At 39.3% G+C, this 72,089-nt stretch overlaps 1 protein-coding gene across 5 annotated transcripts; it reads left to right on the forward strand.

Annotated features, from left to right (window-relative positions):
• The first annotated feature begins 1,812 nt into the window (after positions 1 to 1,812).
• Positions 1,813 to 52,839, forward strand: TAPT1 (transmembrane anterior posterior transformation 1). Of its 5 annotated transcripts, none has more exons than XM_086464104.1 (15): positions 1,813 to 2,134; positions 6,845 to 6,975; positions 11,204 to 11,322; positions 16,154 to 16,177; positions 25,361 to 25,523; positions 29,307 to 29,442; positions 30,286 to 30,383; positions 30,539 to 30,608; positions 39,021 to 39,101; positions 39,956 to 40,065; positions 41,606 to 41,665; positions 43,057 to 43,125; positions 44,692 to 44,768; positions 48,131 to 48,291; positions 50,688 to 52,839. In XM_086464104.1, exons 1-15 carry the CDS (start codon positions 1,813 to 1,815, stop codon positions 50,915 to 50,917), a joined length of 1,851 nt encoding a protein of 616 aa, XP_086320230.1. In that variant the 3' UTR covers positions 50,918 to 52,839. The 5 variants fall into 5 exon arrangements, with proteins under 5 accessions (XP_086320230.1, XP_086320231.1, XP_086320235.1 ...); XM_086464109.1 differs by lacking the exon at positions 1,813 to 2,134 and adding an exon at positions 2,538 to 2,550; XM_086464108.1 differs by lacking the exon at positions 1,813 to 2,134 and adding an exon at positions 6,065 to 6,077.
• Positions 52,840 to 72,089: the final 19,250 nt, after the last annotated feature.

Genomic DNA, 72,089 nt, shown 5'->3' on the forward strand with positions numbered 1-72,089 from the left:
TGTCAAAAACATGAGCAAATTCCTAGTTGAATAGTATTGCAGTCACACTATTATTGCACCTTCAGCTGAACTACTTCAAGCGGGAAAACTGGACGATCTTGTAAACTAAGCAAGGTTATCTTGGGTCAACCCCTGAATAGAAAATGTATGTGCTGTCACAAGTGGTGCTGGCAATTCATCAGATAGCTTCTCAGTTGGCCTGAAGGAAGAAGAACACAGCTGGTTGTTAGATGATGCTTGATGCAGTAAACACCTTCTTTTAGGTAAGACTGATAACAAGGTTGTGACAATTTCTTGTCCTTAAATCTCATGCAATGCATTTTATGGGTGGATATAGCTCTTATACACAGTCGGAAGGACAGAAGCAGAATATCTCTCAGGGTGTCACATAACTTTGCATGCACTGCATGGACTCCAGCTGAGAGAATTTTTCAGGTAATTTTGGAGTTCCTTGTTCTGCATCTTGTCTTTCCAAATGCCTTTTATATTTGCAAAGAAAAGATCTGAGAAGAAAGAGCGAACTGAGAACTTGTAGTAACTATCACTGTTAACTCCCTGTTAATACTCTTATTACACATTATAAATGCCTATAAAAAGTGCTCCACTGCCTGAACATAATAAGAGTTGGATTAATCCTACCAGGTTTTAGGCATTTAGAACCACTAATAGCAATGGAAATTGGCACCTCTAGTCTGCCCAAAGCCTGAAATGCTCTTTGACATAACTGTACAATTAACTTAGAGTTATAGAGGAAGACTACTACGGCCTTCTAAAGAAAGAATAAAGCACTCTTTGTTTTCGTAGGACGAGTGGCTAAATATTAAGCTGACTGAATCGGGTCTCTGAATGCCTGATAAGAACATGAGAACTGAATGTGAAGGAGATCTTGTACTTGAAATTCAGGCCAGATATTTTGTCCTCATGCCCATGTGAATTCCCCCTGCAAACAAGTGCTTCGCTGCTACCTTGAGCTCCCCGCTTCCTATATTGTTTACTCTTGTATAAATTATAAGCACTTTGAGACAGGAACAATTATTTTTCATTAGTATGGCCTCCAACAAGCCAGTATCATGCTGCCAGTAACTAATAGGACTTCCAGCCTCAGCACGTCATGAACCACAAGGTTTCAGAGCCTGGTTCTAGGCTGGCAGGGACTTGACATTTGTGGGCTCCTCAAGCACCGGCGTGTGCCCTCCTGTGCCCAATGGGGCACTGCAAGCTCGGTGGTAGCCAGGCGGCTACCATAGCACCCGTCCTTCGCACAGAGGGGCTCGGCAGCAGAGACACCTTCCAGAGGCCTCTTGCAGGAAGGGCTACACAGACCTGGGGAGCGCGAGCCCATGCCGTCAAGTGCCTGGCCTGGCCCAACACGCGTGATGCGGTTCATGGCAACCCTGTTGGTTTTAGGGTTAATAATTCACCTCTCGCTTTCTGTTTTCGAACAAGGTCTTTATTTGCATGGCCCAGGGTCGATTAATCATGCTATTTACAACTGTTTTGAACTACTGTCCCCCAGCCTGCGTGGCAGGTAAAACCCTGACCACGACGCACGTTTTCGTACAACAACGGCAGCGGCCCCGCCAGATCCCTGCCCAGACACAAACGCCTTGATCTGTGCCCAGCAGTGTCTATAAGACCAGAGTAAGCCCGGCAGCGGAAGGCGCTGAGAGGCGGCGGGACCGAGCGCGGCGCTCCCGGCACCCAAACGGTTAACGGCCGGGGCAAGATGGCGCCGCGCCGGCTTCGGCTTCGCCCCCGCCCCCCGCGCCGGGCACTGGCGCGGCGGCAGGCCCGCGCCGCTGTCGCGCGGTGATGAGTCACCGGCAGGGGCGCGGCGCAGCGCGCGGCTCGGGGGCGGCGGGCGCGGAGCGGGCGGCGCTGCTGGCGGCGAACATGGCCGGCGTTGCCGACGCCGCTGCCTCCGCCGCCGCGCCGGGCAGCGGCGGGGACGGACGGCGCGGCGGTACCCCGGAGCAGCAGGACAGCGGCCGGGGGGAGCCGAAAACTCTCTGGGGTAGCAGCGAGCCGCGGCCGCCTGCCGCCGGCCCGGGGCAGCCGTCTCCGCAGCAGCGAACGGAGACGCTGGGCTTCTACGAAAGCGACCGGGGCAGGAAGAAGAAGCGGAGCCTCTCGGGTGAGGGGCGGCGGCGGGGCGAGAGGCCTTCTCCCGCAGGCCGGGGCGGGTGGAGGGCAGCGAGGGCCCCCGGGCTGGGTCGGCCCCCCACGGGAGACCAGTGTGGCTGTGGCGGTGTTGCTCGAGGCGGGCGGCGCCTCCGGGGCGCGCCGCCAGCGCTGGCTCCTCGCAGCGCCGGCCCGCCCGTAGGGCCGGGGCCGGGGTGGGTGCCCGAGGCGGGGCTGAGGGCGCCGCGGCCGCCCGCCTGTGCAAACTTCGGCGAGCGACTTCAAAAAGTGCGCCGGGACCTGGCGGGCCTGAAGGAGCGGCGTCGTTCAGCCGCGCCGGTAGCGGGGGCGGGCGGGGAGGTTCCCCGCCGGCTGCGGTGCCTCCTCTCCCCGTGCCCTTAGGTTTAGTCCGCGGACTCGCCCGTGGCGGTGAGACAGAGCCCCTCGGCGTGGCGGGTGGCGTCCCTGGGCTCCCCACGGCCGTGGTCAGGCAGGGGAGCGGGGGCGGTGGAGTCCCTGCGCGCTGTCAGGCAGCGCGTTGTCTGGTCGTCGCCTGGGGGCTTTGAACGACACGGGCATCGCCCCCCGCGGCGCCGGACGCTGCCGTTGAGGGGGCTGGTTGAACCCCAGGTGGTTGGGCTCGGCACCTGCCGAGGAGCGACCCCAGCGAGCGCGTCGCAGGGGGGTTTCTGTCAGGAGCCGGGCGGCTCGGGGCTGCGCCCTGCGGCTGCTGAGCCCCCCGCCGGGCCGGGGCGGCTGCCGGCTCGCTCGGCTTTCTGCGGCAGGGCGAGGAATGCCTCGTCTCCGCGGTTCTTGTTACGTACACGCAGCGAGGAGTGCGGTGGTCTTTGCCTCCACTACTGAAAATAACGGTGCTCTTGGAGCCTTGAAGTTGCATGCAGATTATTAGAAGTCTTTTAAACTAAGTGTAGTTTACTAACAGGATTTTATAGGGAAAAATAAGGGAAAACGGCATGGCCTCTGCTATAAGTCTGCAGCTATGTTTACATTTATACTCGAACTAGTTATTTCAGGTATCTATGGAGTAATTTTTGAAAATAGCCGTGCCTTTTTTGTAAAGATTGTCACTTAGAGTGGCAGAGTTGATTTAGTGGTGGTAAGGTTATAAATAACTGTATTAATACCATAGTCTTAATTGAGTGGCTTGCTGAAAATCTGGGAAGTGCTCAAAGTGGTATTCAAATTTCCAGGCTTTCTGCCTCAGTGTTGACTTGAGTGTGATACTGCTGGTCTTCTCAAAAAAAAAAAAAAAAAAAATTAATCCACCAACAGTTGAATACTTTCCTTCTAAGTTTGACAGGTGCTGTGTCCGTTTCTGACGTGTTATGTCATAGGACATGCGGCATCATTGACTGCAGTTCTCTGGTGTTGATGAAACTAATGTAATTTCTGTAGTTGTAAGGAATTGGCTTGATTGTAGTATTACAGGTTGCTTTGTGGTGAACAAAAGAATGGTCAAGATACATACTGATGTTCCTGAAAGACAGCTGAACAAATAACTTTATAAAACGTAAGGAAACAGTTCTATTTGTGTGTTTGTGGGAAAATTCCTGTTTCAGCAATTGATTTTAAATTTTAAAAAGTAGTTAAAAATTGTTGGTGCTCTCTGACTCTTCAGGACAAGAAAATGTTAGAACGCTCTTCTTGATAGAGCAACTAAAAATTCTAACTCATCTATTGGTAGCAATATGTTAAATAATAGAGAGAAGTAGGGGTTTTTCATGATGGTAAAGCAGGACCAGTACTGTACAGAGAAGTTTTATAGAGAAAAAGGGAATTTTTATTTTAATATTGTGCTGGTTTAGTCTTGATTGATTTATTTGAGTGTTTATGGAAGAAGTGTGTATTTAGGATTGATGAGAGTGAATTGTTGCATTTAGGACTGAAATTATGATTATATAACAATAGAAACTTACTGTGGTGCAGTGCATTTGCACAGATTTTCCTCTCCATTTCTGGTTAATGGTTATCCTTTGTGTCGCTATGCATTAAGTATAACTTGGGTAAATCATTATCTTTTTACCGTGAAGGAATTGGTGGCCTTTTATGTTTTGAAGATGCCTGTGCTTTTCTGTCCTGAGGTAGGGAGAATACTTTCAGTATTAAGACTATGCTAGCTTAACAGTTTAAGCTTAGGCTGTGGTCTAAAACTTTCTGACTGCAGAGGAGGGATATTTGAAGTAGGGAAGGAATTTGAAGTAGGAATTAGAGTGTTTACTTATTTTTAAAATAAAAAGATGCTTTGATAGCAGAATTAAGCCATTTTTCAAATGATTTATTACTGTGTCATGCCTTGGCATCTCGTGCTTACTGTGTTTTTTCTACAGGATCAGCTGCTGATCTGTTTCACAGCTGGCACAGAGTTAGGGCTGATGCTGGGTGGCAGTAAGTGCTCAGAAGGGAAGCAGCTGAGTGACTGTGTGCTTTAGTGCAGCCCCTGTCACTGGAGCTTGGGTATTGATCAACCTGACATGAGGAGTAACTATCTCTTAATATCTAGGGCATGAAAGTCTAGCCAGGTGGAGGAAACTTAAAATAATTTGTTTTTCAACAACAGGCCAGTGAACCAGTTTGTGTGAGATAGGAAGGAGTGGGAACAAATAGCTCTTTAGTGAGACTCAAAGAAGATCTGAAGTTGGAAGGTAACCATAAGGGACCTGTAAGTTACTCCATGGTGGTTGTCCTTATGCATATATTTACTTAAGAGGAAACTTCAGTTGTTTGAGATGCATTATCTTTAAGTTAGAGAAGGTTGGTTATCTGAGGTGGAAGAAGATACACCTGGGCAGTTAACAGCGTAGTTAATTTGTATGTTTATACCAAAGGGTTTCTCTTTTTACTTTTAACTTTTTAAACAAGAAAGAATTGGGAAAAACAAAAAGTTAGAAGTGACAGTGTTACAAAGGAAGACTCCAAGTTTGCAAGAGATCTGAAAAATTATTTAGTAGTATGAACTTCTGCTTTACTTTGCTGGAATGAACTTTGATTGAAACTTTTCATGTCAATATTAGTTTTTTACTACTCATTAAACTACATGTTGTTTTTGTTTTGAAATAAATACCTTTAAGGCTTACAGTGGCTTTGGCCTACTTGGTAGAAGTGGATCAGTAATATCTAAATCATCAAAATCATTGTCCAAACAAGCTCATACAGGGAGAAACTGTTCAGTTCACGTAGTTTAAAGGCAATAATTATTTAAATGATTTATTAACAATACATAATTAACCAGCGGTCAGTGATTTATGTAGCTGTGATCAGTATTAGCAACATGCTAAATCACAGTACTAGACATAATACACCACAACAAACTTTGAAATGCCCATTTGTAACCCCCACAGGTTCTAATCACACTCAGTACATATGCCCCCCACCCAAGGCAGTGTAGGTTACATGCACACCCTGCGTCTTCTGCTTCTTCTGTACTTCTGTTTCTGTACTTACTTCTTTGCTTTAAAACTCACAGTAATTTTCTGGCTACTCTTCCAGCTAATGGTCTTCATCATCTATGTGATGAATATTGAGAAGCCAGTATCTTCGACAGTTTTGGGTGAACTCTTAACACGTAGCATCTACACTCGCATTCCTCTCTTAGCTGTTACCTAGGCAGTTTTACTAAGGGTGTGTTGGGCAGCCTCTTCCTCCCCCGAAAATTGTGGAGCATTGTACCATGCAGGGTCCACCCTGCCCCCGCAACTAGTCACTAAGACTTTGGCTAAAATCTGAATTTACTATTCGTGAGCATGTTCTTGCATCGTGGTAAATGCTGTGTAGTTTTTCACCTATCTCTCTAAATAGACTTCCATGTTTTGGATGTTGCATGAACACTGAGAGTTTCTGTTTTTAAATGCCATTAATAACCAGAAATGTTGAACTTTATTGTAGTGTTCTGTCACTTCTGAAGTGTTACCAGGCGGTGATAATGTCAGACCTTGTCAGTAAGTGTCAAAGCTTAAGCTCAACCTCCTTGTGCTGACAGCTTGAATTTTCATACTCATAATTTCAAATTGTATTTCCTTTTGCAAGACTACTCTGCACAAAGTCTTTTTTAGAAGCCATATGAGTTGACTAAACATAGGTCAGTCAGCTTTTGGCTTACTTACTTACAGCCATTAAAATGCACAAGACCTGTACATGCTTGATGGCTTTTTGATCTTGGAAGACTTCGGTCTGATCATCAAATCAAATCAAACAAGCTTGCTTGTACTGTTTGTGCAGTGAATCATATGGGATCATGTATCCATGAAAGTTTTGAACCTACAGAAAGTTGTTCTTTAAAATAAAGAACAAGTTGCTAGTGTTGCTGAGAGAGAAAATACCTTTTAAGAAGGCTAAAATAGAGCTTAGTAAATTTAGGAGGACTGTCAGTACATTACAGATTAGATCCACTCAGCATATTGCATTCAATGTAGGTGCTTTGAGTAATGTTTTGGAGAAGCAGCATGTCTGATGAAAATAATTGGCTGGGAAAAGTAGCTTGTTTTGTTTGTTGGGAGGCAACAAGGGAATGGGAGAGCACAGGACTTGCTTCACATATGGCTCCTTCCATACCAAGTTATTTGACATTCTGGTTACAATCAGCAGAATCCCTCTCTGTTAATGTGATGGAAATGAGACTTGTAGCAAGTGACAAAAGCATAGCAGTTTCCTCACTCCTTGGAGGTCATGCCTGAAGTATCTTCTGCTTGTGTGTTCCTGAATGTAGATCTTTCATTGCTGAGATTCATCAGTGCTGAGTTAACAAGAGGTTACTTCCTTGAACACAATGAAGCAAAATACACAGAGCGGAGAGAGAGAGTGTACACATGCATGCGGATACCAAAAGAACTGGAAAAGGTGAAGTATACTTTAAGATTTGTTCTAATTTAGAGATGAAATCTGTTGCATTAAATTATTGGAAAAAAAATATTTTTCAAACACTTTTGCTACTAAAAAGATTTATGTAATGGTTAATTTTCAGTGTTAGTAAGTTAAACATTTGTGTTTCAGGTTTTTTGCCTATGTTTGGTTGTTGCTAGTGCCAGCTCACGTTATTAGCAGCGATGAACGTGACTAACTCTCAAGTCCAGATCATGACAAATTAATTAAAATAGAAAGGTGTCACTGATTCCTAAAAGTAATAGTCAAGTGAAAGAGAACTTTTTACAGCAAGGTGTAATTTTGTATTTTTTTTTTAAAAAAAAAGTTGTGTTAAAGATTTTTCCAGTCTGAAATGTTTTGAGTGTGGGAAGATTTCAGTCCTTAAAAAATACACTGATGGATGAGTTTGTCTAATGTTTTTGACTCAGTTTTCATAACCTATTTTGCTGCTTGCCACTGTTTAGCACATCTTCCTTCTCTAGCCCAGTGCTATGGCCCTTCCTGAGGCATTCCTGCCACCTTCTTTATGTCAGCTTAGATATAATTCTGGCCATGCAATGAGCCAATTCCAGTGCTGGAATGTAGAAGAGAGTTTTATTCTGGCTTAACTGTTACGATTTGGGAGGCAGTGGGAACATGGTCAAGGGTGACAAGTAAGGCAACATTGGTAATAAGTTTTGGCAAGGCTGCAGTGTAATGATAACATTAAAAGTAATTTTGCTAAAATTCTCAAAACCTCTAAGGGGTGAAAGTACATGGTGGGGATAAATCAATTTAACACGAACTTATATTGAAGGAAGAGCCTTGTTTCACAGTTCCTCCCACTTCAGTCTCCCGCTTTATGCATTCTGCCTGTTTCGCATGAGCTGTGGTGCTTGTTGGACTGTTCTGAGTTTGGCAGTGGATGCTTCCATTTTCTTGCTCTGTTCTTTGCTAGGATAGTGAGCTGGATTGCTCAGAAAATATTCTTGAGAGTCCAGAGCCTACACAAGGGTGGAAGAGGAGCTGATAGCTTGGGGTAGGAAGATGAAAGAGCAGTGGAAGAGGGAGGGAGAGTAGGATTCCCTTTGTCAGCAGCACTCAGGTTCCCCCTTCAGTATCATTAAATGCGACCTTGGACAATGATGAAACCTGGTTTTACAAAACTAAGTTCCCAGTCAGTTACTGCAGAAAATTACAGAATGAATGTGTTTGGAATGGATCTCTGGAGATACTGTAGTCCAAGCCCTTGCTTAAAGCTGCATGACCTGCAACAGGTTACTCAGGACCAGATCCAGTTGGTCTTTGAACATCTCCAGGGATGATATCTTCACATCCTCACTGTTTACCCATTCCAGTTGACGTTAGAATATTCCAGTCATGGTAGAGTCTCAGTTGAACAATATAGCAGTTCTACATCGTCTCCATTGTAATTATGTAGGCTATGCTGTCTCCAAGCCACAGAAATTATTCTGAAGGATCATTGCCATAGATTTCCAATAAAACTTTCGGTGTATTAGAACAAGTGAAGGACAACAGTCCTTTATAAATAAGGTTGATGCTGTAAGTGGTGAAACTGATGGGTTTTGTATGGTAAATCAAACTTCAGTCTGTACTTCAAATATGAAAGAATAATGAAGAATAATATGAAACTCAATAATAAGCAGGTAGATTTAAAAAGTGTTATCTTTTTACAGAGAGATTATGAAATAAATGTTAGTTCTTTGAATGTGTTTAGTGCGGGTTAGTATATATACTAGCTATATCAAATCAAAGCGTACTTGTTAAAAATATTGAAAGAGTATGATGATGAGCACCTAGAAAGCAAACTAAATAGTGTATAGATCATCACCTATTCCAGAAATCACTTGACTGTGTGATTTGAAAGTCTGCTTAATTGAAACCAAGCGTGTGAGACACTAGGAAAGGAAGAGAAGAATTTTCTTAATGGCTTGTATTGTTTACTACCTAACAGTGTAGTTACAGACTAAGAATGCAAATCATAATTGGGTAGGGTGAGAATAAACTGGAGTAAATTTATCAAAGCCTAATCTCAGGAGATATTCTTTAACATGCACTCATTACATGTGCATAATTTTAGAGCAGGGTGTGATGTTAAAAGGATAGTATGTTTTGTTGTTGTTTTGAATACCCCTTTTTTATTTAGAGAAGCTGTGTAATTTGTAATGTAAATGCTACTTCTACTCAAGCTTTTTTGTGCAGTTTCAGTGGAAGCTCTTCATTGTAGGTTGTTTATACTAAGTGAAAAGGGATGGTCCCTCTTCCTTCTGTCTTAAGGGAACACTTGTCAATTGATCTCAAAATTAAACGTTATGTTCTTTTACTAAAATATAGTTATGATGATGGAAAAGGTCTGTAAGCTTTCCTGTTAGCTCCTCAGTGTCTGGAATGTAGCAGCAAAAAATAATGTTTACAGAAATGAGTGGACGGTTGTGCTAATTGTATTTCAACAGGTGCATGTAAGTATGCAAGTACAATGTAGTAAAAAAACTAGGAAAATGAGGACATTAAACAATAATTGCAAATGTTGACAGGCGCTTATAGAATATGAAAAACAGTGATTACACTCAGGCAGAGAAAAAGTCTGTCTAAAGCAAAAAAAATGCAGAGTTGTTTTCTAGATCATAAAGGTGCCCTCAAATAATACAGGGGCAAAATGACAGGCTATTGTTCTGTTTTGCTGGGGTTAAGGTGGGTTGTTTTTTTAAAAAAAAAAAAAAAAAAAGGAAGATACGTGTTTAGCTGTTTAGTTCCAGTCATCCTCGGTCCTTGGATATTCAGCACCTGGTTTAAAAGTTAACAAAGAAGTAGGTAACTTAATGGCATGCTAAAATGCAATGCATCAGTTCATCCACTATTTGTAAGCACTACTGATAATTTTGAATGGTAACTCTGCTGAAATGATACTGAGGTGAATGAGTGAATATCAGGGAGGAGACCTTAGTGTTGTGATGGTGTTGAAGTACAGACTGCACAATTGATAGAAATAGTGTTACAAGGGAAAGCAACAGCTCAGAGATGACAGCAGTGCTCTTATGTCTGCGTTAGTCATCTTCTGTGGCTTGCAGATAGCTGTACTGGAGTGTACTCTGTAGGGTTGCTTTCAAAGTTGCAAGGGTGTGTGAGGAGTAAAGAGTGAGTGAAAGGTTTGTATTGATGATGTTGGCTCATTGATGATTGAGCTGGCTGTTGTGAAAGCTGACAAAGAAGGTGTTTTGAAAGGCCGAGTGATTGTGGGACATGCTTTGGTTTACACCCCACCCCAACCAGTGTCTTCCTTTCCCATCAGCAATACATACAGCCTTCACATGTAAATGCATATCTGCCACGGATATCTAGGCCTGCAGAGATGTTGCTGGTCTTAATTGTGTAGCCAGTTAAGCTTGCCTTTTTACCTGATTCTCCTGGCAGGAAAACCCACTAGCTTCTGGTCTGACAGAAGCATAAAAGCATATGGCTAGTGCCCCATTCAGGTAAATCTTAGATGCATTTAAAGAGCAGATAAAGAAGGAATGTCATGTGTGGGGAGAGTTAGGTATATTAGAGCTTTCTGATTGCAGAGTTTAGGTCTAGTTTAGTTATCATAGAGTTGCTTGGCTTGTGGCTATAATGAAATGGCTTTAGCTGTTTCTGTAAATTAAGCATAAAGCATTTAAACTGAGGGCAACTGGAAGTTTACCTCTTTGTATTTTACATTAGTCTTTGTATGAGAACTACCACAGCTGTAATTAGCTGTTCAATAGAAAATTAACATGGTAAAAAAAAAAAAAATATATTTTTTTTTGGAAAAAAAAAAGCGTATTAGAAAGGAGATAGGCAGAAAATGGCTGTGCATATGTACACACAGCTCTAAATTTTTTTTTCTAAGGTTAGAATCATTAAGTTTTGTAATCTTAGAGGAAAATCACCATTGTAAAATAGGCTACGGTTATTTCCAAGTGCAATTCATCTGTTCAATAAAGTCTGAGCTTGGTGAGCCGTGGAAGTCTGCAAAAGCATTTGCTGCTGGACTTTGTGGTGCAGAATTTTTGCTGAATGGTCTTCCAAGTGCATAGCATGTTATTTTTCATACAGTTCAGCTGATTGAACAAGTGAGAGTATTGTGCTTATTTGCTTAATTAGTCTTATGTAAATGTTTTTTTCATGAAATAATATAATTCTTTATAAACTACTAACATACTTCTGTTTTATTTTTATAATTTAGTTGATGTTTTTTGGAATCTTTTTGTGCCTGGATGCTTTTCTGTATGTATTCACCCTGCTTCCTTTGAGAGTTTTTCTGGCAATGTTCCGGTTCATCACTTTGCCTTGCTATGGCTTACGGTAAGTTGATTCAAGAGAAAGGTGTTGATACCCTTAAATAATGTTTCTCTATTTATGTGCATGCTTAATTTTATGGCCTTTCATATGGCCATTTGAACTACTAATGACTTCTTCCACTGTAAATAGAAGTCCTGGTCTAAACTAGCCGAAGCAAAGGTGTGGGGGGACTTTTAAGCTTTACCACCAGTCACTAACTGTCATCGTTGTTTCCTTCAGACACAACAGTTTGATAACAGCACCACTTAGGCATATTCAGGTTAGTAAAGGACAGAGGTGTAACCTTACCCTATAGTTTTGTTCTTTTGACTAAAATCTGTTTGAACAGTAAGATTTCTTAGACTTGAGTTAATGACTTATCTCATGTCTCTTGATACTGAAACAAGTTTGATTTTTTTTTATTTTTTTTTTAATACAACAAAAGTTTTCCTTATTTCCGTGGTAAACTTTGCCTAAAGGATCCTTGTATAGTCTTTCCTTCAAAGAATCTTAGAGAATAATTGGATGGGACTAACTAATCAGAATAATATTAGGAAATCTTAGATCTTAACCGCTTGCTTTTTTGTTCAGATCAATACTGAGGCAAAGTTGCTAATACATAGGATTTTTTGGCTTGCCTTTCTGGCGCAGGCATCAAAAATTGGATAAAATTAATTTCCTTCATAAATGTTGCTACTTCACAGTAAAGCTGATTATGTAAGCCTTAAATGTAGCCTAAAAGAAAAGGAATATTTATATTGATGTTTTAATTTTTGCTTGAATAACTAAGATCTTCAGGGTTTTCATTCTGGATTTCCCCAAACATGTTATGGTAGCTGTTGTTTATTTGGTTGTTTTTTTTAGATTGAGTTGCTTGTGTTTGCATTATTTGTGAAGTGCTTTTAGATGCATAGTTTAGCAGGTATGTTCTGATTAAAGCAAATGTTAGGCTAGTTGCATAAGAAATAATATTTTAAAGTATAGTCTTAAGTTGCAATGTTTGTACTTTGGTGATGCTTAACATTGGCACTAGGTGGCAGTCTCTAATATTTTATTCTGTTAATTTTGAGCTGAATCAGACTTTCATTATTATTAGCGGTGTTGAAAAAAAAAAAAGATTTATTTAGTTTTAGCCTGATAAGTCAAATTATGTGCCCATTGTAAGTATCTGTATGGATGCTATTGCTAAAACTATTAAAATTCAAGTAAATATGATGGATTTTAACCTATCGTTTGGATCTTACTACTTTTTTCTGTTTAAAAAGTGTTTTTCCTTGTTTATAAACTCAGCTTTGCTTTTGACAAACAAGTTTTCTGCTCTTTTGAAAATACAATTAAAAATTTGAAAGACCAGTTGCTGGTTTTGAGTGTTGTTCAATATACTGAAGAAAGCGACATTGAAAATACCATATACACTCACACGTCTGTGTGTGTGTGTATATACGTACATGCACCTGCAATGTTAAAACTTAGTCTGCTGCTTGACAATTTTTTTAGTGTGTGGGGCAGGATAGAATCAAGTTTAATCTATTCAGCTTGATTGTGGTCACTTGAAAGTGTTATCAGGTAAGATGCAGTGAAACAGAGATTATCTTGAGTGAAGGCGGCTTGTTTCTATGACAACTCCTGAAGCAATTTCTTTTGTCAGAGTTTCCTCAAATGTTTATGGAATTTATTTCCCTAGAATCTCTTGTTCACTGCTTGACCCTTTGTGTAATTCATTAATGTTTTGAAGTTGGTGGCTTTTTACTGAAAGGTTCACAATTTATGTTTATAGTATGTAATGGAACTTTTTCAGATGTAATTCAGATTCTTACTTTGAAATATTCTGAGCCTGCACTTTGATTTTGCAGGTTTTTTAGTTGTTCTAGTTATGTTTGATTTGTTGTGGCAAAAAAAGATTTTGGATTTTCTTCTAGCTCAGGAAATATATTTTTATGTGTTTGTACCAAAATAGAGTTCAGTAGGTAGAACACATGTAGTTACAAAAGGTACTTACAAAGCAGGTGGCTACTTATCTTTTAGCTTGCTTTTCTTCCCAAATGTCAAGTAAGTGTTGAGACATGACTAGTTGTTATTTGAACCTGTCACATCATATTCCATTCTGTGTAGTAAATAAAAGTGCTCCTCCCTTCATCTTGACTTTTTTCTCAACATCTCAGTGAAGTGATTGAATAGTGGGTGTTCCATCTCCCTTCCAGTTTACTCTTTAGTTCATTTATTTCCTCATAACTCTTTCTGCTCCTTTTAGTGTAGAAAAAGGTTATATTACCCATTATTTCTTTAAAACAATAAACCCACATTATATGTGAAATGGGCTAATTCCTGACTGTGGTACTGTGTGCAGTGCTTAAATGTAGGGGGAGTGCTTTATAGCCCCTTCCACATGTTTTAATATTCTGTTTTACGGAGCTCTGAAAGGGAACAGAGAAATGTATCTCACAAAAATTTATTTCCTCTTTTTCTGCCTAGACATTGTAAGTGCTTCAGTTTGACTGATAAATTATCATTCCTCATCATTTAATCTTTCCTTTTGAGTAAGTTTAGTTCTGTATATTTGTCAGAGCTATATTGGTGTTAACATAACTATTTTACAGAGAGAGACTCTAAAACTTGAAAAACTTTAGTCAGAAGAATCTGAGATTCTGTCATTAAGTAAACTAAACTGCTAGTTAAATTGCTGTGGTCAAACTGGCAGAGGCTGAATCATCAGATTGTGGTGGTTTTGGCAAGTGCAACCTCATTGCTGCTATGCGCTGTAAATAGCAGGATGCTCTTAAAAAAATTAACAGACACTTCACAAAATTAAATTACATCTTCTGAAATTACAAAAAAAAAAATCAGCCCTGGTGTATTTTGTTCGAAGTCATGGAAGGAGGTTTCCCAGATTATTCTCTTTTGAATCTTGTAAACTACTCTCATTTTATTAAAATATTCTTATGACAACGTAAAAGCACATACTCTGCTGGAACAACAAATGTCAGGTAGAGAGAGAAGTGGACCTGGCGGAGTTGTTTTCAGAATTACAGCCCTTGATGATAGGTTCCTAAAACTAACTCTGCCTATGGTTGAAAGTATGATTTCCTTTTATGATTCAGACACTCTTTATTTATTTATTTTTTTTAATACCTCAGATCCAGAGATTCTGGGCAGATTAATATCGCTGCTTGTTTTGAAACACTTTTATAGAGCTAACTTTTTGTTTTTCTTGAAAGCATCTTGCACACCAATAAAAGCTCTTGTGGGAATGTGGAAAAGCTTTTCTGTATTACTTGAAAAGCATCGTGATAGGAAAGCTAAGATTGTATATTAGTGAAACTCTGATGGGATTCCCAATTTAATTACACTTAAAGGCATTTTATATCTTGTCCACAAAACAAGTAAGCACTTGTTATGGAAAGTGAGACTTTTTCTTTATCTCTAAATTCTAGTTTTCTCGAGAAAATACAGAAGTAGATTATGAATTTTCCTATATGTGAAGATCTTTACATTTCTTCCATGTGGAAATAGATATAGATTATAAATGTGTTCTGTTTTTTTCTTTTACGCTGCGCTCTTCTCCCTGAAATTAGTGAAATAAGTGAATTTAGGCCCTCTTGACAATAACATCATTAACTTCAGTTGTATTGTATGCACCTCTTAAAATCCCATTGCCCTCCTGTGAAATCATAATTTACACTTTTCAGTTGCAAATAAGCAGAACAGCATTACTTCAGGAAAGAAACTGTAGAAAGAAAATATCTCGGGGGGGAAAAAAACCCCAGACAAACCAAACCAAACAAATATACTGGCATTCTTATTATGGATGTTACTTTTTTGTTATTGTCAGGTTATTAAATAAATATGAACCTCTGTTGCACACTTATCCCAAGCCTAATTTTTTTTTCTAAGAACTATAGTTGTTAAATACATAGACTTCCTGTCTAGTGAAGTTCATTGAGAAAGTAGTGCACCTGTCCACCACAATGTGTGGCTTTCTACTGATGAGAAAAAAGGCAGGTGCATTCAGTATTTTCTGTAGTAAACTCTCAGATCAAGTACTCCTTTCTCCTTTCTCCTTTCCATAACAGTGCATAGTGTAGCAACATTACAACCTTCTCTTTCTTTCTTTCTTGTAAATCAGACCGAAGGGAACAGCACTTTCACTTCCTTTATAGGATGGAATGTGGTGTCACAGGGATTCCTCCTTGGTGAGTAAATCCTGATTTTCCTTTTCCTTCTATGCTGTCAGCCAAATTCACACATCTACATGTAATCAGTTAAAAGACTGATTACAAATGAATAGTATAACTAAATTAACCAACATGATTCAAAGGAGAAACCCAACATTTAGTTTTAATAACCAACACATGAAATTGATTCAGTGCTGTTTATGGTAGGTATATTTTCATATGTAACTTCGTATCACTTTGCAGATAGGTTGTGATCTTAATAGAACTAAAACATTTTTTACACAAAGTGCCTGTGGACCAGTTCGGGCCAGGTGAAAATAGGATACTTTGAAAAACTGTAGCCCCTGCTGTACTTAGTTTATAGTGCCTTAAGCTTTTTTAGCTTTATTCTAAGTAATGCTTCAGTCAGGTTCATAGCTATATTTTTGTGTATACTTCAAGCAGGTTTTATTGCAATGGTTAACGTAAATTTTGGGGAGTTCTGAAAGTTCATTGCCAGGTATCTTAGTATTGGACTTGAAGTTGATTCTCTGCATAATAAAATACAGCAGTTTAGCATATGTTCATTTACTGACTTCAGTTATAATTGATTTTGTTACTAAAAAAAAAAATAAAAGCTTAATGAAAGCTGATTCTAGTTGTCACTTATTTGAAACCTCATTTTTTTATTTATTTTGAGACAGCTCTCGTCGGGGCCTAACAGCAAGGTTGGTTTTGTTTCATTCTTAGCATGGTCTCGTGCTGTGTTGTGTGCATGTAGAGGCTTTTTATTTGAAAAATGAAATGCCATCAAGTCTTGGCAAACTCAGCTCTCTGTATCTCATGGTTCTTAATTTGGGACATAATTGTATCAGCATTTAGTCTGTATGTCTCACAGTTTTACAACAGTGAAGTCCTGCGTACGGTAAACTGTATCTCTTTAAAGTCTCAAACTGGATATTACATGTAATCAAAATAGCTTGTCTTCCTGAAGCCAAACTTAATGCCAAACTTGAGCATAATTGTAGGAAAATATTTCCAATAGATCGCTTTGTGAGTTTTGAAAATTCTTGGTGTGTAGCTATGTGGCCAAGTACGCCCTTCAGACAAAATTGCTGGGGTTTTGTTTTCCCTGTCATCTTTACTTAGTATGCCAACTGGAAAATATCCCCTTATGTGTTAATCTGATCATTCTTGTTAATGCTTCATATAAGATTAGAAACTTAATGATGCCACAGTTCATTAATGAAGGATACATTGAAGGATTAAGGCTTTGATCAAGGCTAAATACCTACATGTAAAACAAAATCCTTCAGTTTAGTTTCCATACAAGTATCTGTGATGTAAAAATGGAGAAAGAAAAGATATCTAAACAAAACTTTTAACGGGACCACCATTTCAGTAACTGAAATATATTATTAATACAAACCTCAGTGGTTGTCTAACTACTTCGAAGTATTAATATTGAGTAAATAATACAGTTAGAAAAGAGTTGCTGTAAAATACTCAAACTTGTAACCTCAGTGCTAAAACACTTCTTGAGTGCATTATTAGCTGAACATTAAACCTATATAAATGAAAAGATTTTTTAATAGTGAAGTACAATAACATTTCTAGAAATAATACTGTTGCCTTCAGAGTTTATAAATGTATATGTATGCAGGTGGTTAAGTTCATTATTTTATTAAGACTAAAATACCCATCTAAAGTGTTATTGCAATGATGGTGTATTCGTCTCTTTAAATTACTGTATCTGTGACATCAGTATTGGAAATTTTGCCTGTGCTAACTATGAAGGAGTAATTGTTTAGAGAAATCTGAATTACTTGGATGAGCCTCTACTAAAGGAACCAATTAAAAATGCAGTAAAATGTAAAATTAAACAAGAAAAATTTATTTAATTCCTGTTGGTTTAAAAAAAAAAAAGCCAACAAACCAACAATCAAAATCAAACAACTTTACAGGGTGACTGGAAAACCATATGTAATTATACTAGTGAAGAATTGAGGATCACCAGAAAGCCTGAAGGACAGAAGTCAAGTCGTATGATAGCATATGACAGTCTGTGCAGAGTTTAAAATAATATATCAAGAGTGCTTATGCATGGGGTGCTAAATTGGTTAAGTACTCAGACAAGTACACTTGTCTATAGATTACTTGTATACAAATATAGTGAAAACTTTGTTCATTTTGCAGTTACAGTTGCTGAAAAGCATACCTTAGACAACTGAAGTGAGACTTTTTTTTTAAGACTTTTTTTGTACAGCAAGAACAGATTCCTGTTTGTCCAGAGGTGCGTTTTATGTTCCGAATGGTTTAACCACTTTAAATTCAATAGGCAAGGCTTATTAAAACACTTAATACCTGATCTTGGTTTTTTTGGAAGTCAGTCACTTAAGCAAACTTGTGCATTAGCTACATGTGATTTGTAACATATTAAAGCCAAATATCAGTAAATTGTGATTTATTTTTAATAATGCTCTACTTAATATCTATGTAACTTTAATTGTGCAGCCGTTGGAACGAAAAAAGGATTGCTGGGGTCAGTGCCAATACACTGAAAGCCTTGAGCTGTTTTGGTTCTTTAATATCTTAAAGGAAAAATACTATGAAATCAAACAGGCTGTTCAGTTGAAAGAGTCACAGACATAATATATCGGTAGTATGACCGTTTGTATGGTCATAGCCCTTATGAATGATTGAACCTAATGTTTTTCAACCAGTAGATGGAGACAGAACTCTTACTACTGTATGCAATGTGGCTCATGGCTGTTTGAGTATGGTATCGAATAGACATACCTTGAAAATGACAGTCAGGTAACTAGTTCCTTAAACTTCCACTTGTCTAAGGAGATTGCTTATGATGAACACTGTTTTTCACACAGAGTTTTTCTTCACTGGGTAGCTGTTTTATGTGTATCTTGAAATAGGTTTGACTCTAATTTTGTAATACTTGAAGTGGATTTTCTTACAAAATGTCACAAGTAATCATGGAAAAAAAAATAGATTTTTGTTGTTGTTTCTAAAATGTATAGAACAAATTTGTGGGTAGCTAGAATATTTGGTAATATTCTACTTTGATAGTATTTTAATTTTATTGAAAAGCAAAGTAATTCTTCCCAGCTGCTTAGAGGGGAAGTTGCTTGGTTTTAGCTTTCTGAAGGGGGAGGACGCACACAGATCCAGTGTATTCACACTTACTAAATGTGTCTCAAGGTGGACAAACCACAAACTGGAAAGTCTGAAGTAAGACTATTAAATCTTGAGCTTATGAATTGTGTTGAAAGAAATAAATTTTTTTCTGTAACAGCAGTTTTCTGAATTCCTAGTTCTTGGTTGGTGTCAGTCATCACACTGTATAAATTTTGCCATAGTTTCACTTTCAACTGCCTCAAACACTGCTTGATAAGCATTGAGCTTGGCATGATTCTCCTTTTGTTAATTGACTGAGCCGAAGCAGAAGCATGCTGTGGTGGGATAGGGAGATATAGTAGTAAGGCTTACACATCAGTTCCTTACATTAAAACGAATAATAAGCTGGTATATCCCCTTAAGCATGCATTTGTATAATTAGATTCTTTGGAGACATAAGGGTTTGTTTCGGTGGAGGTTTTCTGTCAGTTAGTAGATGTAATAGTAATGTACCCAAAGGCTGGGGAGTTTGAACATCTTGTTAAGTACATGCTGTAGAATATTGAAGTCCCTGCATGTGTGTTTTCTGTGTTGTCTTAATTTGCTAGTTAGTAAGAGATTTTATCTGTAGAGGAATGCTTGGATTTTCACTCTGAATTCATGCAGATTGAAGGATCATCTCATGTTTAAACAGCTCGATGTATTCAGCAGTAGTAATAGTAAAGCAATGTAAAATTTTATGTAGTGGATAATAGAAAGAATGGACAAGCTTTACTCTACTATTAAGGTACTTTGAAGTTTAAATGAGTTTAAATTAAGAATTTGATTCCTTGGTCGTCTAGTCTGTACAGCTAACTGTGGGAACTCAAGGCGTAGCGTAATGAAACCACTTGTAAAATTCTGTAAAGAGCATCTTGAAGAGCATGACTCATAGCAAACATGTTAGAAGTAATAGTGGAATAGTGTCAGAAAATAATTAGGTGAAAAGAAGGAAGTATTGTATCTTAAGGTGCATTTGAAGGAGCCCAAATGTCCTGAATCCACATATTTACTGGCTTGAGATGTGAAAGTTGTAATTTAAATTTATATTCTGCTGTGTAATCAGCCAAACTGTGAAATAGTTCACATTATTTCTGAAATCTGGTAGGATATTAGAGGAACTGCATCATGGACAAATGCTCTCATGATGGATAAGGGAGGAGCAACTGATGTCATCTACATGGACTTGTGCAAAGCATTCGATGCTGTCCCACATGACATCCTTGTCTCTCGATTGGAGAGACATGAATTTGATGGATGGACCACTTGGTGGAATTGGCTGGATGGTTGCACTCGAAGAGTTGTGGTCAACAGCTCGATGTCTGAGTGGAGACAAGTGGCAAGTGGCATTCCTCAGGGGTCGGTGTTTGGATCGGTGCTGTTTATCATCTTTGTAAGCAACATGGACAGTGGGGTTGAGTGCACCCTCATCAAGTTTGCTGACAACACCAAGCTGTGTGGTGAGGTCAACACGCTGGAGGAAAGGGAGGCCATCCAGGGAGACCAGGATAGGCTGGAGAGATGGGCTTGTGCAAATCTCATGAGGTTCAACAAGGCCAAGTGCAAGGTCCTGCACCTGGGTTGGGGCAATCCCAAGCACAGATACAGGCTGGGCAATGAGTGGATCGAGAGCAGCCCTGGGGAGAAGGACTTGGGGGCATTGGTGAATGAAAAACTGACTCTGAGCCAGCAATGTGCACTTACAGCCCAGAAAGCCAATGGCATCCTGGGCTGCACCAAAAGAAGCGCAGCCAGCAGGTTGAGGGAGGTGATTCTCCCCCTCTACTCTGCTCTGCTGAGACCCCACCTGCAGTGCTGCGTCCAGCTCTGGAGCCTCCAGCACAAGAAAGACATGGACCTGCTCAAGTGGGTCCAGAGGAGGGCCACGAAGATGATGAGGGGGCTGGAGCACCTCCCCTGTGAGGACAGGCTGAGAGAGTTGGGGTTGTTCAGCCTGGAGAAGAGAAGGCTCCGGGGAGACCTTATAGCGGCCTTCCAGTACTTAAAGGGGGCCTACAGGAAAGGTGGGGAGGGACTCCTGATCAGGGAGTGAAGTGACAGGATTGAAGGGTAATGGTCTCAAACTGCAAGAGGGTAGATTTAGATTAGATGTAAGGAAGTTCTTCACCATGAGGGTGGTGAGACACTGGTACAGGTTGCCCAGAGAAGCTGTGGCTGCCCCCTCCCTGGCAGTGTTCAAGGGCAGGTTGGATGGGGCTTTGAGCAACTTGGTCTGGTAGGAAGTGTCCCTGCCCATGGTAGGGGCAGTAGGACCTCAATGATCTTTAAGATCCCTTCCAACCCAAACCATTCTATGATTCTATAATACTATGTTTTAAGAACGGAGTTCACTAAAGCTGGGAAATTGCTAATATTTAATTCACTTCTGCAGCGTTGTTGTTTGCCTGGGATAGCGTTGAAGGAAAAGACCAACTGATTTCTATAGAAAGATTCTACTGCTTGCCTTTCTGTAACCAGAATGACTAAATATAAAATAAGATAGTTGTTATGCTCTTTATTTATTGTTCTCTTTTCCTCACCCATGAGGAGAAACACCCATAACTCATAGTGATGTGAAATCTTTCCCTCTGTATTCTGTCACACTTCATGCACAGCTGTAAATATACAAAGGCTTTTGGAATGAGCTAAGCTATTTCAACTTCTCGTATCTCTTTTCAATGGTTTCTAGAGTTGTACAGTAGCACAGTATTGTCTAGTTCTTACCTCTTCATTCCTTACTTTCAAATGAGATATTGAAAGTATTATCAGCACTAGGCTATGCATTTCTTGTTTGTTTCTTGACATTTACATAGTTGTCATAGGCTAGCTGATACCGGCTTTTTTCTTTGTTTTTTTTTTTTTTGAGATTCTGTAGTTCTCATGGTGTGGATGAATACAGCATTATGAATTTGTATGTGCTATTAATCACGAGGTCTGATTACTTAGTGCTCAAGATTGTTCTGAAAGTCCTTTTCAATGTTGGCACTGAGTAGTTACTGGAGACTGTAAGTAGAAACATACATTGAGAAAAATGGATGCAGAAAATATGATGTGTGTAATGGGTGGGCTAAGACTTTTTATGACAGGCATAAAATCACATCAGCCTGCGTGTGTTTGTTAAACAGCTTAATGTGAAGGATAGGAATGATTTGTGGCAAATACAGATTGAACCAATTTGAGTCTGATAATATACTAAAACTACAATGTTCAGCGCTCACTGAACACTGAAATCAACATTTCCTAACTGCAGACTTTGCAGTTAGGTCTGTGTATTTGCCAAAAGGCAACAAATCATTAGACTTAATCCATTTACGTGACTTCCTTGTCTTTGTAGGAAATAATTATTGCTATCCCATATTATATTCAGAGCCACACCTCAAAATCCTTTTGTAAATGTCATTAGCCAGAGCGGAAGAGGATTCTGCTGCAATGAAAGTACTTTTGTGGATTTATGAAGGAGTCATAGTTAATCTCAATCGGAAACATGTTAGGTGTAGACCATAGATTACCTGCCTAGTCAATATGAAGGGGTCTGTCTTAGTGTGCAATGGAAGAACGCTGGAATATATTTCAAATACCAGGATCTTCTTACTCTGTTCACTTTCTAGAAAGCAGTTTTCTGTACTCAGCCTTTGCAATAATCCCTTGTACTGACTAGGGCTTAGAGATGCTCATAGCTCTTCTGTCATCAAACTGAGTAAATTAAAACTGTGATGATATTTTTGCAACTTGTTTTAAAGATTTGTTTTGAAGAAGTTATCACAGCATTACAGCATTACTGTTGGTTCTGATTCTTATGTTGACAAGAAGCACAATGTTATTGCACCACTTTGGGTAGAACATTAATAGAGTGTGTTTTTAGTTAAAATGGCAGAAAAAAATTAATTACTGCAGTTTTTTTCTAGATATACAGACTACTGAGAAACTAAATCCAAGTCACTGAGAGGTAAAATTCTCTAAAAGCATTATTTGAATGTACTCGATTTTACAACAGCTTAGTTCCTGTAAGGCTCAGCAGTCAAGTGTAGTTGATCTGACCCATTTGGGCAACCTTTGAATTGAATCATAGTAATACTCAGTTTGTTCTGTACACAGCACATTCTGAAAATGTCTTCATCTTTCCAGGGTATAGGGTGCTGTGTGCAAATTTGGATGCACCTTCATATGGCATTGTTCTCCTGAGTTAGTTTTCAAGAGTTGAGACCATCTTTAGAAGAGCAGTTACGCTCTTGATTGTGTGTAGTCTGTTCTTAAGAGTTTGTGTTCCCCTGTGATGGTTGCTGTCTGCTTTTACATCAGCTTCTACTGAGTTGGTTTTACTCGAGTGAGTGTAGTCATACTGATGAAAATCAACACAAGCAGGGGAGTGATAGGGTTAACAGTACAGAATAACTGTGACTTGTTACTGTACTGGTGGTTGAGCATTTTGGATGTTATTTCGAAGCCAGAAAACCTTGTAACATGATAATTTTCAGTCTGTATTGATTTGTGGATGTCAAAGCATTTTCCTGTGAGAATCTTTCTTCAGAAACTTCATAATCAGGTTCTGCCCACTAGTGCATTTCAACAAGAGACTATCCCATCATAAAAATTGGTACCGTGCCAGACTTTTAAAACATAGACTTTTGAAGTGGGTGTCTGTTTCACTAGGCAGGTTTTCTCTACCAGGTGCTCACTACTTCTCTAATGATATGGTAGGTGTTGGCTGGAAGAACAAAGATGCTAATTTTCTGAGTAACAAATTCTAATTCTCTTTTTCAAATGCTAAGACCTGGCATTAATCTCTTTTGGAGTAATAATGCCTTTACCACTTTATCCCAGTCTGCATTGCAGAGTATGAGTGTTGGTTGGGGGATTCATAGTGAAATAGCTGTGAGTACACTTCCAAAAGTGAAGTAGGTTGGAGAAAAAGGAACATGCTGTGTTACTCAGCGTATGCATGGTAATCATAATCATGGGCTTGCTTAAATCCTATAAAAGTTTCAATATATTTAAGTACATATAATAATTTAAGTCAGATGTAGTTAAATAGGGCAATAAGCTTTCAAAATGTGATTTTGCAGGTCGGAGAGAGAGAGTGCTTTTTTTGTGTGTGTTATGCAAGGGCGTAGTTGTAGGTTCTTTAAGCAGCAGGCAAATACTTGATGTGCTGGAAGATGGACACTTGCGGTTGTTTTCAGTTAAAATTCAGTTGAGGGGGGTAGAAAATTCACTGAGGCTTTTTGTCAAGGACTTAGTCTGAAATAAAATGTGGCACGATTACTATTACTGGATGACTTCTGAGACAAGAAAATGCCTTCTAGGGTGAGAAGGCCACTCTAAGCAGTTCTGCTGTGCCTGGACCAGGTTGAATTCTAATATTCAGAATATAATTAATTTTAGTACCGATTATGCAGTAAAAAGTATATCATAAAAGAAGCAGTTGCTCTCTGTTCAGTGTAATACTATAAATCTGAGAGTTCTGGAAACTTTCTTGCTCATAATCCTAGAATGAGCATGATCTATTTGCCCATTGTAGAATGACGCTGTGTGGTTCTGTGAGTGTTATAATGCATGCATGCTGTCTAGAGGGCTTTTTTCTTTTGAATGGAAGACAACAGTCTAGCTCTGATGTTGTATTTACGTAGAATGAGTCAGGTAGCTGGGATTTTTGACTTGTTTGCAGGGTCTGTAGAATGTCTTGACTCCCAGAGGTCATAAGGAGCTCTTTGGATGTTTTTTTTAAAATAGCATCATTTTTATCAACTTACTCTAATTTTTTTATAAATATGTTATCAGTTTATGGGAGCATTGTCTAATCTTTGTATAACCCACTGATTTAAGAATACAGAAGATGAAGATTCATAACTTGCATTCTGCTAATTAGTTCTGACTTTTATGAAATGTTAACTTCTGCAAAAGCCTTTCAGTGTAAATTAAAAATAAATTCAGATAATAGAAATTATTTCTGTATGTTTCTGATGTTTAGTTCTCAACCTTTTGATTTAGTTCGAAGGTTTTTTAAATGTTTTGCATCATATTAATTCTAAACTAAATAGACAAGTAAATACTGCCTTATAATTTCATTATGCTTATGGCTGCTTTTGTGGCAATTGAGGTAAAGCTATTTTCTTCCTGTAGTTTTAGTTTATAGGATGAAATTGTTTAATAATTCATTTAGTATTCTGAGTTACTTGTGGGACTATAGATAGAAAAACCTCTGCATTGGTTCAAGGTCAATATCAAGCTCTGCTGTCAAATTGTTTGCATTTACTGCTGCAGAGCTTAGAGCTAAAAGAAGATACAGATTGCATTTAGAACCTGTTCCTCAGCATCTGGTTCATTATACTGAAACTGAAGATGATGTCTTTTGGTTATAGCAGATACAATTTCTGTAACTGAGGAAGTCAAAATGCTAAGTAAAATTGGCTGGAAGAGGGAAGGTAAATTAAAAACCAAAGGGCATGTGTGTGGAAGGTTCTTAACAAAAGGGAGCTCTTATCCAACAAATACAGTATTTTAACTAAATGGATATGGCAGATAAGAGAATGTGATCCTTCTCAGCAGTGTGATCTATAAATGTGTATCATGGTCGTGGTGTTCTTTATGTGTTGGAGTGAGGGGCATGGGAGGGGGCAGTAACGAACTACATTAAAATATATTTTTTATTAACAGCATCTGTAAATTCCTGTTGACTTGGTAGCATTGGTATTTTGTGGGTATATGACATCTAGTGGAACGTTTTGCCTTTTGTATTTCAGTGATAGACGTTTGCTACAACCTGCTCAGGTATGTGACATTCTCAAAGGAGTTATATTGGTCATCTGCTACTTCATGATGCACTATGTTGACTACTCTATGATGTATCATCTGATAAGGGGACAGTCTGTCATAAAGCTCTACATCATCTATAACATGCTGGAGGTAAGAAAGTTGGCATCAGGATATCAAGCATGCTTTTTTCAAGACTATCTAAAATATTGTTGTATTACAGTATTTGAACTTAGAATATAGCACGCCTCATACTCTCACAAGTGTGCACACGTCTATGGTGATAAGCCTAGATGCAGTGAAACACACAAGTTCATGAAAAATAAGTTTTGTAGATACTGTTTTGTATTGCGTAGTTCCTGGAGCTTATTATTTAGTTGAATGAAAATTGAGAACCAGAAATGAAAGAGGAAACATCTTAAACTGGAATGCAAGAAGTGGAATGAATGAGGTTTTGAACTCACTTGGAAAAATAGAAACTGTTGATTTGAAATGGTGATAAGATCCTGAGAGAGAGCAGACAAGGAAGATGATAGAATACGTGGAATTGAATTTTTTAATTCCACATTATGTAAGTACAGGTTTCATTGTATGCAAGGACACATGTTACTGCTTAACCTGCCTCAGTCCTGGCTAGCAGACAAAAGCCTGAGTACATAAAACAATAGGTTAAATGAATATAGTGAAACAAGAAATGGAAATTCTGTTTTGGGAGGTAGGATAAAGAGAAATTCTGGGGAAAAAGATTGTTTCTGCTTTTGTTATTAATGTAAAGCATGAGGTTTTTAATGGCGCCTCTATGATCAATGATTCATAGAGTAAATGTTTTCGTAGCTACAATCTTATCTCCATCCTGCAAATAAAGGACATGTTAGGAATACAACCTCTTAAAAAAGGGACTCAATCAGAGCTTTGTACACAAGAGTTACTCTACTAGGATTCTGGGACCTCTGAATAATGTATTAACTTGTTTGAGCATCTGTTGCACCTCTGTTTGAACACTTCCTAAAACAGGGCTACATTTTGTGCAAAATCTGAATATTTTGTCTAAAGACATTTATTCTTTCCTCATAAAATATGGAAATACTGCATAAGGAACACACTTCATTATCCTAAGTGAAATGAATATCATACAAGCGACCTCAGTTGTTATTTATAGGGGTTTGTTTCCTTTTATTATAGGTTTGCTGAAAAACATACAAGTATTAAATTGTCACTGAGTTACTATGTGGATTTTAGTTGTGTTGGGAAATACTCATCCATACATAGTTCCATAATCTGTGAGAGATTATCACTTACAAAATAAATCCATGTGCTCAAAATAGTAATTTCTCTTTATTTCAAGACTACTTCAAGTCACTTCTCTTAAAGCTGAGAAAGTACACCACTATGTGCTTACCACGTAATTTGAAGTGACTGCAGTGTTTGCTGTGAGTTGGAAGCCATGTGCCATTCCGTTTTTAATGAAGAGGAGAAGAGTTGAGTTTCTTTGCTACATTGGGCAGAACCAAAAGTGTGTGTCTAAACTAACAAGTGCTGCCTTTTTTTATAGGAAAGGGACAAGTCTGTTACTGCTCATAGTTATTAGAAAAATTGCATTAGATTTTGAACTTGGAAATGGTATTTAATTTCCATGGTGTCTCATGAAACCCAACACGCCAAGCAGAGGGAATATTTTTAAGGGGGCGTTTCTACTGTGGTAGGTTGCAGCTGCAGTATTGGCAGAACATGTTATGGGATCCCACTGAAATACTTGGTTGATAGTCAGCTTTCACCAGTTTGAATATTGTCTTGCTTAGATGACTTCAGTGAATTTTGTTATAAGTCTTTACTACTAATGCAAGCAGTGCTTTTTAAGGAACTGTTAAATATGCTGTTTTTTAAGTAATAAACTTCACATTTTCACAAGTTTTCAAAATGAATTAATTAAATTAGTTCCATTAATTTAGAGCAACAGAGATGTTTACAATGTCCTAATGTTTTCGGCTGTTGGCAACTCCAGGGAATAATTGTCCTGAACAGATAAGAGGAATGCAAAATCCTCAAATTATGTGCTGAATGCTCTAGATAGGCTATCTGGAGCATTCAGCACATTTGGCTTAAATGACACTTTTCTTTTTTAGATTCAGACCCACCGGCTCCTGCTCCTTGTGAAGCCCCAGTATGCGTTATGCTGGTGACAGCACTCACCATGGAATTCTGCTGGAGCCTGGAGCCGGCATGTAGGGTTTAGGTAAGTCATGTTTGGAGAAGTAAGCAACAATATTGTGTGGTGGGTTTTAATATTTTCTGTCCTGTCGGCTAAGAAACTAAAATAAAAAGGAAAGCAAAGCCACCATTTTACCTATTAAAACCCTCACAATATTGTGAACAAAAACTTACCAAACTCTAAGTACTTTAGTTGGTGTTATTACACCAGGCGTAATTATTCAATGGGTCATCACAATGAGCAGGAACCAAATAATGCAGGCCACCTTAGTTTACAAAATTTAAAAGCCGAAAACAGTACCACTGTAAATATCTCTCAAACTGATGGGTTTTTGAACCTCAGATTTATGTTAACTTATAATGTCGTGGTTCTTCATTTTATTTCATATGTGATGCTTAAAGAGTAGCATATAGTACCATTTACTTGAGATATCTGTTAAAAATTTGTTTTAATTCAGCCTTCATATTTTAGGAAACATCAATAAATGTTGGCTTGAATAAGTTAAAATACATGACTTCTATCCCTTCTGTATCTTTATCTTTGGAATCCTTAATTAACAAAGTCAGAAAATGATCCCAAATCCAGAATTACTTATATTGTGCCAAGAACTTATTTTCTTGTTAATAGGTATGTTTTAATATTTGCAGATACATTGTGCACCTAATTCTGTATTGCCACATGTTGTTTTAACCTTTCCAAGATTGTTTCTCGCAGAAGGACAGTAAGAGGCAATATCAGTTGTCTTTATTAAGTGGAGATAATCAGGTTTTGATATCTAACTATTTCTGTTTGGTTGAGTTAGTGAGCAATGAGAGAGATTTTAATTTTTGGAGTGCTATTTTTATTGCCCTATGCAGCTTAGTTTTAAAATTACCGAACTGTAGTGCATAGGCAGAAAAAAAGTCTTTCCTTGTCGTGATTCTCGTTTTTACGTGCTTGCTGATGACATGACATGTTGAGAACTGGTGGACCTTTCTTGCTGTGGTATTGAATTACATTACAAGCTCAGCTTCCTGTCCATGTTTTTCCTAACTTAGAATTACTGTAAGGGTTTTTCCTGTTGTGTGTATATTCTTTGGCTAATACTTCAGATGTTTGTAGTTTTGTCAAACTAATTTTCCCTTTGTGGCAGAACTTCTAGTCTCTCTTGCTCACTTGCTGTTCTGTTACAGTACTTTTTATTTTGAATTCTGCTTTATGCAGAGATTTGTACTAAGTATATACTTTATCCCAAGATGTAAGGAACCGGTACAGCCAAATCTAATTTCAGTTCTTTTTGTACCTGTAAGCTGATGTTGTTCCCTAGCACATATTTGAAATTCACTTTTCATTGTTTTTTCACCCTATTAAACCTAGAGGGGCTGGAAAAAATATTTAGCATAGTTTGATGCAACATATATATTGCTTTATCGAATGCATATGTATAATGCTTGCTGAAGTTTGAATTGTACTTGCATGTCTTCCAAGGAAGCATCTAAGATAAGGCTACATGGTTATCCATTGTAAATACTGTTAAAAAGGGGATAGTAAATTTGAGAGGGGAAGTAAGCTGCTGAGTATGCAATAGGAACAATATCACTGAAATCCAGGGTGGAAATGGAATGAACAAGAGTTGGAAAGTGATAAATATGTGAGACTTTTTCTAGGTTGAGCTGTACTTGCAGTGGCATATTCAAATGTCAGAGAAAAACATTGCTTTAAGGCAATAAAAAGTTGTTCTTGTTCAGGTGGCTGATCGTCTGTTTTCTTCGTTTGGACAAGATATATTGGATGCTCTTTATTGGACAGCTACAGAACCAAAGGAAAGAAAAAGAGCTCACATAGGTGTGATTCCTCACTTCTTCATGGCAGTGCTGTATGTCTGTATCCTTTTTCTTCAATAAATTGCAAGATTTTCTAAATTAAATTACAGAGTAATTGCTCTGCATTGTTGTATTTTAATATATTTTAAAAATTATAGTATTCCTAAATCAGTGTTCCTTTACTTTCAAAGAAAGATTACCAGTACTGCAAGTTTTTTAAATTAATGAAAAAAACCTTTTAACCTGCTTTAAAAAAAAAGAAAATACCTTCATAATGGTACACAACTGCAGTAGTAGACAGCCCTTTTTTAATACCTAATGTGTAGTAAAATGAAAAACAGTAATTGGATAGTTGATGGAAACTTTGATTTCTCATTTGTATTTGAATATTTTTGGGTCACAGGGTCTTGAAGACAGCTTGCTTGAAAACATTTTCTTGAAATAAAGGGATAAACTTATGCATATTCAGGATGCAAATTACTGTGAAGTAACCTTAACGTGAACTGATGAAAATGATCTGTGGAGTGATACGTAGTCTGGTAGATATGGTGATGAATTTGGAATTCTTGTACTTTCCCCTGTTTTCACTGAAATCTTTAGTCTTATCTGAATCTTTTGTGATACTGAATTTTTTTCCTTCAGGTTGTGTTGCTGTTCCTCCTGACTAATGCCATTGGGCTCTTTTAGAACAAGAAAAATGAACAGAATTATTACATACTGCGAAGCACTGTGGCTACATTCCATAGGTTTAAGTACTGTCTCGCTATAAATCTAGTCGACAGGGAGATAGAAACTTCTTTGTTAAACTTTGTAAACAAAATACGAAATTTGAGTTTTGGTGCTGTTCACTACTGTTGTGCAGAAAAAATATTTCCAAATAAGCTTCCTTAACCCTCCTGTCTAGTCCTGCATGCTATTCTTATAATGGTTCAAGCAACAACCCTTAATGTGGCCTTCAACTCCCACAATAAATCACTGCTTACCATCATGATGTCCAATAATGTAAGTATGTAACTTTGTTATATAGCTACTCTAATTTTTTCAACATCCTTCATCTTTGTGTATCATATGTCTGAGTGCATATTATTTGATTGTCTGATTTGTTTATATCAGTTTTTTATCAATAACATCTAACTAAATGTTTTTAAAAATTGCAGTTCGTTGAAATAAAAGGAAGCGTCTTCAAGAAATTTGAGAAGAACAATCTTTTTCAGATGTCAAATAGCGGTATGTATGTCTATGCTAATCAGGAGAACATGTGAAGTGAGAGGCTGGGTTTATTTGATTTTATTTAACGTTATTGTTAAACAGCTTTACCTTGGTTAATTTGAGCATTCTGACTTAAGTTCCTCATCTCCACTATTACTGTTTGGTTCAGTAGGATGAAACTGGGATTCTACTTCCAGGAACACTGTTTTTCCTTAAGTGGCTTGTTTTTATTTGAGATGCTAAAAGAACCTCTTGGCTGTGTGCTAAAGTTGTTATTAAGTATGAATTTCATATTTAAGTTACAGTATTCAAAATATCCATGCTTCAAAGTGTCTGAAGTCTTCTGTTTTCAAAAAGTTGACTTTGTAGCGTGCTATGTTGATAGTGATCTCGGAATGCATGATGTTTGGCAGTTGTGAGGATGGATCTTGAAATACTTCCCCCCTCCCCAGAAAGAGTATAAAGATGAAGTAGCTGGCTTATGAAGGAAATACCAGAGATGACTGTAACTTTTGACATGTCGTCAAGATAATAGTAGAGGGTACTTCGGAAACATGTTATGCTTCTGGCAATTCTTAACTGTGTTGCTACTTAGTATGAAATTCAGGAACTCTGATTCAGCATGTCTCATGAGGAAAAGCTGTTAGAGATATCCTTTCATGGAGGTTCTTTCTCATACTGATATCAGCCATCTGAAGTATTTGTTGAATTCTTGGTTTCAAAACTAATAGGAGAGATTGCACTGTAAGGTTGTACTAGAGCTTCTTTGCTTGTAATATTTTCTGATCTTTGAACACATTTGTTTCTGTTAATTTGTGCATATGACTTTTTTGGTCAAAGCTATTCATACAGATAAGCAAAAAAAATAGAATTTTTTTTTCATTCCAACTCGTAGTTTTTTAAACCAGAGAACTCAAATGTTCAGTCAGTTAAAAAAAAAAAAATGTAGCTGCTTATTTAAAAACAGATGATTTGGACTTTTTAACAAGAGTTAAGCTTTTAGCAGGCTTGTTTCAGGTTTTAAATTCTGGCTGTTGATGTGATTTTTGTCTAATTCATCTACAAACTGCAGTGATACTACATGCAAGTGTTAAATGGCAATTGTTTTGTGATGCTTTGGATGAAAGACTTTTTTACGTAAAATCTTAAATATATCACATAAGAGAAAAATTAGCATTAAATTTTAATCTACCTTATAGAAGTCCTTGAAACCCCCAAAAAATAATCTTCCCAGTTGGATTGATAAGGTGTTTATTCTGTGCTAACAGTATGTATATCTGGTTCCAAGATTTAAAACTTACATTTTAAAAACTAAATGTATTTAACTTTACAGTGAGAACATCTAAAAGTTACGTTTACTAAAATATAGACAGAAAACATAGATGAATTTTCTTAAATTTTCTCTTATTAATCACAATACTAGCAGAAAATAGCTACAAGTATGCACCTTGCTCTCCTACTGAAAGATGAGGCATCTTTCTCGATTTCAATGTTGAAATAAATGAGGGATTGCTATTAGAAATGACTAGTAATTTCCTCCATAAAAAGCACCTGCAACAATATGCTAGAAGAAACATATATCAATATTTTATTGCTAGACATTATTTTTGAAGACACATAATAGCAGTATCAGGTCTGCCTTTATCACTTGATGGAAAAAGTGATACCATTCATTATACCATATGAGGATAGAAGCAGGTAAGTACATACACAGAAGAGTGCACAAAACAAGCGAATTTATTCCCTTTGGATAGCTTTTCCTGGACACTTCTCAGTATGGTTACAAATAGCAGTGTTTTTCTTCTAATAGATAAATAACGTGGACAGGTTTTTAGGAGAGATTTTCAGCTCTTTTACACTTGGACAGATTTACTGCCTTACAGCTTCAGTAAGGAGGAATCGGCATGGCTTCAGTTTATGTATTCTGGGAACTTTGTTATCCTTTAAATGCTTTATTTCCCACAGCTGAAATGGTAGGACGTCTTGCGTCGGCGTGCTATGCCAATGCTATATCCTGCCCCTGGAACTAAGGCTAGTCTGGTCCTGTGGACTGAGCTTTCAGTTAGCCTTTGGAGTGCATTGTGTGTCCTAGAACATGATATGCTTAAACTGCATGCCTGGACTGAACTAAACTGCTAAAATAAACCACTAAATGTAGGTTCCTCCATGTATTTCCCACCTTTCTCAATTTCTTCCAGCTGTTTTCTCAGGTCTGCAGTCTCTGCTGTAGGACGACAATGGCAACAGAAGCAGATTAAGCTTAGACAGAATGAAAGGATGCCCCTTTGTTATGGTGCTCTGTTCAAAATGTTACTGTTGTCTCAAACATGGTTTAAATTCAGTGAAAAGGTACTGATTAGTACAGAGAAGCTAAATATACTAGTTCTGGGGATGAAAAAAATAAGGTCAACCTCATAGAGTCATGTGAGGAACTTGTCATGGATAGGTGAAGCTCCCTTCTTATTTAACATGTTAATCAAAAGAGAAATATGAACTAGCAGAAAAGATATCAATGACCTCAAGAGTAGACATTGTGATCAAGAGCAGTTGCTACAACAAAAGCAAGTAGTGACAAAACAAGGGGCAACAGGCAGAAGCTGGAACACAGGAAGTTCTGCTTGAGCATGAGGAGGAACTTCTTCACTCTGATGGTGACAGAGCACTGGAACAGGCTGCCCAGAGGGTCTGTGGAGTCTCCATCTCTGGAGATATTCAAAACCCATCTGGATGTGGTCCTGTGCAGCGTGCTGTAGGCTAAGCTGCTTTGGCAGGGGAGTTGGACTAGATGATCTTCAGAGGTCCCTTCCAACTCCTACTGTTCTGTGAAGTAATCTTGTGAATAGAAGCATGAAAACAGAAATGAACTGTTTCAGTTCTACTTTGTAAGACGTGTCCTATGTCGTGCATTGAAATGCCTTGCAAAGCTCTGCATGGTATTGAAGACTATGGTGTAAGACACCAGGACATGAAGTGCCACCAAAGTACCAGTTTAGATCTGGAAATCATGAAGTCAGTTTCACTTGGCATTGTGCTCAGTGCTGGCTCATGGATAGCAAGCTGATGTGTGGCTGTACCATTTTTCCCAGTATTTACAGTTATGGATTTAGTGTCAGTGGAGTCAATGATCTTTCTCACCTTTCTATGGCCGTGTAAAATTCTGCTGTAACAGCTAATGCATTAAAACTTAAGGACTAAAAGAACTGTGAATCATCTACATAAAAACTAATTGAACAGACCATCAGATATACTTTGGTTGCACAGTTATCTAATAAAACCAAACCTGCTATCTTTTAGGTGCAGGAGGTCAACAAAGATCCTGGGGTTTGTATAGCTGCTTGAGACTGCAGCTGCAGAATTTGTGATTTCAACCATATTGGCTCCTCAAGCTTTGATTTGTCAGTTGCAGCAAAACTACTTTTGCATTGTCACCCTGATTTTTACCAAGAAATTTAGGTAAATCAAGCAATCTAAACACTGTGGCCACTGGAAAAGACTTCTATACAGAAGACACAGAAGTCACAACTTATATATGTTGTACAATGAAGAAGTATCTCCCTAAATTTAAATAGTGTATTCTCTTTCTGAAATAGGTTTCTGTGAGCTAATTTTGTAGGGCTCAGAGAACGAGGAGACCAAAATTATAAAGAAAAATCCTTTCATCATTGTTGAAAGCCCAGCATGCTGTCTTCCTTTGTGCTTTTAAATGTCTTACTTTTAATTTCAAGCTGTGCTCTAAACTGCTTTTTTCAGAAAACACAATTGTACCTCACATGAAAAGGTACATTAGGTGCAGTGCATGGTGCTATTTGCTTCAGTTGGCTGGCCAGATTATTCCTATTTTTTGAATCTCTTCTCTCAAAAATTTAACATATTTATTCTGAAGCTTTAGGAACTTTAGGGGTTTTTTTCTTTATAATTTCTCACCTTTTTTTTTTTGTTAATTCTGTTCTTTCTGCTTTCTTCCCAATTTATCAGTCTCTTTGGCTTTGATCAAAATACTGAACAACCTGTACTTTTATCTTTGGTCTCTGGAATTTAAGCTTGTGGCTTTAGTTTTTGTTAATTCCATTATTCTAATCCAGTTGTTCATTTTAAGGATGAGGGATTTGGGGACAGGAGTACATTGATGATTCCATGTTCAGTTTTTGATCTTTTTTTGTGCTCTGGTCACATTTTAAGATGCAGTTGTTCTAGAGCTACTGAGGATTTGCTGAGATGTAAACCAAAACATCTTGTTTCTCTGCTTACTTGCTATGATTTATAACCAGCTTTTGATCTAAACATATAAACAGTGAGATTAACATGATAAAAATTATTTCTTTCCTTCCTGATCAAGAGTTCCTGCATGATGTGTCAGGGAATCTGGAAGGAAATAACTATGTGTTCTAAAGACTTTTCTCCGCAGGAGAGCAGAAATGCCATTTCTGGATCTCTGTGCCTGAGATCTTCACTGCCGCCCTTGTTAGCTGCCACTGCAAAGTACTTAAGTTCTTCAGAGTTCAGGTCCTTCCTGAATGAGTTCAGTCATCAGTTGTTTGGCATGTTGGCTAATTAATTACACTAGTCCATACTAGATACAGTGCTGTCCTATGAACATTCTTCATTTCCAATGACATCCGTTTCTGTAGTCTCTTACATGTGTTTTAAAAGTGATGATACCCTCCAGCATGCTGGCCATTAAACTTCTGGTCTGTGGTGGTGTTAGTTCTTTAAACTGAATGTCTCCATTTTCCAGAAGGATTTATGGAAGGGCAGAATGTCTTTATTAATATGGGCATAGAATTCCATTCCACTCAGAGTGGCAGGGTTGATGTAAGCGAGGCGAATGTATTTCAAATCTGATTTGGCTATGTGCAATCCTTTTTTGGGCTTTACTTCACAGAACCAGTAGAAAAAGTACATCTTGCTTTTTCCCCCCTGTTGCATTTATGGCAGTGTGCGCATTACTGGCTTTGAAATAAATGTTTACCACCTCTATTGGTACAACAACCCGAACAGGCGCATGTGACTTATCTTCATGGAAGAAGGTATATTGTGGTTGGATTTTGTCACATGGCCACTAAATTCTGATGTACTGAATTTTGGAATGTCTGATTCTTCCTTTTGCTTTTCAATATACTGAAATACAGGTTTTAAAGGAAACTGCAAAGATTTAATTATATGTAGTCATTTGCAGCACCAGTGGATGCATGGAAGCACAAGCAAATTCAGTGTCATCTTTCAGAATAGTCTAAAGCGTATATGGGCAGTATATAGTATGATGTGTGGCCAGGCTTCAGGGCCAGCCCTATGAAGAGCACAGTTTAAGCACCATATTGGAATGCAGTCTATGCATGGTATGTTCTGATGAGAGACCCGTCAGGAGGATAAGTGTATCTGAATTAGTGGTAGATGGCAGTTCTTCAACACTTAGGAGTATAAACAGTGAGAAAGTAAGCTGCTTAATCATGCTTGTGGAGGTAGCTGGAAGACCATTTAAAATGTCCTTGGCCTGTTGTTTCTGCTGTCATTTAACCCTGTCTTATAATGGAAAGAGTTTTTAAAGCTTCACTGTACTCTAACTGAAAAACAATTTATGATACACTCATCACCAACACTTTGTGGTATAAGTTCGAAACTGAGTTGAAATTACTTATATCAGTGTTATTAAGGATTGTCATGATGGAGAATGAAGAACAGAGATCCTTTTTTCTTCCCACTTTATTCTTCGTCATGCTAAAGCAGAATAGAGACATTTTCTTGTCCCAGTACCTGTGCTCTCTGTAACTGAACACTAACACTGGTGGCTTGTCACTGTTTCTCCAGGTTCACAAATACAGTAATTTACTTTCCTTTTGTTGCTCTTTAAGAGCATAATGTCTGTAAGTGTGAATCTAGGGACATAGCCTCATTGTTCTGTAGTTCACCACATCATCTAAGAAGTGTCAATACATGGTACAGGAAATTCCTCTCACCTCTTTAAAAAAAAAAATACATGTACATATACAACATCAAATAAGTTCATAATAAATGATGAAACATTATTAGGGCATATTTTGTATTCTGACATTTTAATGGGTGTTTAGGACTGATTACCATTGGTTGTTTTGGATATCCTGAAGCCTTTTTTTGTCCTTGTCCATGAGGATGAGAAATGAAATTAATTTCTGAATCATTTGGGTTTACTGTTTAAGCTGCTGTAAAATGCCTGTTCTCCCCTGCTTGTGTCTGTGACAATCAGTTGATGAGAGGGATGAGGATGCAGAAGAGTGGCCACACTCATTCCTTTCGCTCCCAGCAGCCTTGAACAGCTGTGGCAGCAGAGATAAGATTAGAAGGGAGGCTGGTGAGAACAGGAAAAATAAGCAGAGGGGAAAAATAGATGTCAGCCTGTCATCCAGTCTCAGAAATTAGTGGGGGAAAAAATGTTTATTATTACAGCATAAGAGGAAATTTAAGGCCAAAGATGCCCCTTCTCAATTTAATCCTGTTGACTGGTGAGCTAACATATACTGAGTAGATCAGGATCTTAAGGATTGGCTTGAAACATGCTTTAATGTTTAGACCTGAATTAAGGTCTTCACTTTCTACTTGAGAATTGCTGTCTTTACACACCTTCCTGGGATGTGAAGCACTAAAGATGGGATCTGTGTGTTATCTTACACATTGCTGATCAATGATGTGTCATGGCAGCGTGAAAGAATGCAGTGTGGGAAATAGAAGAAATCTTTTTGAGATTTTGGGCAAAAGTCTGAAAACTCAGTGATTAAGTGATCAAGTCACTAATGGGTGCGATAGAGAAGATAGATCAAGGAATGCTACACAGCATTTTAATCCATTGGTAACAGTGCCAAGTGGTACTTCATCACTAGATTTACTATAAAAATACTGTGTTCTGGTAATCTGGGCAGTATTTGCTGAATTCAGAAGCACGGAAGAACATACCTCACTTGTTGGAGTGCTATTGGCAGGAAACCAAGAAGTTAGGTTTAGGGCTTCACCTATGTCCTGTTTTTTTTGGTATTTAAATTTATTTTACTGAAGGACTTGCTGGTTTCTTTCCCCATACGTGTGCCACTTGTTCTGTTTTGGAAATTGGTGCTTGCTCTGATCCTTCCCCAGCTCATACTGAGATGAGTTTATATACCCCAAAATGTGCCTTTTTACATGCGAGGATGCTATCTCATTCTTCTGGAATTCTGTGCGGTTTTCATTCCCCTCTCCTGGAGGAGTTGTTCTGTTTTTTGCTCCCTTCCTTCAGGCTTGCCAGTGTTTTGAAACTTCTTTTCTAAAAAGAGGCATATTGTTATACTAGAATATAGTCTAGTATGAGCATTGTTGCTGGTCTGTAGTCAGAGATTATGGAAGCTGCTGACACAAAGTCAAATATATTTTTGGCCGACTCGATCCTTGTATGTTCTTCTGAACACTTCTGTTTCTTATGTCCTAAAACGGGTAGGTAGAACCCCACAGAATACTTGAGGTGCCTAAGGAAATGAACCCTTCAGATTTGGAGATGACTTGCCCACAAAGAACTTGCTATCATGGTTATTAACAGATATAACAAGTGATAACAGTATCTTCAGAGTTTCATAATAATTCTGTCTTCTAAAGTGACTTCTTCAGACTTGCTAATTCGTGGTGACATTATGTTTTAGGGTTTACCCCATTTTCCAGTAATACAATTTCAGGGAGGTTTTTTAATATGTTAAAAATACAATGCTTCCTGAAGCGAGTTGTATGGGTTTCTTCTGGAGATAGAGCACAGAAGTAGACAAAAAGACCCTACATAGTCTGGGAGGGCAAGTCATAGGACTCCATCTCAGGTCGGACTGCTTTTGTGTTACAGTTCTTACGGTTTTGATAACTGAGCTGATAAATCCTGCTGGTCCCTTTTAAGGTGGCAATGTGTAAGACTAGTAGCAACCTTCTAAATAAGGTGTAATAGTTGTCTTGAAACATGGTTGGGGTTTTATTTCTTCTACTGGACCCAGTAGATAACAACTTGAATATCTGTGATCTGTAGAAAATGAAATTTGCCTTGCTAATAACTTGAAATGACAGACAGGTGTATTGTCTCCATTTTTGCACCAGGAGGTGCTGGTTCTTTTTGAATCTCACAAGAAATGCAAAAATTTTACCAAAAAAATGTGACTCCTATTAACGTATTAGAAAGGGTGATAGCAAGTCACAACTTAAATCCCTTCTGATGCTGTTAACTCCAAGTTGATGCAGCATCAGACAGACCTCCAGTCAGGCTGCAGCATACTGCAGAGATCCTGTCCATGGTGAGGTTCCCAGCATCCCCTCCCTGCAAATCAAATCAAATAATTTGTGGAAAAGATTGTCTAATCGAAGACTTAATACATGATACAACCTCAGAATGAGTAGATACCTATGTATGCAAATAAATGTTTCTTTGGAGTTGACAGCTTATTTTCTTTTAACTAGATATAAAGGAGAGGTTCACTAATTACGTGCTGCTACTAATTGTATGTCTAAGAAATATGGAACAGTTCTCATGGAATCCAGGTGAGTAAACTAGTGGCAAAATTAAATACAAAATCACAAATTCCTCTGCTATAAACAGCTCTTTTTTCTTGCTTCTTTCCTCAATCTGAAAGATTAGAGTAACCAGGGCATTTAATTGAGGAATCTTAGTTTGTCAAACACCTTAGATTCTCATTTTTCTATTTCTGCCTTGTCAGAGGCCTTTCTGCTAGAAGTATATGCTGTTACGCTACAAACATGCATAGTTAGTTTCAAGTAGTGTCTTGAATGATTTCTTCCCAGCCCTTCCTTTCCTTGGAGTATATTGAGGATGAAGGATCCCCTAGAGAATTCTATTTAGTGAGGCTAGTGAGATTGAAATCTGATAGAAGATTATGTAAAAATTTCCATTCATAACTTAATATTGATTATACTTAGGATTTTAGTACCATAATGAATAACATTGAGTAAAATCTGGATTTTATTTTATTAAAACTTGGAGCCCTGGTCTGTGTGCTGTATTTTGCTTGATGTTACCAGTCTAACCTAAACTTTACATTAAGCACCTAAACCAGCAGGTCTCTGTCTATTCCTCATGCATACTGAACATCTGCTATGTAGTATGTGCAAAGGTGGTCTTCCTAGTAGAGATAAAGTTTTATGAATTGAAGGCTTTAAAACCTGATCCTGGTTGAGATGTGATTGCATAGTACTAAGTTTCTACAACAGCAAAGGAATAAGTAAGAACTTGGGCAATTCAAGCCGAGTTGTGATGTAAAGTTACAGATCCTTCAGACTGTTGAGGATTTTTCACTGTTGAGCAAAAGTGTTATAATTTTTGTTTCGTATACTGGTGTCAAATTAAATGACCTAACTTGTATCTTCCCTACCTTCAGATCATCTTTGGGTGTTATTCCCAGATGTTTGCATGGTGGTTGCTTCAGAAATTGCGGTGGATATTGTGAAACACGCCTTTATAACAAAATTCAATGACATCACAGCAGATGTAGGTATCTGGTTTGGAATGCTGAGTCCTGTTTTAAGTTGTAGTTTATTTTGCTAATTTTTTTAAATATTAAAATTTATTTCAGTACAGAAAATGTAAAAATTGTTATTTTCATCTATATGATATAATTTGGGAAAGCTTCATAATTTCCTGATATACTTCTGAGTATCTTTACAATGTGGAACAAACACCTCTGCTTCTAAATTAGTAGTTCCAGATCCATAAGTTATTGAAAGTGCTGTAGAACAGTTCACATAATAACTACAATTCCTATAACTGGCAGATCATTTTGTGCAGTGATCACTAGGTAAATTGACAGAAGGTACTTGTTCTGCAGTCTAACAGAATGGAATGTAGGTTAAAGATCTTGTGAGGCTGCTGAATCTCTGTTCTTGCACGTATGTTAAACGTGGAATCTGAAATTGCAGATATATTTCTCCACTGTCCCTGGAGCACTAACATGGAGTAGGTTATGTTAGTTTCCCACTCCTGAAATTTCTTAAGCCATGTATATTATGCAGTCCTTCTTTTGAAGTAGTAGATGGGGTTACATTTTGTGTGTTGTAGCATGGTACGTTAGCCATTTGTCTTGCATGTTGTGATTGTGAATTCAAATGCATTTGATAAATCTGTGAAGAGATGAGTTAGAATTTTTTCACTTCTAAAACCGCTTTTCAGGAAATGAGATCAGAACTTGCAAGTGCTATCTTTTTCAGCATCTGAAGAAACTACATTGTGCGGTGTAGAAACAAGTTTAATAGATGCACTTAATAAGCTCCCTTCCGCCAGAGGCATTTATGCATGCCCTACTTTCATACAGAGAGTGGGGAGAAGAGCAATAATGAAGTCGTGATAGCCAAAAATGTAGCATGCTTCAGTGTGCTGAAACAGCTGGAGGATGGGCAGACTGAGTGACAATTTTGCAAGGTTTATTTAACAAATTTTGTATTTTTTGTATGAAAGTCTGAAGATTTATGGTTGCTAGGTTAGACTTTTCCAGAAGTTTTGAACACCTGCAATGCAGGTTACCCTGCCACTTACCCTTAAAATAGGTGTTTTTCTGTCTTAATGTGCAGAACTGTTTTAAAGAGAAAGAAAAGCTTCGTTCATCTTCTGATACAATTTGCTTTTTTAGTTGGGATCACTTGCTTAGAATACAAGTAAGCTTTCTCATTTGTTTAATTTGATCCCAGTGCTACCTTTCATGTAGCTGAACCGTAGGAAAAAAGTGAACGTGATTTCTCTTACTTTGTGCTTCTGGTTATCCTCAATTCAGTAAATGCTTTATGATGTCTCATTCTAAAACACAGCATAGTGTTGTTTTGTTTGGCGTATATATACGCAAGGGACTTTATTGCAGAAATACAGACTCATCTCTTGAAGGGTGTGATTAGACCTCAGAAAAACTGGCTTTGACTCCTTCAGCCTGTGCATGACTGTTTGTAATATTTTTACAGAAATATTTTATTGATATCTCTGTTGCTTCCATAAAGTGTGATAACAAATTAATCACCCATCCGATGTGCTGGATTTTTTCCAGGTCTACAGTGAGTACAGAGCCAGTCTTGCATTCGACCTTGTTAGCAGTCGACAGAAAAATGTAAGCCTGAAAATAAAGGCATCTTCTTGTATTAACTAACGTAATTATTATGGGGGGAATATTGGAACCGATACTTAAAGAAATACATACAGTACTGTTACACTCCTATGGCACTGAAATTCTACTTTGCCGGTTTTTAATAAGAGGTAACAGGAATATTTCCTTGTGATTATACTCTTTATTTTTACTCAGTTTTTCAGGTCAGTTCAGGCTTTACTTAATGTATTGTTGAGAAGTCTCTTCCAAATACACTTAGAGTCAAGGGATGGTTGTAACAGCTTTGACATTTTTGAGATACCTGGGAAGTAAGCAAGCTTAACAAGATGTTCTTGAGATACTTCAAGTTACTGTTCTTTTGCTTTATTTTAACTGTGTTGGATAAAAATACAGTATTCATTATGAATTTATATTATGTCTTCACAAACAGCCTGTACAGATGCATAGGGGTGTTTGTACCATGCATGTTACTATTGTGGCATGGTTATTTACAGAACACACAGACTGCTTGTGTTTTTCGTTAGTGCTGCTGTTTGGATGACTACAGCACACCTTTCCTGGATGAGTCTCTTAACTATGAGTGCTCTGAATGGGTGCTCTAACTATTAAATGAACTTTATTATAATAATCTATGTAGTTTTCTTGGGCATGTTTAATAACTATTGCTAGGAATGCAGTAGTTATACCTCATAAAGAAGTTAGATATCTTCAGTTGCAAATAATCAATTATTAATAATTTGTTAATTAAAAAGTGGTTTCTTCATTCTGAAAACTCCCATTACTTTTCCTAAGGATCCTCTGTGGAAAATGAGATAGTGTTGTACAGGTGTTAACTGTGGCATGACATTCAGTACTGTGTGAAAGCTGTCATGCAAAGTAGTTGTGATTTGAGAGTTCAAATGTAAACATATTTTCAAAATTATTTTAACACAATTATCCTGAGGCTAATTATGGATGTTTGTAGAATGATTTAAAATTGCTAGTGTGATGGATAATTGTTCTTCTATTCCTGTTATGGGTTTTTCTATGCAGTATTTGAGGATCAAAGTCAAATTAATACAAAAAGGTCTCTAAGCTAGTCATAGTGTACAGGTGAAATATCATAGCATGTTTGGATTCAGTGCCCTAATTGCTCTTGATTTAGAGGTTTGTATTATACTCCAGTTGCTCTTCATTTAGAGCACTGAAACTAATCTTACTGGTCATGGTAGTGTTACATTTTTGTCTGAGTACAGCATCTGCACTTGAATTTCAAAATGTAAATAGGTACACTTTATATCAATACAGTGTTTGTTAGCAGAGATAATTCTTATCTAGAGGGTGTGCCAACCTAAAAGAAGCTCATTCCTGTGCATAAATAGTTGTTATTCTTCCTCTTTTTTTTTTTTTCCTAGGCGTATACAGATTATAGTGATTCAGTTTCCAGAAGAATGGGTTTCATTCCTCTTCCACTGGCTGTTTTAGTAAGTTGTATCTTTCCTATCAGTTTTCTGATAGGTTTTTTTTTTATGCCCATGAGATAACTGGCTCATTTTGATGTTTTGAGGATGAAATTATCACCTTAAGTAACTGAGATTCTGCTGCAAGGCTGAGTTAGCATTCAGTATGACCTATATCACATACTAATTATGACTTCATGAATATGTTACTGTTTATCAGCCTTTTATAGAAAATCGAATATATATTAATTTTACAGAATTTATAAGCACTGGAATTGTAGCAGTGGAATTAAACTACATCTGTGGTTATTAAACATTTATTTCTTTTGGCAATTATCCTGTTTATTCATTCGGAATAGTCAAAGCAGCTGGTTGCCAGAAGGTTAGTAGTAGTGTTCCAGGGGGTTTTTTTTTAGGTTTTTCATACAAGTCCTTGTGGTTGTCCCTGTAATGGTATGCTTAATGGCTAAGTTTTCTTTTATATGAGGCACTGAGCTCCTGAGCTGTTGCAGAATACGTGATTCTGAAATAGTTGACCCTGTTACATGGACATGCTGATATAAAATGAATCACTTCATTAATAGAATTGTGTCCACATGCTGTCTGTTCTGAATTAACTATTGCAGAATGTTTTCTGTAAATAGTGGCTCTGACTTTGCCCATACGCACATGTAGACAAGCAGTAGTTATCATAATACTGGAGATGTGTCCTTGCTTTACCAGCAAAGATGATAATTCATAATATTCCTGAAAGAATACCAAAATGAATTAACTTTTAAATGTCATTTTCGCCCACACACATGGGGAAAAATACCATTAACAGACTTTGCCTAGTTTTTATCCAGGATTAAAAAAAGAAACAAACAAAAACCAACCACCACCACCAACAAAAAACACACCACAAATAAACACAAACAAACAAACAAAAAAACAAACAAAAAAACAACAGAACAACTATGATCATAATCACAATTTCTTTTATAACTAAGTAAAGCACATCTAGGGAGAATTCGATTGAAATGCTCTTTTCAAGTTAATTGTGTTCTGATATGATATCCTGGATACTAAGAGGTTTAAAAGAAACTGAAGTGCTTTGCTAACGTGGAACCCTAACTGTGAATTACTGAAGTAAAACTGAGATTTCAGAAACTGTTGTAACTGAAGCTTGGGATTCATGTGCCTAGTCCACAAAGCAATTTCATATTCAAAATGTTAGCGTAGTGTGGAACACTGATTGTGTTCTACTGCATCAGCATCTCTTGACGTTTTCCTCAAAAGCTGTTAACTCAGCTTCCAGCCCTTGACTTTTGGGGAGTTTATTTTGCTCGTTGTTTTACTTGGAAGTCAGTGGTGAAGGAAACATTATCAGACTGTAGTTTTGGCAAAGCTGCAACTAGGTGCTAGTATAATACTCAAACCAAAATCTTGAGTAGTTAGCGCTACCAAGGGGGACATTAGAATAAATTTCTGTTAATGTAAGTATTTTTACTTTTGTCTTGAATTTTACCAAATAAGAAATGTCTGTTAAAATATTCTATTAATAATTGTGTGTTATATTTTTTAACTGTTTAACTTTTATCCTTAAAACAGCTCATCAGAGTCGTAACAAGCTCAATAAAAGTACAAGGAGTCTTAGCTTATGTTTGTGTTGTGCTGTTCTACTGTGGGTAAGTAAATGCACGCAATCGAAAGGTGTTTACTATTATTTGATCAGATATGTGAAAAAAGCTTCTGTTGAGATTTCTAGATGTAAGTGTAAACACAGTTTGTGTTCAGTAGAACACGGATGTAAAACATGCTGATAAACTGAAATTGGGAGTGCAGCATGGTCCCCAAGTACTGTGACTGCATTGGGGGATCACAGCCCTCAATAAGTAATGTCAGTAACGAAAATAACTCCTGGAAAAGTGATTGAAAGTATTTGACGGACAAGCACTGTACTTCTGCATAAAAGGGGAAATTGAATTCTAAGGGATGAAACTTTCTGTGAAAAGGATGGAAGATTCAATATGCCAACAAAAATAAGCAGTTTAAGTGCTCAGAGCAGATTGTGAATTCTTCTCTCAAAGCAAGGTTTCTTTGTGTTAGGAAACTGCTCTATGAAAAAAAGTAGATGCATCTTTCTGGGAAAGGTGGGATCAGTAAGTAATCGTAGTTAAGGAATGTAATGTCCTACGGCGTTTGTTTTCCAAAACCACTGATTTGCAAGTATCCCTTTACTGCCCAGTCAGTTTATACTTGTGTTACCCTTAACTTCTCACCAGTCAATACGTACTTCTGAGATGCGTTTAGTTGTACTATAAATCCAGTCTAGTTTGCTTGTCTTGAGACACTTGCTGTAGACTATATGGGGATGACCAGTTCCTAGGAAAGCTGCATACTGAAGTGTGTCAGTGTTTGTCGTCTCTCAGTGCTGATTGATATTGGAGTCCTCCTAAAATTGATCAGAAAGAATTAAGTGATTCAAATTGCTGCAGCACAGAGAACCTGCCTAGAGTGTTGTGGAAATACCTCTTCCAATGCCCTACCAAGTTGTGTTTGTAACTGAAGGCAGCAAGGCTTGGGCAGTAAAAGACTCCTAGGTCTGGGGCAGTGGTTCAGCAGGTACACTGGAAGAGAGGAGGCTGCTGGTTTATGACACTTTATGAAAAGAATGGGATTACTACTTATTTTTTATGAATAGGTAGATTCTTATCTCTAATCTGACCTTGATCTGCAAAAAAAATAGAACTTGGTCTGATGTGTCTAGTCCACATCAGCGTAGAGACATCTCTCTTTAGTGTTGGATAACTTGGACGTTGAGATAATTGCGTATAGGCCAAATATTGAAATGTTAGCCATATTCTTCTGCACCGTACTTCGATTACTTCCCCAGCATACCACGTGCTGTGCCCATGTTCTCGCTAAAGCCAGCTCTATATAATTGAAAGCATTAGGTGCTGATTGTCACATTCAAGCTGTGATATACCAAGCTCAACACCTTCATTCTGCTCAGTGGATTTTTCTTTTTCCCAAAATATGTAATATTTCCCTACATCTGCCATTCCACTGCTGCAGCCCCAGTCCTAGATTTTTGCCTGTCTCTGTAGCTTGGAGGATGGAGAGCGGGAGGAAGTAGTTTGATTTACATGAAGGGTTTAAATGCTGGTTTTTTGAAGGCGTAGGTCACAAGAGTAAATACATTTTGATTTATTTTATCCTTATTGGAAAGTGAGAACAGATTTCTACTTCTGCCATGATCTCAGATTTGGAGCTAACTCTTGCATCCTTCAAGTAATTTGTGTTCTTAACATGAATTTCAGCTTTTCCTCAGTTTAGTATAGCACAGATATGTGAGAAACAATGTGATAAAATCCGAAACATTTAACTGGACAAAGAATTGAGACTGTAATGTGGAGGACATTGTTTTGTATTGATATTTAGCAACTGTAATGCTGCAAGTTATACTGTTAGAGTCTTGCCTGGCATAGAGTTTTGTTTTTCTAGGATTTTGAAAACTGCAAACTTTCATTGTTGTTAGAAATTTGAGCCTGGGGTGGAGTGGCAGAAAAAACAAAGGAGAATCACTAGAAACTCTTGCATAATTTTCCATGAGAAGCTGGCACTGATACAGTCAAGTGTTGATTTATGGCCTTTTCAACTTCTGATCTCATTAAATCAGAGTCAAATCATACTGTAAACACCTACTCAGAACAAAGGCATGTTACATAAAGAGTGTAGGAAAAACACCTCTAAAACTTACTAAAAACAGAGGAGAACTTCCTGACTCTCAGAAATAAAACCTGTGCCAATAAGCTAATAAAATTGTAGAGAATCATGGCTTTCAACTTGTATAAGATGATATCTTCTTTGTGATTGCTTGGATACTAAAATGTCAGTTTCTTCTGAGTACTGAATGTGGTCTGCTGTGCTTATTCTTCCATTTCTGTAAATTTCTTCTACAAGTAAATGTATTGCATAAAGTTCCCTTAAGGGTGCAATGTACTTTGTTTTTCTCTTTGACAAGTTCTGGTTACGTTAATGCAGTGAGTGATAGTGAAGCTGCTGCTGAAGTGTGGGGGTCACTTTGTGATTAAGAGTTAGACCTGCTCCATGAATCTGTGAATGTTCTCTTTAAGTCTTTTTAGTCTATTAGTGATGTACATAAAAACCAGATTTTTACAGAGTGGAGAATGAATTTAGAGTCTGCGTTTGGTTCACTTTCCTCCCATAGGTTGATTTGGATACAGAATGTTTATATTCATCCTACAGAGAATAGATCACTATTTCCATGTTCTGTAGTGAGCCTTCACCTCTGCTTTCACCTCTGGAATAGGCATTGGTTTGCGTGTTGTGTGATACTAGTAATGGAACTTAGTTTTTACAGAGCTCATTTGAGTTGTAGATCTAAGAGCAGTTGATGGTAGATGAGACCTTCCTGTTCTTCAGATGAGAAGAAGGTATAAAAGGGACTTCAATGATTTGCTGAAGTTTGTGCTGCAGATTAGTGATAGTAGAAGAGGAGTCTGCCATCAACTGAACCGTGCCATGATGGCAGTGCAGTGCTGCCTCTTTGGATTTGTTGAGTTTTATGGACTGTCTTCTGTGATGTGAAAAAGGACTTTTTATGATTAGTCTGTAATTCATGTAAGCTAGATATTTGCTTTCTTGTGGTTCAAAGTGCACTAGTGATTCTTGGCTGGGTACACATAAGGGTACAGTTTTAATTGTAGTGCGTTTAATTTGGACTTGCACTGTTGAGGGACCTTTTTAGTTCTCTGTTTTAATACATAATGTATTAAACGGCTGCTTAACTATCCTTGTAGTCCTTCTGTTAAACTATGATAAAACTTGATGTTTTTCTCTAGATGCTTTCTGGAAAAAGTTAAGCATTGAATCTGAAACATTGTTAGGACAAGGAAATTACCTTTTGATCTTGCTATTGAAGGGATTTAATTTGTTAGCTAATCCTTGCAAGATAGCAATAACCATATGCAATTATTTTAATATGCTAATGCCAATACGTAAACGAATCCTTTTATTTTTTCAGATTAATATCTCTGAAAGTCCTTAACAGTATTGTATTGCTGGGGAAATCATGTCAATATGTAAAGGAGGCGAAAATGGAGGAGAAATTATTCAATCCTGTCCTGACTGCCACCCCAGGGAAGCCGGCTGGCAAACAGCAAAGCATGTTTAAATCTACCCAAGGTAAGGCTAACTGCCTAGTTTTGTTTTCAACTGTAATGAAAATTGCTTTCAGTCTAAATTTAGTATTAAACCAGATGTATGGCATTGTTTGCTGCACCATAACCCTGTTGCTAGACCTTAATTGTGCCGTATCACAGCACAAATAAGTAAATATTTCCACATCATCTCTGGCAGTGCTGAAGTTTAATAAGGAAGCAATCTATGCATTTCTTATGGAAATTGATGTAAAACGTCACACACAATAGGTATAATTACCTGTAGTTGTTATGAACACATTAATGAAAAGCTTTATGAAATCCAAATAGGCATTTCAGCCAGTCTCTGCTCAGTTAGTTTCATCTGTGCAGTGTGGTTTTCTCATATAGGTGCTCAGCATTAGCAGTTGATGTATAATTGGAATGGGGCATTGTTATATTCCTGTGACACATTATAGAAGGAAACAGTAACCTTCATTGTTCCAGTCAACTGAACTGGATTGTGTATCTTCCTCTGTGAAGAGCTCAGTGAGAGCCTTAGAGAACTTAACAGGGAGGCTTTTATTGTGTTCACTCTGTTGCTTGCCAAAGACTTGAACAGCTTGAAATGTAAGGCGCTTATTAGTCGTCATACTGTTTCACCAGTGATAGTAGAGTTAAGAGTCTGTCAGTGTTTCAGACATAAATCTCTTATCTCACCTGTGTCAAGTCACATCAGGTAAGTGATATGAATTGGTCTGAATGTCTTTCACATTTCATTACACGGTTACCATAATGATAATGTTTTAATTGAACATTCTAGTACTAACTACGCTTGAATATGAGACTTAATAAGCAATACTTACTTAGATTATCCTTAAACTCACAGTAAATAAATCCTGAAGATTATTTTTAGCTGAAGCAGCAGCAATTTTACCAGGTCAGTCAGCAGAGATGCTTATTTCCTCAAATGCAAAGATTTTGATTGAAAAGTAGCAATCAAAAAGCTTTTACTGATTTTATTTAGAATATTCTTAGCTTCCATTGGTGATGAAAAAGCTCAATTTTAACAGTTTTTTCAGGGTTTTTTTAATACGTTTAACAGCTCTTTAGTTACTAGAAACCTCAATTATGTGAAAGAATGAGTTTACCTTCCCCAGGTTCTGTGTCTGCATTATTACTGCTGGGCTCTGCAATATTGGTTAATCCCTGTGCCCCACTTATCAGGTTCTTTTCAATACAGTCTCTCAACCCATCTCTTACCTCAAATGAGGGTGAGGGAATTAATCAGTCTACTTGCTATCAGCTTACAGTGTAAGTCAATTTATTTTCCTGAGAGTTTCCATCTTGTCCACAGAAACAGCTTAAGATTTTGGACGGTAAAATTTTATACTTGCTCTTGAAGCATGGAAGTTCTAATTACTGGTAATCATTTATAGGCTGACCAGCTTTTTCTGGAAGCTGCTGGGTTAGGAAATACTTAACCTTTGTAATGAAGTTCTCCGGTTAGTGTTACTTGTCTCCTTTCTCAATGCAAGTTTAGTACCTTTGACTTGCATAAGACTAGAGAGAGTAATCCGTGTAACTTCCAGTAGTAGATTGTATACTGTGAAGAGATGCTATAGAAAAAAGTTTTTGTAGTGATTTGGGTGGTGCTGCCATTCTGACAAATACTGTTCCCTTGGGCTGGTCTGCAGTACTTTCCATATTTAGTCAATTTTTTTCAGATTCCTTTAGAAACTATTTACGAGGAGATAGTAAATAAGAAAAAAATTCATTTCCTTGTCATTTGCTTGTGCATTTTAATTCTTTAAATGTTTTAACAAAATGTGGAAACAATTGATGGATATTACGTACAAGTATCTTGGGTTAATGGAGCCGGGGTTCAATTCCACTGAAGTAAGAGACAGGAGTAAAAATAGACATCTTTAATAGAACTGCTTTAGGAGCCAGCACTATTAAAGTCTGCAGCAGTGCGTGAGTCATTTATTAGCTATCCCTAGAGAAGCCAGGTTTGTTGTACATGTGTAGAGGATTAGGCACATCTAGTTGCTGCTACAGAGAATCCTTTTCTTTATTTCAGTAGAAAATATTTGTGTGATTCAGACAATGACTGTCAAAAATCTTTTTGCCTAAGCCAACAAAAATGAGTATGTAAACCAGAAGAATGCAGTGTATGTCCTAACATCTACTCCTTATGCTCTCGCTCCTTATCTGAAATTCTGTAGAATTAATTTTCAATCCTTTTACCAAATTGGAAAAGGAAATCTCTTACGGTAAAACTAAGAAGAGGCAGTGGCTTCCACAAGGTGTTCTGTTGCTTCTGCTGATTTGATGCAGCACACTTTTTCAAGACAGCTTTGGATGAATCTGGATGTTACAGATGCATCAGTATGTCTGTGTTAAGTTTATTATCTTTGTAATTGTCTTCTATTCCAACAGGAATTTCCACAGATGAAAACGGATCTACATCAGTTACCAAGCAACCGGTGCATCAGAAGGAGAATACGCCATCTTTACTTGTAACGAGCAATTCTGATCAATTTCTGACAACTCCTGATGGAGAAGAAAAAGATATAAGCCAAGACAATTCAGAATTGAAACACAGGTCTTCAAAGAAAGACTTGTTGGAGATAGACAGGTTTACTATTTGTGGAAACAGAATTGACTAAGTGGGGGTTTTGGTTTTTTGGTTTTGTTTTTTTTTGAATCAATGTGCTAAGGATACTGAGCTGTTGGGACAGCAGATGCTACCAGAATGGACAGTTGCCCAAAAAGGCACATAAATATTTATTTAAAAACTTAAATTATTAATGGCAAAAAAATATTAATTTCTTTCTACAAATAACTTGGCTTGGTATCTGGTCAGGTCAAGTAAGTGATCTTTAACTTGCCTCTTGGATAATGTGGTGGATCGTGAGCCTCTAGCCTGGTGGCAGAGCTTCAGTATCACTGGAAAATAGACTGGAAAAAAAGCATAATCCAGCTCTGCGTTATGAAACCATGCTTCCAGAACATACTACTTTTCATGAAGGTTCCTCCAGTGTAAGGATATTCCTGGAAATGTATGACAACTTGACTGGAAGCTTGCCTTCCCAGTTACCTTGTTTTATTAAACATCTGCAAGCGGAATTCAAATCTTGTGCTTATATGAACAAAAGTATCAAGGCATAAAGCATCGGTACATAAAACAGTAAGTCAAGATAGTTTTTCTTGTCAACAAAAATCTTTTCAAGTTGTATCTTGAAAATCTTGTAACCAGAATAAAATTTTGCCTTTAAATGAAAGACTTACTGCATACTATTTTATCTAAATACTAAACACCAAGGAAAGATCATAGTAATGAAGGTTCTGCTTAACTGGGCAAATATGAAGCATATTCATTTGTGTTGTGTATCCTGCAAGGCGAATTATTTATAAATTTATTTTTAAGAGCTTTTTTGTTGCTGTAGGACAAAATAATAAAGGGGCACTTCTCTGTGTTGAGGAAAGGCAGTGTTAATTGCAGCAAGCGTTGTGTTAGAACTGTATGTATGGCATTAACGCAGCAGAAAAGAATATTACACTGCATTTTGGGCTTAACTCTTATAAGAATAGCATTGTGTATTACCTTGCCTGAGAACATGCCTAAAAAACATGTCATGCTGACAATCAAATCAGAATTATCCATTTGAATTGATTTGTTCTAGCCAAATTTAAGTAGATCGACTAGATCTATAAAGAGCATTTAAGCATTACAACGTATCTTTATTTCTAGTATGAGGTGCAGTTGTGGGAGAATTGAGGAAAGATAATCTGGAATTCTCAGACAAACAAATGGAGTAAATTTGAGCTCAAAACTCAGGCTGGAGACTTGTATCAGAAGAGACCCTTTAGTTAATGATAAATTCCTCATATACTGTTGTTCAAAGACAGCATTAACTTCAAACGCCTTTCAGATATTTAAGCAAGCACCAGTATCACTTGCCAAGGGAAGGTATCATAAAAGTACTTAAGCGCTGAACAAATGAAGACAAAATTTGCTCTTTGCTAATTTCATAATTTGTCAGAGTGGGAAAAGCCAAAGTTTATTTGCTTTATGAACATATGAAGGTTTAATGTATATGCTAATCCCTGAAACTTGCAGGTCTACAGTAGTACAGTAAATGGAGACAGTTCGGCAGAGTTATCGTGTATCTGAGCAGGACTGAGATAGCTTTGCCATACAGGTTAGCGTGGTCTGCTCTGGTGGGAACTTCTTGCTGCAGTCTTTCAGTCTCTCCTCTCCCATCAAGAGTAGCTGGGTTAATGGCCAAGATCTGTGGTTACTGTTCAGGGACGAGAGTAAAAAGAAGAGGACTTGTGCTGGGGAAAAATCTGAACTACTTTAGTTTTTGATGTATTTTATACTAATTGGAGATGTTCACACATTGAAATTCAGATTATCTGTCAATTTGGTGTATCTTATTTTTGAATTATTTAGCAGTTGCTAAAGAGAGCTTGGAATTGCTTTCATTTTTTTCTGTTGAATGACATTCTGTATCAATTTTATAAGTGCATCTTGTGTGAAACTCAATAAAATTCAATTTTGTAATATTTGTTTAAAAAAGGAAAAGTACAGCGTCAACATTTCTTTCTTGGTGTTCGGAGTTGGTGAACTTGCAATGTATTTACTGTATTAAATTCTGATTTCCATAAAGTAATATTCTTGCAAATGTGGGACATGGATGTGCATGAGAACTGGGTTATCAGTGGCTTCACTTCTGATTTATTTCTGTAGCAGTTGGTTATTGCCACTTGTAGGAAGAAGGTATTGATGCCAACCTACTATTAATATGCTTTTAAAAGGCAAAACCCATGTAAATTAAAAAATATTATGTCTTAAGGGAGTTGTAATTTATGTAGTCAGCTACTACAATTGGACTAGTTACAATACATAGCAGAGCCAAATGTCCTTGCAGTATAAGCTCAGGCAAATCCTTTCCTGAGCCCTGAGTAACAGTGAAAGGGTAATGACTAACTGCACTTAAGTCCAAGTCCTGGCCCAGGTCCTCCTCTCGAGGCTGGGAGCCTTTGTTCCTTTGGTTTTGCCCTTGAATCATGGTAACTAGATCTAAAGCAGAATGTCTGGCCTCTGGGATACGGCTGTTAGGTCTCCGTTTGTTGTGCAGGCATAACTTTGTTGACTTACGGATCACAATAATTTAAAGGTGCACTTGAGGCACTGGCTATAGAGGGCACGGCAAATGCAACGCTGCTTCTTAAACTCTGAAAGCCTGGTAGGGGCCCAGCTGGGCATGAAATGTCATTGTTTTCTCTTGCTCCAGGCTCTCTGGGTTTGTTCGTGATTAACAGGGATTCCTTGAATATCTAGCAGTACATCTTTAATGAAAGGTCACAGCTTCTTTGACCCTGGGTGGTCCTCTCAGAACTCCAGAGGTGGCTGAGGGGGGGAGTGAACCACAAAACAAAAAAAACCCCAGCAACACCAAATTTCTCGTCTACAGATACAGTTATTTCTTTCGGTTTTCTTGAAAAGTTCCTGTCTGAACAGGGAAATAAATAAGAGCATCAGAGATTAAGCGGTGAATAAACTGAGTTCTTTAATTCATAAATCCCTCCAAAAATAAAATCTGGGCAGTTCTGATGCAAGCAGTGATATTTTAACTGAAGTCACAGTTGCCAAATTAATTCCAAAATTACACACTGAGTACAGTGTATATTCATAATTAGTATTGTTCATTATGGAGGCATTAAGGAACAAGTGTGTTTTCCGTGGGATTATTTTATTAATCTTTTGAAGCCTTTCAGATGTTCGTGAGCCGAGCAGAATTTCCCCTGAAGCAAAGTAGTTTTACAGTCACAAGTACACTGTTAATTTACTTGCCGCTTTAGAATGAGTTTGTTGAAACTTTTGAACTTGGTCTTGTTTTTTTTGTGGTGCAAAATTTTCTGTATTCTAAGTATTCATTTAGAAGTCTGTGTTTGTAAGTCAACCTTGTTGTTGAGGTCACTGGTTTTAAAGCCAGTATTTGCCAAGTTGTGGCTGCTATGCCAGCTCAGTTGACGGGCTGCAATTCTGAATGTTTGGTGGTGGTAAGCAGGAATGAATGCAACTTAATTACAGGACAAACGTTATCAAACGCTGTGAAACTCCTGAAACATTGCAACGTTTCATCTTACAAACTGGGCTACAAACTGTGTCAGTCTTGGGTAATCATGGCTTCAGAAACACTCATCGCAATTACTAAACAAAGTGTACTCTTAAAACTTCTTCAGAGAAATTGCTCTTTCTTAGAAATTTGGACTATATTAATTTTGCTGACTTCAAGGACGCAAATAGTTTTGTGTAAGTACTAAGCAGCTCGCAAAGGGGGCTGTGACAAACGCTGGGAAAGTGGTGCAATGGGACTGTATCTCAAGGAAGTTTTTCTGTAGATAGTGATATGAGATACTTGGACTATGAAGGCTGTCAGAAACACCTAACGTATCAATTTTGTTTGGCTTTTTCTCTAGGAGAATAGTATCTTTCAGCCATGCCAACTAAGCTTGAGCCTAGCCTTCTTTAGGACTCCAGTATCTGTTATACTCTGATTTTTTTTTTTTTTAAGACAAAACAGCCTGCAGAGGAGGCATAAGAGGGGTCATGAATGTATCACACCAAAGAACACTCTTCATTAAGCTCACAGCTCTAATAACAGAAAAATCCAAAATTATAATAGGTTTTAAAGATTTTTCTCAGTTTTGACCAAAACACTGTTATCACATTTGCAATGAAATAAACTCAGATTTTAAAATGTGCCCTTACTGTAAATAGGCTGACCCACCTGTACCTCACAGCTGCTGTTTTAGGCGGAGTAGACTATTGTTCCTTCCATTCCTTACCATTTTGTAGGAGAGTAACGCTGCCAAGCAGAGCCAAGGTTTCACTCTTAATTGGAGGCAGTTCTGTCTTACAGCTGAACTGCAGAAGGTGTTGGCCGTCTGGGGGGAGGGGGAGAGAGAGAGAGAGAGGAGTCAGTTCTTTGTGAGTACGAAGATGTGGTTGCAGCAGCACTACCTTGGGTTCTAATTCCTTTACGGTGACTTTGGTGCAGTTCTGTTGTAAACTTTGCTAAATAAATGCTGTATTGACTGTGCAAACACATTGCATGCATTGTGCATCATGTTGCATTTACTGCTTTCACGTTTTTATATCAGAAAGTACTTATTAATCTCAGATTGGTGGTATGAAAGCGATGTTGCAAGGTAAGTATATTTTTAATAGAGCCACTTTGGGCATTGCAGGTTTTATGTTGGTCTTGCTGCTTCCCATCCATGCTCGCTTTTAGACAAAGCAGTAATAAGTTTCTATGTATTGTTGACTGTTTTGAATATAGGAAAGAGTATGTTCCTGTGATGCCCAGTCCTGACAGATGCTTATATCTGTGGTTCCTCTTGAAAATAAATTAAGTATCAAGGTAGCTCACAAATCCCTTGTTTGGTGCTGACAGTTTAAAATAGGTAATTCAGAGAAGTTGAATTGTGGAGTCTTAGGAAGTGATGCCTCGTGATTTACTGAGAAGTGTGGCGATGAAACTTAAAATCCAGCATTGGGCGGCGCGTTCGTAGGCTCGGTACACCCAGTCAAAACAGGAAGGTGTTTGAGTTGATGCTAGCAAGTACAACCCTGGTGACAGACTGACTGCCAGTCCAAAATTTTCCTGCAGATTTGATTTGAACTTGACTTTCTTGTTAAAGGCAGCAAAATAGCCATCAGCCAACTTCTTTCTATGGCCGAGGCAGCAGGAGCTGTGCTAAACTAGGCTCTTCGGGAAACAATTCCTGAAGTATCATGTGTGTATGTATCTAACCTCGAAGCTATGGGACCTTGGTTTCTGGTCAGTTAACACTTTGTGCCCTTCGGACTCCTGCGAGGTGTAGCTGTAATGAAAATGGATCTTGGGTTGAGGCTTGGCACTAGCTACTGATTTGAGACAATGGCCTCAGTATGGTAGTGGAGAATCCACCTATTAGGCTGATCTGAAAATCTGAGTTGTCTTTAATCACTTAAGGTACTTTGACATTGGAGAAGGAGAGTGAATTCTGCTGCATCTGAGGTAATGGTTTATGGTGCTTGTTTGTGACCACATGCTATTCTGCCTCCATGCAGGTGGAAGTAAATTCTCTAGCTAGTTCTTGTGCTAGACTCTCATCTCTTAAAAACAAGGACCAAAGCCCCAGTGAGTATTTGATAAGTGATTCTTTACAGCAGGTTTCTCCTAATGGCATGAGACTAATTTTGTGGAATTGTTTTTACCTGCTTTGTACATCTTATGGCAAAATGGCAAATTGTGTGAGGTAAGTTTCAGCTCTTGGTCTGAGTACTTCTCACTTCTTTTTTTGCTATTTATTTGATTGATTTGACAAGTCTAGTTTCTAAAACATTAAAATTCCAGTAGTCTAAATTTTCAGTAATGTGGATTTTTGTCCCAAGGGGCCTGAGGGCAGTAGGAGTGCCAAGCTCTTGATATGCTAACCAAATGGCAAACCCTGAGAAACAAAAATACAAGTTGCCTAGTTTCAAATAACTGCTGTAAGGCACAAGATAATCTCTGGTTTATCTCTGGTGTGAGCAGTCCTTGAGAGCAGAAAAAGCACAGTGAGTAAAAAGCCAGTACACAGTACACTCATTTTGCAGGTCTTACAGTTTACCGGTAAATTCTCAGAGTTTAAATGCTAAGGAAATGAGCTAGATCTTAAATCTGTTCTTGCTGTCATTTTGGATATGTCAAATTTTCATTGGTTATTCTAGTGTTCATCCAGGCCATAATTTGCAGCTTTTTTTTTTTTAACGAAAGACTGAATAAAACTTGTCAGTAGAGGGAAATACTCTCACTGGAATTTAACTTGAGAAGGGAAAGGCTCTTGGACTATTCAAAAATGTTGATTGTCTTAGGTTTATAGTAATTACCTTTTCTTGCTCTAAAGACAATGGCTGGCTTTGGGTTTGCCATAATATTCCAAGTAGCTGTCGGCAGCCTGTGGTGAATAATGAGATGGGTATCGGATGATCAGTGTTAGAATTTCACTAGTGGATAATATGAGAACACCTGGTAACCTTCAAACACAGTCCTGCAATGGCTATAAACCAGAGCTCCCTAATTAACAAGAGGCTGTGGCCTAAAAGCCACATGAAACCTGTTAATTCTATTTAGCATGTTATGGAGCATTTAAAAGTCTTTCCTAGTGTCTTGGAGAGAAATTGTTCAGGCTAATGTTTTTCACAGAAAAATAATCATGGATTTTCTCTTTTTGCCCACTGTCAGGTCATGCTCAGCAGACAGGGGCTTCTAAATCCAGTGTCATTTATATGGTTGCTAATTATCTACAAAGAATATATATACACAGTCTTATTTATAAAAAAAAAAAAAGTGGGGTGGGGCTGACAAATAACTTCAACCAGTGGAAAAAAAATGAAATGTTAGAAAATAGCCTCTGCAAATGCTGAACTTCCTACACGAAGAGTAACAGTAGGAATAACGTGCATTTGGGTACACGTTTCCAGAGACACGCTTGTGTATGTTCACAGGGTAGGGACAAAGTGTAGGATAAAGCTGTCATTGTCATTCAACATTCCTAAGCCGTGCCGTTTTGTCACTTTGAGTGTCAGCCTAGCCCCTTCAAATCAACTGAATGGTCCCTGAATGAAATTCAGCTGTAACACTGGGTGCCTTTGTTCCCCTGCCTGGACACCATGTCTTCAAAGTGTGTAGTTGCCTCTGCAAAGGTACGTGCTCTGAACTTGGGGGAAGGTCTTCCTTTGAGCAGCATTTTCCGAGATACCAGACGAGAAGCCCTCGTAGAGCAAGATCTGAGTATGTAGATGAGAACAGACCCCATTGTCAAGGATCGGTGTAATCCTTGACTCGCTGAGCTGGGCGGGGGGGCTCACTTTGAGCACTTTATGAGAGCAGGTGTTTCCTTTCTTATACTGCTCAGGAATTTGGCCAGGTATGGTTTCCCTCTGCTGGTGAGTGCGAAGATGAGGCTATGGCCTGATGTGAGCTCTTTGACAGGTTCTCCTGGTTGTAGATTGCATGTAGAGAACAGAGCAGAAAATGTCAAAGCCCCCTTTGTAACTAATATAGTTTGTATCACGGTACAGAAGTTTCCTACTTGACCTCATTGTAATAAGTAAATAGTACACTTGCATCCAGAGAGAATCATTGAGAGAGACTTCTCTTGCATCTCAAAGCTGACAGCTGAGCACCCTGAGGAGGGGTGAGGGATGGTGCTCTGGTGGTGAAGATGGTGTGATTTGACTAGTGCAGGAAGAAGGCAGATGGGCTTTGTTTCACTTGCCCCATGGAAAATGGGGTGGGTTTGTGTGTGAGCATGTAGCAGCCTGGCATACACTGTGGAGAGGGAGCAAGAACATCTGAGCTCCAGCCAGTGCCTTGTAGAAGGCAAAGGAGCTACTTAGAAGGGTTATCCTACAAGTGTGGCAGCTCCAGCCCTTCCACTACTGGACTTTTTTAAGCCACTTGCCTTATTAGGCCATAGCTTTTAAAGAATCGGGGAAGACAGTCCTGTATACTAGGCTAGAGCAGCTAGAGTATTTTGGGAGGCCAATGTCATAATCTGAATCTTTCTGGTTTTATTCTGCTGTCACTTCCTGATTCCTCTGTGTTGGCGCTTATTAATCAAGCCTGTTTCATGGTATCAGAAGCTGGATAGAGCTATTTGTTCTAGCTCTGGTCCTGTCCAATGCAGCATCCAATTCATGTACCTCCTGACAGATACTTGCTTAACATCTTCCTCAATCTTAAATGACAGATTCTACAACCTTCTTGAACACTAAATATGTACACTGCAAATGCTGTTATTACCTCTAGAAAGCTTCCTACCTTCTGTTTTAAGTCTTCCTTACTGAAATTTAAACACCCCCCCTACTTTTTTTGTCCATGCTGGGCATGGAGAATAAATGTCACCTTCTGGGTGTGGAGAATAAATGTCACCTCCCTGCCTCCCCCCCTGCCCTGTGTCCTCTCACATCCTTGGCAGCTGAGACTGCTTCATGTTTCCCTTCAGGCTCCTTTGCTAAACCACCTCAATGAGTTCAGCTTCTCTTTGTGCAGACAGCTTGTCCTGTGCTCGTCCTGGGAACAGAACTCTGGGTGATGCCTTCCTACCCAGCTGAGCTGAACCTGAGGATTACATCAGCCAGCTTTTAGTTGCCATCTCCTGGTATAGGACTTACTACTTAAAAACAGGATGCCACTTCTGACCCAGGAGAGTTCGAATGCACTGCGAGATCTATGTACTTCCTATGGAACTGCCTAACTGTTCCCAAGCCTGCACTCATGCTGTAGGGGAGTGCTGCCAAAATGTGAAATCCTGTATTCGAACTGCTTCGGTTTCATATTTTTTTTTTACCATCTGTTTCTGTGGTTGGTCAAGTTTGTTTTGAACTCCTGTTGTGTAGTGTACCCACAGCCCGCTCTTACCTTTCTCTGGCAGCAGCACAATACTACCGGTTAAAACCACTGAATGGCAATCGAGCACGAAGAGCCCTCTGCAGAATCTTACTGCTGTGTGGTGATGAACTAGTGATAAATACTCCCCAAGCAGGATTTCCCAACAAGCTTTGTCAACTGCAATTTTAATATCTACTAAGTTTCCCTAGTTTGAGAATATCATGTAAGAGAGTATCAAAAGCCTCATCAAAATCAACATACGTGATTATCTGCTGCTTCTCATCTTACAGTGTGTTACTCTGTTGAAGGGAAAGGCACTGGTTTGAAATGAGATGACAAATTTATGCTGGATTTCATTCATCCTCATGTTACTCTTTACACACTAAAAAGGACAAAACCCAAACCTGATTGCTTGCCCAGAAAAATTCTGGAAGACTGCAGTTGGTTTGATCTAATCTATCATTTCCTTTTTCCCTTTCTAAAGATTGCTCTTTTAAATTGCAAGAAAACCGCTAATGACTCTGTTAGCCACTTGTTGGAGTTTTTTGGTTTGGTGCCCAGGATAAGACCTAAGCTGAATGAAAAATCTCACATACCTCAGTACCGATGTGGCAGGATCTGTATGAGTCCAAACAAAACTGTCGGTGGTATATTTGGTAGGGAGAATGGTGGGTTTGTACTGCTGTGTTCTGTCTCTGTGTGGTGCTCCCACAAAGAAGGTTGATATGAATCTAGTAAGGAGTTCTCATATTATGTTGTGCAAAGCCTTACTAATGTACCTTCAAGTACGTGTAGGGATAGAAGGAGGAAAGTGCTAACCCATCAACAGAATCACCGTTTATCATAGGACCTTAAGGAGGAATAGGGAAGAAATGAGATAAATCTCTGAAGTGCCTTGTGATGTCCTAATGTTCGGTGATGAGAAACAAGAAAGCAAAGTCCTGTCAAAGTCAGCCAGGCAAGGCCGTGCCCCACCATGACCCTCAAACACAGCGTGAGGGCTGTGGCTGTGCCCCTCTCCTTGTCCTTTGCCAGCTCGGGTAGAGGGAGCAGTGTGCGGCTCAGGCAGTATTCAGGCATCTAAAATGTTCAGTGGAGGAATTCCCCTGTATTTTTTCCTGTCATTCCCTTGGATTTACAGTAACTACCTGATTTCTTCTGGTCCTTCTGATTTTTAGTCCAGATTAAGCTGGTTTTGCTCATCAATGGGTTCCTGTAACTGTTTTCCTCCCAAATCTTACTTAAAGCCTCCCCATCCTGGAAAGCTGGCAGGCAAAGAGGCTTTCCTTGTCGAGAGGATTCCCGTCTTCCTCAACAGCTCATGCAACATCATTCCATGGTTAAGGGTGACAAAGCCATCTTGGAAACATCATCTATGCCCTTGTCTCCAGAAAGCATTTGGCTCTACATGATCCTTAGGCAGAAAGGTTAGGATTCCCAAGTCTAGAGCAGCATCAACACCACTTTATCTCCTGTTCAAGCCTTTCTTGAAAGTATCTTAGTTGAGCAGCCAGAGTCGCTTGGTGTGTGACTCTTGGCTGTCCTTGTGCTTCTCCAGTGCCTTTGAGGCTTAGGTGCCAACTAAGAACCCATCTCTTAGGCAGGAAGTCCACCAGCCCCTGCTACTTTTTGACTGATGGTTTTTCAGTGACGCATTTGTTATTTTCCACAACAAGCAGCGAATCCTTAGCAGAATGTTGGAGCAGCAATTTCAGTCATCTTTAGTCTGGTTGCTACCTGTTAAGAGCACAAGCAGAGGAAGCAAGTGATATGTTAATTTTCTTTCTCCTTACCCTAGCAGATAAAGCAAGCAATGAATCACTTACTTCATAACAATATTTTTAGTGGAAGACTCTTATCAGACCTCCTCACGATCATCTCTTTTTTTCTAGACTAGAGTAACTTAATGTTCTTTCCTCTGGACTCTCCACAATTTGTCTGCATCTTTGAAGTGGTGTCCCCAAGACTGGAGGCAGTCCTCCTGTTGAAGCTTCACTGGGAACAAAAACAACAGAACAATGATTTCCTTTCCATGTTATGCTCTTATTAATGTATAATTTATATATGTGTGTGTGTGTGTGTATATATAAAATGGATAAAGCTAATCTTTAAGTTTTCTCTGTCAGTATAAATTTTGTACATTTCCCATGTAGTATCATTGCCAACTGCACTAAGTCTGGGCCAGACTTTCAAAGGATTTAGATACTAATTAATTATTTTTAGGCACTCAAATACTTTTAGAAAACTGATCTCTTTTATATTCTGTTAAGATTGTCACTTCTCTTTATTAAGGTGTAATAGCCATAAATATGGATTAATGGTTTTGCTTTGGGACCCTGATGCCTTGATTACAGATATGCAAAAGTCACTTTTTTCAAGACCTGAAGCAGGCAATTAAGATGCAATATCGACTCCGTTTACAATGTCCCTATCTTGACATGAAAACCTAGATGTAGCACTCTGAAGGAGAGATGAAAGGTGCAAGCTTTGCCTGATTTCTTCTGCACTTCAATAATCTTGACATTTGCACTTCCAGTGAGGTGTCAAAGATTTGGATGTTATATTTTTGGATGAGATTTGAAATAAAATACTTGAGGCAAGAAGTTAAGTCCCTGATCCTGTACTCTGAGTGGAATTCCAGCAGACCACAAAGAATCAGAGAGACATACTTCACCCTGACAGGTTTCCTGCGTGATTAATGTATTTTATACAGTGCTAATTTAGTGTAAAGACCCCACTCTTGTCTTTTTTTTTCATTAGATGTTAAAGTCAAACACTTGTTGAAAAAACAAAACAAAAAACCCCGAAACAAAACCAAAACCTCACAAAACCCCACAGAACTCACCCTGTCTTTTTAAGGCAAGTTATGGCAATTTTCAGGGCACTGCAATTTACATGGATCTTCAAAATTATATGGGGTAACTCCTCAGGTCTAGCTGATTTTTCCTAATTAAAACAAATTCAATTAGTAATTCCTAGGTTGTAAGTTGAAAGCAGCAATATAGCTTGCCCTTCAATGCAGTAACATTTAAAGATACCTTTAATCTGAAGTAATTAGGAAATACACTATCGTTCCCCCTAGGCAGGTCCCCTTGCAAACAAGTGGCTCTACTTAAAAGCTTGCATCTGCTTGAAACTGATATACCTATTAAAACGTGTACCTCGAATTCTGGAATAGCTTTCACTTAAGCTACAATCCTGTCTGCTTTTTGAAATGTCTGATAAATCCCTGTGCAAATATAATTCCAGGCTTTCACATTTCAGCCGATAATCTCAAAAACAACAAATCTCAATTAAGCTTCACAGCAGCACATTTTCCCACAGTGGGACGTAAAAGACTATTTCTGCTGAAGAAGTTCATGAAACAAAGTACAGGGAATCTAGCTTGCTGACCCAAAATCGGTCTCGTAAGGAACAAGACCAGAAGGACCTATAGCGCTGCTCCATCCTAAAGAACAGTGTTTACCTGAAGCAAAGGAAACTATTTGTTTTACTGTCATTGTGTTGGGCTTCATCAAGGGAATGTGCAAGGGTATTTCAAACTTAGGCCTCAGGATTATCCGTTCTTCATGGATAAAATTCTGAGCAGGTTCACCCCTCTCTGAAGTACCGTGATTGATACACACCATGAGATTTGAAAAACAAAAAGGTTTGGATATCACTTTCTTTTCTTGGACCTCTGGGACATTATTATTATTAGTAGTAGTATCATTATTATCATTATTATTATTATTTTGGAAGCTTTTGTCTGTAACCTTAAGAGCTGGAGGCTTTTTCTCTAAAATAAATACATAAACTGCAGATTGTCATACAATCAGAAGACTACAGGAATCCCAGCCTTAGGAAATACAGCAAGCGCGATCATTGTGAGACTGGCAAGACTGCAGGGCAAAAATGAGGCTTGCCACCTTAACTAAGTGTTTTCTCCCAGGGTGAAATGCTCCTCTACTGTAGAGAACCCACAGAAATAGTTTTGCATCGTATTACCATATAATTATACGGGCTCATTAAGAGCAATCATAGCAAGAACAGAACAACTCCTAATTCCCATCTCTGTCGTGAGCACGTGAATGAGTGTTGTGTCAGCTGTGTGTGCAGCTTCATTTCAAGGCAGCAATTAGAGCAGACCTTTTTATGAACAGGGTTAGCTGATATTTGGCTTGCAGGACCATTTACTTTGACTAAAAAGTTGTCACAAGTTGTTGAGTATACAGTTACATACAGCTCAGTAGAGCTAATAATAATGAGATAATGCAGTGAACACTTCTTTCCTCCTTTAATGTATACCTGAGTATTATTAAATTTAAGTCTTTTTTCATTAAAGAGTATGTCTTCCTCTTTCCTGACCTTATGATTTCTCAGTGTCTTTGAATGGTACAATTAGAATCATAGAATCATTTATATTGGAAAAGACCTTTAAGATCATAGAGTCCAACCATTAAGCTAACACTGCCAAGTCCACCACTAAACCATGCCACTGAACGTCTCATCTACTTGTCTTTTAAGTATCTCCAGGCGTGGTGACTCAACCACTTCCTTGGACAGTCTGATCCAATGCTTGACAACCCTTTTGGTGAAGAAATTCTTCCTAATTTCCAATCTAAACCTCCCCTGGAACAACTTGAGGCCATTTTCTCTTGTCCTTTCACTTGTTACTTGGGAGACCAACACCTACCTCACTACAACCTCCTTTCAGGTAGTTACAGAGGGCAATCAGGTCTCTCCTCAGTCTCCTTTTCTCCAGGCTGAACAACCCCAGTTCTCTCAGCTGCTCCTCATCAGACCTGTTCTCCAGACCCTTCACTGGCTTTGATGTCCTTCTTGTAGTGAGCAGCCCAAAACCACACAGTATTCAAGGTGCGGCCTCACCAGTGCCCAGTACAGGGGCACGATCACCTCCCCAGCTCCTGCTGGCCACGCTATTTCTGATACAGGTCAGGATGCTGTTGGCCTTCTTGGCCACCTGGGCACACTGCTGGCTCACGTTCAGCCGGCTGTCAACCAGCACCCCCAGGTCCTTTTCTGCCGGGCAGCTTTCCAGCCACTCATCCCCAAGCCTGTGGCGCTGCATGAGGTTGCTGTGACTCAAGTGCAGGACCCGGCACTTATTGAACCTTGTATAATTTGCCTCGGCCCATCAGTCTAGCCTGTTCAGATCCCTCTGCAGAGCCCTCCTACCCTCAAGCAGATCAACACTTCCCCCAATTTGGTGCTGTCTGCAAACTTACTGAGGGTGCACTTGATCCCCTCATACAGATCATCAATAAAGATATCAAATGGAATTGGCCCAGTACTGAGCCCTGGGGAACACCACTTGTGACCGGCCACCAACTGGACTGAACTCCATTCACCACAACTCTTTGGGCCCAGGCATCCAGGCAGTTTTTTACCCAGCAAAAGCCCATCCAAGCCATGAGCAGCCAGTTTCTCCAGGAGAATGCTGTGGAAAACAGTGTTGAAGGCTTTATTAAAGCCTAGGTAGATAACACACACAGCCTTTCCCTCATCCACCAAGCGGGTCATCTTGTCATAGAAGGAGATCAAGTTGGTCAAGCAGGACCCATGCTTTCATAAACCTGTGTTGATTTGGCCTGGTCACCTGCTTGTCCTGTATGTGCCATGTAATGGCACTCAGGATGATCTGCTCCATAACCTTCCCTAGCACCGAGGTCAGACTGATAGGTCTATAGTTTCCTAGATTCTCCTTGCAGATAGGCATCACGTTTGCTAACCTACAGTCAACTGGGACCTCCCCAGTTAGCCAGAACTGCTGGTAAATGATGGAAAGTGGCTTGGTGAGAACTTCTGCCAGGTCCCGCAGTAACCTTGTGTGGATCCCATCTGGCCCCATAGATTTTTGTGTGGCTAGGTGGTGTAGCAGGTTGCTAACCATTTCCCCTTGGATTATGAGGGCTTCATGCTGCTCCCTGTCCCCATCTTCCAGCTCAGGGAGCTGAGTACCTGTAGAACAACTGGTCTTACTATTAAAGACTGAGGCAAAGAAGGCATTAAGCACCTTGGCCTTTTCCTCATCATTTGTCATAATGTTTCCCCCAGCATCCAATACAGGATGGAGATTCTCCTTAGCCCTCATTTTGCTGCTAATGTATTTGTAGGAACATTTTTTGTTGTCTTTTATGGTAGTAGCCAGCTTAAGATCTAGCTGAGCTTTGGTCCTTCTAATTTTCTCCCTGCATAACCTAACAACATCCCTGTAGTCCTCCCAAGTTGCCTGCCCTTTCTGCCAAAGGCCATAGACTCTCCTTTTTTCCCTGAGTTCCTGCCAAAGCTCTCTGTTCAGCCAGGCCAAGCTTCTTTCTCAACGGCTCATCTTTTAGCACATGGGGACAGCCTGCTCCTTTGCCTTCAAGACTTCCTTCTTGAAGAATGTCCAGCCTTCCTGGACTCCTCTGCCCTTCAGGACCTTCTCCCAGGGGACTCTGTCAACCAGGCTCCTAAACAGGCCAAAATCTGCCCTCCAGAAGTCCAAGGTGGCAGTTCTGCTGACCCCACTCCTTACTTCTCTGAGAATCAAAAACTCTATCATCTCATGATCGCTGTGGCCAAGATGGCCTCCTACCATCACATCACCCACAAGTCCTTTGCTGTTCGCAAACAACAGGTCCAGCTGAATGCCTTCCCTAGTTGGTTCCATCACCATCTCTGTCAGGAAGTTCTCTTCCACACACTCTACGAACCTCCACGACTGTTTCTTCTCTGCTGTATTGTATTTCCAGCAGACATCTGGTAAGTTGAAGTCCCCCACAAGAACAAGGGCTAGCGATCACGACACTTCTCCTAGCTACTTATAGAATGTTTCATCTGCCTCCTCATCCTGGTTAGGTGATCTGTAACAGACTCTCACCATGATATACTTTGTTGTCCTTCCCCCTGATTCTCACCCATAGACACTCAACCCTATCATCACCATCATTATGCTCTAAACAATCAAAACACTCCCTAACATAGAGGGCTACCCCACCACCCCTCCTTCCTGGCCTGTCCATTCTGAAGAGTTTGTAGCCATCCATTGCAGCACTCCAGTTGTGCGACTCATCCCACCATGTTTCCATGATGGCGACTATGTCATAGCTTTCCTGCTGCACAATGGCTTCCAGCTCTTCCTGTTTGTTGCCCGTGCTGCGTGCACTGGTGTAGGTGCACTTCAGTTGGGCTGCTGAACCTGTCACCTTTTTGAGGGGAGAAGCCCCAGTTCCAATGTGACCTTTCTCAGGCACTTCTGTGGTATCAAGCGCATCAATAATCCTTGCGTCTTTGCTGCCACGAGGGTCTCTATTTCCTGCCTCCACTGAGATGGTAGTCCAAAGGGCCCTGCTTGCACAACATCCTTCAAACATTGATGTGCCTCCCCCAGGCTCATCTCTAGCAAGCCTGCTATCATCCCCTTCCCCTTCAGAGCTAGTTTAAAGCTCTTTCAATATGCCCTGCTAACTCCTATGCAAAGATCTTTTTCCCCCTTTGCAACAGGCATTCCCTGTCTGTTGCTAGCAGGCCTGGTGTTGTGTAGACCAAGCTGTGATCAAAAAAAACCCAAAATTCTGCCTATGACACTAGGCTCGGAGCCAGGTATTGATCTGCTGGCTCTTCCTGCTTCTGCCCTCATCATTCCCTGCAACTGGAAGGACAGAGAACACTACTTGTGCTCCAGATCCCTTAACCAGTCATCCCAGGGTCCTGAAGTCTCTCTTGATCACCCGCAGTTCTTGTTACAATATCATCACTGCCTACTTGAAAAATCAACAATGGATCTGAGGGCTGCACCAGGGTGGGAAGCCTCCTCTTCATGTCTTTAACCCTGGCCCTAGGGAGGCAGCAGACTTCCCTAAAGAGTGGGTCCAGTCTGTATATTGAGCCTTCTGTTCCCTTCAGAAGGGAGTCTCCCATGGCAATGACTGATCTTTTTTTTCTTTATCGAAACAGTTTTGACACATGCTGTAGGCTGACCTAACTTTGGTGACACCTCCAAGCTAGATGACCCATTATCTTCCACATCATTACTTGCCTCCACTAGCAAAGCATTGTACCTGTTATGCCAGGGCACCTGGGAGGGTGAGGTAGTCACCAAGGCAGGTCTGCTGCGCAAGGCACGGACTTACTGCCATTGCCCCCTATCCCTTGAGTCACTGTGTTCTGTCAGGTGGGCAGACAATTGTGAACCTTCTTCATTGTGTGTCTTGTCCGCCTGTTGGGCCTGTCTCAGGGAAGGTAGGGTTTGGTTCCAGTAATCTATCTCTTTCTCACATTCCCTGACACTCCTCAACCTACTCACCTCCTCTCGGAGCTCCCTCACTAAGCAGAGAAGGTCCTCTCCCTGGGCATACCTCCCACAGGGGTGCTTACTACTGCTGTCCTGCACTTCCCTGACCCTGCAGCCAGATGCCTGAGTGGCAGCATGTTCCCGACAGGGCTCTGTCTGGGCAGCTGCATCAGTCGTGGTGGGTGCAGAGCTTAGAGAGGCCATGGCCTTCTGCTGGGTGGGTACCATTGCTCCGTGGTCGAGATGGCAGGGCTTCAGCACCCTGCCTGTGCCAACTGCCATGCCACGCCTGGTCGCTGGTGCTCTTTGGGGCTGTTTAAGTCTCCCGTGGTTGCTCCTGGCAATGCCCAAGCTGTGTCAGCCATGCTTGCAAGAGCAACTGGACCCCTCAGCTCTTCCTCGGGTTTCCCTGGCTCTGGGGTCACCCCTGTCCACTTCGATCCCATGCTCAGCCTCAGCAGAGCCTACCACTGAAGAGCTCACCACCACTCGCTGTTGCTGCTGCCACGTTCCTTCCTGACTGACTTAGATGTGAGCAGGCTGATCTGCTCCAGATCTGATGTACCATTGTATCAAATTTAGTATGGCTGTTGTAGAGAGAGCACAAAGTTAATCACAAAGTCTAAGTCACAGTACACCATGTAGCTGCATGCCTGGAAGCATGAAATTCAGCACTGGGTGAAGTGGCAAGCACTGGGCAGGGGGCAACCATCACTAGATCGAGATCTGGTGTTATGTGGATTGCTCAGAGGAGTGTGAGATCGGGCGGAGGCCTTGTGGTCCCAGTCCCCCATTCTCTTTGCCCTGAACAAAAGGAGCCACTACCTCCCCCCATGCAGGTGTAAATTAACAGACTTTGTTAATAAGCGATTAAGATTGTCTATAGTCATCCCCACCCGCACGTATACCCTGGTGATGTAATGTAAAAATTCGAGTGTTAATAGCACTCCAATTTCAGCCCAAAAGTCGGGACTGGATCAGCTCGGAACCATACCGACGACTGGATGGATTGATGAATTTGCTCCTTCTCCATCCCCCACACTTGGGACGCCGTGTGGGTAAGATTATTTACCTCAGCCAATGCTGAGAGATATACTTTTCCTCCCCGGGTGTATTTCACATTTTCTCCTCAGATACATTTCTACGCTTCCCTGAGTGTATCCTTGATTCTTGTTTGTCGCGACTTTACTGTCTCTTGTTCCATTGTATCCCTGTTATATAGGCTTCTCTGTTTGCCAAGCGGCCAGGCCTACAGCGGGCAAGTTGTTATTGTTTTTTGGGTGTATGTGTGCATATAGTGCGTGGTGTTGTTGTTATACTAGTGATAAACCTTTAGTTATACCTGTAGCTTTTAATTTATCACTGGCAATCCAAAAGAACCTGTAAATGTTGCTGTAAATAAACAATTACTATTTGTCTATTTGTCTCCCGATTTGTGTCTGTCTCTTGTCTCTTGCTGGCCGCACAAGACCAGATTGACTTCCCTGTTTTCACAACAGCTGTCTAAAAATTACTGTACCGTTTCAGTGAGGTAAAGTGCACATTAACCATATCTACCAGTTAAGTTCTGACTGGCAGCAGTACTCTACTGGAGCTCCTCAGATCACCTGGCAGAAGTGTCGTTTGCTGTAGTAGAAAGCTAACAGTAGAACTCAGATTGGGTAAGTACTGAAAAAGCACTTTTTCTCTATTTTGATTCAATTCGAGCAACATCCTCCAAACCACGTAATCTGTATGTCTGTTGCCCAGTCCTGGCCTAGAAATTGTTCTTAAAAATATAACAAAAATCAGCACTGGTCACATGCGTGGAGGATGTGCTCTGAGTGCATTTCCCTCACTAGCAGGAACATTTGTTATTTGATAACTGTAACTGTACTGAGTCAAGGCCAACCGCTGTGCTACAGTTCAGGTCACATTGTGTTAGGGGAGATATAAACATGTGTTGGGAATGACCATCACTGTGTAGACAGTTGAGGATAGTAACTGATGATCTGGAAACTTGACTTGAGCGAACACCATTTGCTTCTAGCAGTATTCACCCACAGAAGCTGAATGGGAGCATGAAAATAAAATAACATGGCGATGTCTCTTGTGCTAAACCATGCAGTTATCATCTATTCATTATTCTATTGAAATAAGATAAAACTGTCTAACTTAGATTTAGATTGGAGTTTTGATAGGCCAATTCTCTTCAATGAAGTCTTTGAGTAAGTTGTAATTAAAATTTATTTGTTTTCAAGAAAAAATCACAAAATGTAAATCAAAGACTTCTGTTTCAAAATCCATACATAATATGCCTGTATGTTTCTAGCATATAGAACTGATCAAAGTTTTAGTAACACTGAAACAAATGCTCAATGCAAACACACTAAATGTTCCATTAATTTCAGAGGGCTTTATTAGGAGGCTTTGTTAAGAGAGTCTGAAAGCAGAGTAATGCTCATCTTCATTGTCTTGTTCATGATAACGCAATAACAAGCCCTAGAGCAGCAAAGGTCATTGTGCAAATTTCATACGGGAACTACTTAATGTCTTCACAGCTTTCACTCTCGATTGCTGCACAACCGAATCCAGACAGTGCAAGATCAGAAAGGTCTTTCAAACTGTTTTAACTGCAGGAGGAAACCGAACGTGGATGCATCTTTAATGTGGTGCTACGTGTTGACAAAGACCCTGGAGTTGTTTAGCATAGCCTGAGAAAGATCAAACAGGATGGCGTTTCCTTTCTATCATCTCATCTGTCCCAGAGCCTCGTCTTCATAGACCTTGTTTTAGAGTCCTGCTAGATGTGCTTTTGCAGCTGTACCCATGGTGGTCCCCACTGGCTTCCTCTGAGTTCTTCTTCCTTCTCTTGTGTTCATATCTACGCCTACTTAAGCAATACCCAAGTGAGCTTTCTGGCTTAGCCTTGCCCTTAATAAGATTCATAGAGGGTGTCTTGGTTTGAAAGACAGGTGTCTGCTGAGGAAGGCAGGAGCCTCCCTTGAAATGGAAAATGCAACCCCCTTCCCTCCAAATTATTATAATTTTGAAATTAACGGGCCTTCAGGCAAAGATATGGGGAATAGGAATAACAGTTCTTTACGTGTATATGTATATATATATATATATATATATATAACACAAGGCAGGAAAAAAACCAACCCACTGGTTTACACTGACAGAGTCAGAAATACAACCTGACACCCTGTTAGGGTGGCAGTAGCAGTCCGATAAGATGCTGGCTGCAGTCCTCCTGAAGCGGTGGATGTAGTTCTGTTGAAGCAGCGATCTTGTAAAAGGGTCTGGTCTTCCTCCGAAGGTCCAGTGGTAGGTAGGTAGCTCTTGTCCTCTGGAACTCCAGTGGGGGGAAAAGCTCCTCTGGGAATCCAGTGGAAGAAGGCTGCTAGGGTGTTCGAGATCTCAGTTTTTATTTAGCATGGACTGCTTGGCTCCTTCCCCCCTGGCGGAGCATCTCACAATGGGATGGGGAGTCGTGAGGCAGTTCCCTGATGGGCCATTAACAGGAGATAGTCCAGGAGCGAGTTACCGATGGGTCAGGCGATAAGGCATTGTTGTGCCCAGTAACAGGAGATAGTCCAGAGGGGGGAGGCAGGGAGCACCGCCCCACCTGGTCTCAACAGCTCCTGAAGATGGTAATAGAATACTTTTTTTGGGGGCACATCTTACACTGTAACCTAGGACAGAGGGTTTCCTCTTTAAGCAGATACCACTTCTGAAAACACATCCACTTTAATATAGCAGTCCTCTTCCTTTGTTGGGTATGGTTCAAATGGGGTAAATCCTGGTAACTGATGGAAAGAAATGAGTTTGAATTAGACTGCCAAGGCTTGCCGTGGGGCTTCACACGCACTTTCCTTCCTAAACTGTGACCACGCTTTTAACACCCAGCCCCTCAGTGTGTTTCCTGTTACAAAGCCCTCCTGATACCTGAATAATCTCATTTAACCTTATGGCGTCTTATTTAACCCAGTGGTTTCCACTGTGTGTTTACAGAAGAACCAAACGTGCCAGAGCACAATGGTCATCAGAGAAAAGGACAATGCCCGAGCATACAAAACAGCAGCTGCCTTTCTGAAGAAGACCCTCTGTCCCCGGTAACAGTGAAGAGATGGAGATAAACGCAGC

Source organism: Leptosomus discolor, chromosome 4 (genome assembly GCF_034619465.1).
Source record: "Leptosomus discolor isolate bLepDis1 chromosome 4, bLepDis1.hap2, whole genome shotgun sequence".
NCBI classification, from domain to species: domain Eukaryota; kingdom Metazoa; phylum Chordata; class Aves; order Leptosomiformes; family Leptosomidae; genus Leptosomus; species Leptosomus discolor.

Bases quoted from the DNA above. Each gene is read 5' to 3' on its own strand.
- TAPT1 (XM_086464104.1), top strand. From the start codon at position 1,813: ATGAGTCACCGGCAGGGGCGCGGCGCAGCGCGCGGCTCGGGGGCGGCG. The intron at 16,178-25,360 runs GTTGGTTTTGTT...TTTGTATTTCAG, and splicing joins CGTCGGGGCCTAACAGCAAG to TGATAGACGTTTGCTACAAC. The intron at 29,443-30,285 runs GTATCCTTTTTC...CCTCCTGTCTAG, and splicing joins CATGGCAGTGCTGTATGTCT to TCCTGCATGCTATTCTTATA.